The sequence below is a fragment of the Lampetra planeri genome, unplaced genomic scaffold (genome assembly GCF_965212315.1).
Source record: "Lampetra planeri unplaced genomic scaffold, kcLamPlan1.2.h2 scaffold_354, whole genome shotgun sequence".
NCBI classification, from domain to species: domain Eukaryota; kingdom Metazoa; phylum Chordata; class Hyperoartia; order Petromyzontiformes; family Petromyzontidae; genus Lampetra; species Lampetra planeri.
In genome coordinates, this window is record NW_027615177.1 from 1,584 (window position 1) to 68,725 (window position 67,142).

A 67,142-nucleotide genomic window follows, 5' to 3' on the forward strand; every position below is an offset into this window, starting at 1 on the left:
TCCCCACTAACCGCTCCTCCCTGATAACCGCTCCCAGCTAACCGCTCGCTAACCGCTCCCCACTAACCGCTAACCGCTAACCGCTAACCGCTAACCACTAACCGCTCCCCGCAAACGGCTCCCCGCCCCCCGCTCACTCGTCTCGGTGGACGTCGGCATCGTCGTTGGGGTTGAACGCCCAGCGGAAGATCTTCCCCACCACGCTCCGCTCCAGCGCCGCCTCCACTTGCCCACGGAAGCGGCACGTGGCTTCACCACCACCGCCGCCACCGCCACCACCACCACCGCCGCCACCACCGCCACCACCACCACCGTCACCGCCACCACCACCACCACCGCCACCGCCACCACCGTCACCACCACCACAGCCAGCCGACCCGGCTACGACTCCGTCCACCAGGCTGGCGGCGAAGGAGCGGAGGAGGCAGTGGAGCAGCGGAGTCTTCTCATCCTCCACCGTGAGGAGCTTGTAGGCTGGCGGGGCACGTGGGTAGGTGGGAGGTGGGTGGGTGGTGGGTGGGTGGTTAGGGTGGTGGGTGGGTGGGAGGGTGGGTGGGCGGGTGGGTGGTTAGGGTGGTGGGTGGGTGGTGGATGGTGGGTAGGAGGGGTGGGTGGGTGGTTAGGGTGGTGGGTGGGTGGGAGGGTGGTGGGTGGGTGGGAGGGTGGTGGGAGGTGGGTGGTGGGTGGGGTGGTTAGGGTGGTGGGTGGGTGGTTAGGGTGGGTGGTGGGTGGTGGGTGGTGGGTAGGAGGGTGGGGTGGGTGGGTGGTTAGGGTGGTGGGTGGGTGGTGGGTAGGAGGGTGGGTGGGTGGGTGGTTAGGGTGGGTGGTGGGTGGTGGGTGGTGGGTAGGAGGGTGGGTGGTTAGGGTGGGTGGTGGGTGGGGTGGTTAGGGTGGGGTAGGAGGGTGGGTGGGTGGTTAGGGTGGTGGGTGGGTGGTGGGTAGGAGGGGGTGGGTGGGTGGTTAGGGGTGGGTGGTGGGTGGTGGGTGGTGGGTAGGAGGGTGGGTGGGGTGGTGGGTTAGGGTGGGTGGTGGGGTGGTGGGTGGGTGGGTGGTTAGGGTGGGTGGGTGGGGTGGTGGGTGGTGGGTAGGGGGGTGGGTGGGGTGGGTGGTTAGGGTGGGTGGGAGGGTGGGTGGGTGGTGGCTAGGAGGGTGGGTGGGGGGGGTAGGAGGGTGGGTGGGTGGGTGGGTTAGGGTGGGGTGGGGGGGTGGGTGGGTGGTGGGTGGGGTGGGTGGGGGGTGGTGGGGGTGGGTGGGTGGGTAGGGGGTGGTAGGGTGGGGTGGTGGGTGGGTGGGTGGGAGGGTGGTGGGTGGTGGGTGGGGTGGTGGGGAGGTGGGTGGGTGGGTGGTTAGGGTGGGTGGGTGGTGGGGTGGTAGGGTGGTGGGTAGGTGGGGGGGTGGGTGGGTGGTGGGGGGGTGGGTGGGTGGGGGGTGGGTGGGAGGGTGGTGGGGGTGGTGTGGTTGGGGTGGTGGGTGGGTGGGAGGGTGGGTGGTGGGTGGGTGGGGGGTGGGTGGTGGGTGGGTGGGAGGGTGGGTGGTGGGTGGGAGGGTGGGTAGGGTGGGGTGGTGGGTGGGGGTGGTGGGTGGGAGGGTGGGTGGGTGGTTAGGGTGGTGGGTGGGGAGAGTGGTGGGTGGGAGGGGTGGTTAGGGTGGTGGGGTGGGTGGGAGGGTGGTGGGAGGTGGGTGGTTGGGTGGTGGTGGGGAGGGTGGTGGGAGGGTGGGTGGGTGGTAGGGTGGGGTGGTGGGTGGGTGGGTGGGGGGGGGGGGGGTGGTGGGTGGGAGGGTGGTGGGTGGGTGGGAGGGGTGGGGTTGTGGGTGGGTGGGTTGTTAGGGTGGTGGGTGGGCGGGGTGGGTGGGGGGTGGGTGGTTAGGGTGGTGGTGGGTGGAAGGGTGGGTGGTGGGGAGGGTGGGTGGTGGGGACGGTGGGGGGGATGAGTGGTGGGGAGGGTGGGGTGGGTGTCTCTATCAACATCACCATCATTCGCACTGTTATTCAAGGGACCCGCTCTCACCATCACACTCACCACCAAATTCACCACCACACTCACCACCAGTCTCACCACCAGTCTCACCACCACACTCACCACCACACTCACCACCAAATTCACCACCACACTCACCACCACTCTCACCACCAGTCTCACCACCAGTCTCACCACCACACTCACCACCACACTCACCACCACTCTCACCACCACACTCACCACCACACTCACCACCACACTTACCACCACACTCACCACCAGTCTCACCACCAGTCTCACCACCAGTCTCACCACCAGTCTCACCACCACCGCTCCCCACCACCACTCACCACCACCACTCCCCACCCCACCTCTCCCCACCACCACCCTCACCACCACCACTCTCCACCACCACTCTCACCACCACCACTCTCACCACCACTCACACCACCACTCTCCACCCACCTCTCACCACCACTCTCACCACCACCACTCTCACACCACCACTCTCACCACCACTCTCACCACCACCACTCTCACCACCACCCACCTCTCTCCCACCACCACTCTCACCACCACTCTCACCACCACCACTCTCCACACCACCTCTCACCACCACCACGCTCCCACCACCACTCTCACCACCACCACTCTCACCACCACCACCTCACCACCACTCACCGCTCCCCACCACCACTCTCACCACCACCACTCTCACCACCACCACTCACCACCACTACCACCGCTCCCCACCACTCTCACCACCACCACTCTCACCACCACCACTCTCACCACCACCACTCTCCACCACCACCACCGCTCCCCACCACCACTCTCACCACCACCACTCTCACCACCACTCACACCACCACGCACCACCCTCACCACCACTCACCACCACCACCACTCTCACCACCACCACTCTCACCCACCACCACCACTCCCCACCACCTCTCACCACCACTACCACCGCTCCCACCACCACTCTCACCACCACCACTCTCCACCACCACCACTCTCACCACCACTACCACCGCTCCCCACCACCACTCTCACCACCACCACTCTCACACCACCACTCTCACCACCACTACCACGCTCCCCACCACCACTCTCACCACACCACTCTCACCACCACCACTCTCACCACCACCACTCCCACCACCACTCTCACCACACTACCACCGCTCCCCACCACCACTCTCACCACCACCACTCTCACCACCACCACTCTCACCACCCACCACTCTCACCACCACCACTCTCACCACCACCACTCTCACCACCACCACTCTCACCACCACCACTCTCACCACCACCACTCTCACCACCACCACTCTCACCACCACCACTCTCACCACCACTACCACCGCTCCCCACCACCACTCTCACCACCACCACTCTCACCACCACCACTCTCACACCACCACTCTCACCACCACCACCGCTCCCCACCACCACTCTCACCACCACCACTCTCACCACCACCACTCTCACCACCACTACCACCGCTCCCCACCACCACTCTCACCACCACCACTCTCACCACCACCACTCTCACCACCACCACTCTCACCACCACCACCGCTCCCACCACCACTCTCACCACCACCACTCTCACCACCACCACTCTCACACCACCACTCTGACCACCACCACTCTCACCACCACTACCACCGCTCCCCACCACCACTCTCACCACCACCACTCTCACACCACCACTCTGACCACCACTACCACCGCTCCCCACCACCACTCTCACCACCACCACCGCTCCCCACCACCACTCTCACCACCACCACTCTCACCACCACCACTCTCACCACCACCACTCTCACCCACCACCACTCTCACCACCACCACTCCCCACCACCACTCTCACCACCACCACTCTCACCACCACCACTCTCACCACCACCACCGCTCCCCACCACCACTCTCACCACCACCACTCTCACCACCACCACCGCTCCCCACCACCACTCTCACCACCACTACCACCGCTCACCACCACCACTCTCACCACCACCACTCTCACCACCACCACCGCTCCCCACCACCACTCTCACCACCACCACCGCTCCCCACCACCACTCTCACCACCACCGCTCACCACCACCACTCTCACCACCACCACTCTCACCACCACCACCGCTCCCCACCACCGCTCTCCCCACCACCACCGCCGCTCACCGCCCCCATGGCGGCGCTCACCTGCGACGAACTCGGCGAGCGATGCGGAGCGCAGCGCCAGGAACGCGTCGACGTAGAGCGCCGCGAGTCGCGAGTCGCTGGCCGCTCGCTGGCTCGCGGCCACCCGCCTCGGCCAGGCTCACGCGGCTCAGCGCGGCGTGCAGAGCGCGGCGACTCCGCACCAGGTAGGCCACGTACCGCGACCGCTCCCTACGCGCCGCACGCGCCGCACGCGCCACGCCACGCACACACCACAGATACACACACACACCGCACACACACACCGCACGCAAACACACACACACCGCACACACACACCGCACACACACACACCGCACACACCGCACGCACACACACACCGCACACACACACCGCACGCACACACGCACCGCACGCAACGCACACACACCGCACACACACACCCGCACGCACACACACACACCGCACACACACACCGCACGCACACACACACAGACACACCGCACACACACACCGCACGCACACACGCACCGCACGCAACGCACACACACCGCACACACACACCGCACGCAACGCACACACACACACCGCACGCAACACACACACCGCACACACACCGCACGCAACGCACACACACACACACCGCACACACACACCGCACACACACACACACACCGCACACACCGCACACACGCGTACACACGCAGATGCGTGTGAGCACAGTACACAAAGACAAAGATCCCTTGTGTAGCTTGCAACAGTTGGGGCAAGTGCTGTTAGCGAGCACCTATGAAGACCGGAACGGCACAGGAGGGGGTGGGTGGCCAGCACCACGCCCGACCGCCTTTGTCTCCCCAGTTGCGATGTTTACACACCGCACCGGGGACTCATTTGAGGCTGAGTCGACCTAGGGGAGGCATAGGACCGGTTCAGATAATCGTCACCGGTGTTCGCCGTGAGCGGGAATCGAACTCGGGTCGCCAGGTTCATAGCGCAGCGCTAACCGCTACACTACCGCTCCCCACTAACTCACACACTCACTCTCACACACTCACACACTCTCTCTCACACACTCACACACTCACACACTCACACACTCTGTCACGCACTGACTCTCACACACTCACTCTCACTCACTCACACACTCTCACTCTCACACACACACTCACCTCACTCCACACCTCTCCACACCACACACCCACTCTCACCCACCCTCACTCTCCACACAACCACCACTCACCCCACACTTCACACACTCTCACACACTCTCACACACCCACTCACTCTCACTCACTCACACACTCTCACCTCACACACTCACTCACTCTCACTCACCCTCACTCACTCTCACACACTCACACACCACACCACACTTCACACACTCTCACCACTCTCACACACACCCACTCACTCTCACTCACACCTCCACACACACTCACCACTCACTCACACACTCTCTCACTCTCACACACTCACTCACACACTCACTCTCACACTCACTCTCACTCACTCTCCCTCACCACTCACTCCCCTCACACACTCACTCACACACTCACTCTCACACACTCACACACTTTCACACACTCTCACACACTCTCACACCCACTCACTCTCACTCACACTCACTCCACACTCACTCACACTCACTCACACACTCTCACTCTCACACACTCACTCACACCACTCACTCTCACACTCACTCTCACTCACTCACTCACTCTCACACACTCACTCACACACTCACTCTCACACTCACTCTCACTCACTCACTCACTCTCACACACTCACTCACACACTCACTCCACACTCACTCTCACTCACTCACTCACTCTCACACACTCACACACTCACCTCACTCTCTCACACACTCACTCACACTCACTCACACACTCACTCACACACTCACTCACACACTCACTCTCACACACTCACTCACACCTCACTCACACACTCTCACTCACACTCACTCACACACTCACTCTCACCACTCACACTCACTCACACTCACACCTCACACACTCACACCTCACACTCACACACTCACACACTCACTCACACACTCACCCACACACACTCACACACTCACTCACACACCACTCACACTCACACACTCACTCTCACACTTACTCACACTCACTCACACACTCACCTCACACTTACTCACACTCACTCACACACTCACTCTCACACTTACTCACACTCACTCACACACTCACTCACTCACACACTCACTCACACACTCTCACTCACTCACCACTCTGTCACGCACTGACTCTCACACACTCTCACTCTCACACACTCACTCTCTCACACTCACTCACTCTCACTCACTCTCACCACACCCCACTCACCCCACTCACACTCACTCACCACACACTCACACACTCTCACCACTCACACTCTCACACTCCTCCACACCACTCCACTCACCACTCACTCACCCAACACTCACCACACTCACCCACACTCACCTCACCCTCACACACACTCACCACTCCTCACACACTCACACTCCCTCTCACCACACACTCACTCTCACACCCACCTCACCTCTCACTCCACTCCACACACCACCACCCTCACACTCCCTCACACACACTCACACTCACCACCTCACCACACTCCACACACCCACTCACACACCACACTCACACTCCACTCACACACACTCTCCCACACACTCTCACACACCACTCTCACACTCACTCACACACACTCCCCACTCACCTCTCACACTCTCACACTCACCCTCACACTCACTCTCACCCTCACACTCACACACTCACACACTCACCACTCACTCCACCACCACTCCCACTCACCTCACCACTCACTCACACTCCACACTCACTCTCCACTCTCACACTCACTCTCACCACTCACTCACTCACACACTCACCACTCTCACCCTCTCTCACACACTCACTCACACACTCACTCTCACACACTCTCACTCACTCACTCTCACACACTCACACACTCACTCTCACACTTACTCACACTCACTCACACACACTCTCACACACTCACTCTCACACTCACTCTCACACTCACTCACACTCTCACACACTCACTCTCACACACTCTCTCACTCACTCACACACTCACTCACTCTCACACTCTCACACTCTCTCTCACACACTCACTCACACACTCACTCTCACACTCACTCTCACACTCACTCACACTCTCACACACTCACTCTCACACTCTCACACTCACTCTCACACTCTCTCTCACTCACTCACACACTCACTCACTCTCACACTCTCTCTCTCACACACTCACTCACACACTCTCACACTCACTCTCACTCACTCACTCTCACACACTCTCACACTCTCTCTCTCACACACTCACTCTCACACTCACTCTCACTCACTCACTCTCACACACTCTTACACACCCACTCACTCTCACTCACCCTCACTCACTCTCACACACACACTCACTCACACACACTCACTCACACTCACTCACACTCACTCACACACTCACTCACACACTCACACTCACTCACACACTCACACACTCACTCTCCCTCACACACTCACTCACTCTCACACACACTCACTCACTCTCACTCACACTCACTCACACACTCACTCTCACACTCACTCTCACTCACTCTTACACACCCACTCACTCTCACTCACTCACACACACTCACACACTCACTCACTCTCACTCACACTCACTCTCACTCACTCACACACACTCACACACTCACTCACTCTCACTCACACTCACTCACACACTCACTCTCACACTCACTCTCACTCACTCTTACACACCCACTCACTCTCACTCACTCACACACACTCTCACACTCTCACACACTCACTCTCACTCTCACGCAAACTCTGCAGAGCAAGCGAACCGCCAACCGCGGCACCACCGCTCTCCCGCTCACCTGTGCTCGCGTTCCAGCTCGCCAACGATACGCGTGCACCTCACGTCCACCTCCTCCTCCTCGCCCTCTTCGTCACCTCCTCCTCCTGCTCCACCTCCTCCACCTCCACCTCCTCCATCTCCACGGCAGACGCAGCGCAGCGCCTCCATGATGCACGTCGTGCGGCTGTCGTCCCCGCAGAGACGCGACTCGGCGAGGCTGGCGCACAGGAAGCGGCGCACGGCGGTGCCCCCACGCACTGACACACGCACGCACACGCACACACACACACACACACGCACAGGCACGCACACACACGCACACACACGCACACACGCACACACACGCACACGCACAGGCACGCACACACACGCACAGGCACGCACACACACGCACACACACGCACACGCACACACACGCACAGGCACGCACACACACGCACGCACACACACGCACGCACACACGCACACGCACACACACGCACACACGCACGCACACACACACGCACACGCACACGCACGCACGCACACGCACACGCACACACGCACGCACACACACACACACGCACACACACACACACACACGTACACGCACACACACGCACACACACACCGGCTATCATCAGTCCACTGCTAAATGAAGGCATCCTCTCTCGCACACGCACTCACTCACTCTGTAGAACAGGGGGAGATCACACAAACTCCACTCACTCACTCACTCTGTAGAACAGGGGGAGATCACACAAACTCCACTCACTCACTCACTCTGTAGAACAGGGGGAGATCACACAAACTCCACTCACTCACTCTGTAGAACAGGGGGAGATCACACAAACTCCACTCACTCACTCACTCTGTAGAACAGGGGGAGATCACACAAACTCCACTCACTCACTCACTCTGTAGAACAGGGGGAGATCACACAAACTCACTCACTCACTCTGTATAACAGGGGGAGATCACACAAACTCCACTCACTCACTCACTCTGTAGAACAGGGGGAGATCACACAAAACTCCACTCACTCTGTAGAACAGGGGGAGATCATACAAACTCCACTCACACACTCTGTAGAACAGGGGGAGATCACACAAACTCACTCACTCTGTAGAACAGGGGTAGATCACACACACTCACTCACTCTGTAGAACAGGGGGAGATCACACAAACTCCACTCACTCTGTAGAACAGGGGGAGATCACACAAACTCCACTCACTCTGTAGAACAGGGGGAGATCACACAAACTACACTCACTCACTCTGTAGAACAGGGGGAGATCACACAAACTCCACTCTCTCTGTAGAACAGGGGGAGATCATACAAACTCCACTCTCTCTGTAGAACAGGGGGAGATCATACAAACTCCACTCACTCACTCTGTAGAACAGGGGAGATCACACAAACTCCACTCACTCTGTAGAACAGGGGGAGATCACACAAATTCCACTCACTCACTCTGTAGAACAGGGGGAGATCACACAAACTCCACTCACTCTGTAGAACAGGGGGAGATCACACAAACTCCACTCACTCACTCACTCTGTAGAACAGGGGGAGATCACACAAACTCCACTCTCTCTGTAGAACAGGGGTAGATCACACACACTCCACTCACTCACTCTGTAGAACAGGGGGAGATCACACAAACTCCACTCACACACTCTGTAGAACAGGGGGAGATCACACAAACTCCACTCACTCTGTAGAACAGGGGGAGATCACACAAACTCCACTCACTCTGTAGAACAGGGGGAGATCACACAAACTTCAACTCACTCACTCACTCTGTAGAACAATGGGAGATCACACAAACTCCACTCACTCACTCTGTAGAACAGGGGGAGATCACACAAACTCCACTCTCTCTGTAGAACAGGGGGAGATCACACAAACTCCACTCACTCACTCTGTAGAACAGGGGGAGATCACACAAACTCCACTCACTCTGTAGAACAGTGGGAGATCACACAAACTCCACTCACTCACTCTGTAGAACAGGGGGAGATCACACAAACTCCACTCACTCACTCTGTAGAACAGGGGGAGATCATACAAACTCCACTCACTCACTCTGTAGAACAGGGGGAGATCATACAAACTCCACTGACTCTGTAGAACAGGGGGAGATCACACAAACTCCACTCACTCACTCTGTAGAACAGGGGGAGATCATACAAACTCCACTGACTCTGTAGAACAGGGGGAGATCACACAAACTCCACTCACTCACTCTGTAGAACAGGGGGAGATCACACAAACTCCACTGACTCTGTAGAACAGGGGGAGATCACACAAACTCCACTCACACACTCTGTAGAACAGGGGGAGATCATACAAACTCCACTGACTCTGTAGAACAGGGGGAGATCACACAAACTCCACTCACTCACTCTGTAGAACAGGGGGAGATCACACAAACTCCACTCACTCTGTAGAACAGGGGGAGATCACACAAACTCCACTCACTCTGTAGAACAGGGGGAGATCACACAAACGCCACTCACTCACTCTGTAGAACAGGGGGAGATCACACAAACTCCACTCACTCACTCTGTAGAACAGCGGGAGATCACACAAACTCCACTCACTCTGTAGAACAGGGGGAGATCACACAAACTCCACTCACTCTGTAGAACAGGGGGAGATCACACAAATTCCACTCACTCACTCTGTAGAACAGGGGGAGATCATACAAACTCCACTCACTCTGTAGAACAGGGGGAGATCACACAAACTCCACTCACTCACTCTGTAGAACAGGGGGAGATCATACAAACTCCACTCACTCTGTAGAACAGGGGGAGATCACACAAATTCCACTCACTCACTCTGTAGAACAAGGGGAGATCACACAAACTCCACTCACTCTGTAGAACAGGGGGAGATCACACAAACTCCACTCACTCACTCTGTAGAACAGGGGGAGATCACACAAACTCCACTCACTCACTCTGTAGAACAGGGGGAGATCACACAAATTCCACTCACTCACTCTGTAGAACAAGGGGAGATCACACAAACTCCACTCACTCTGTAGAACAGGGGGAGATCACACAAACTCCACTCACTCACTCTGTAGAACAGGGGGAGATCATACAAACTCCACTCACTCTGTAGAACAGGGGGAGATCACACAAACTCCACTCACTCACTCTGTAGAACAGGGGGAGATCACACAAACTCCACTCACTCACTCTGTAGAACAAGGGGAGATCACACAAACTCCACTCACTCTGTAGAACAGGGGGAGATCACACAAACTCCACTCACTCACTCACTCTGTAGAACAGGGGGAGATCACACAAACTCCACTCACTCACTCACTCACTCTGTAGAACAGGGGGAGATCACACAAACTCCACTCACTCTGTAGAACAGGGGGAGATCACACAAATTCCACTCACTCACTCTGTAGAACAGGGGGAGATCACACAAACTCCACTCACTCTGTAGAACAGGGGGAGATCATACAAACTCCACTCACACACTCTGTAGAACAGGGGGAGATCACACAAACTCACTCACTCTGTAGAACAGGGGTAGATCACACACACTCACTCACTCTGTAGAACAGGGGGAGATCACACAAACTCCACTCACTCTGTAGAACAGGGGGAGATCACACAAACTCCACTCACTCTGTAGAACAGGGGGAGATCACACAAACTACACTCACTCACTCTGTAGAACAGGGGGAGATCACACAAACTCCACTCTCTCTGTAGAACAGGGGGAGATCATACAAACTCCACTCTCTCTGTAGAACAGGGGGAGATCATACAAACTCCACTCACTCACTCTGTAGAACAGGGGGAGATCACACAAACTCCACTCACTCTGTAGAACAGGGGGAGATCACACAAATTCCACTCACTCTGTAGAACAGGGGGATATCACACAAACTCCACTCACTCTGTAGAACAGGGGGAGATCACACAAACTCCACTCACTCACTCTGTAGAACAGGGGGAGATCACACAAACTCCACTCACACACTCTGTAGAACAGGGGGAGATCACACAAACTCCACTCACTCTGTAGAACAGGGGTAGATCACACACACTCCACTCACTCACTCACTCTGTAGAACAGGGGGAGATCACACAAACTCCACTCTCTCTGTAGAACAGGGGTAGATCACACACACTCCACTCACTCACTCTGTAGAACAGGGGGAGATCACACAAACTCCACTCACACACTCTGTAGAACAGGGGGAGATCACACAAACTCCACTCACTCTGTAGAACAGGGGGAGATCACACAAACTCCACTCACTCTGTAGAACAGGGGGAGATCACACAAACTTCACTCACTCACTCACTCTGTAGAACAATGGGAGATCACACAAACTCCACTCACTCACTCTGTAGAACAGGGGGAGATCACACAAACTCCACTCTCTCTGTAGAACAGGGGGAGATCACACAAACTCCACTCACTCACTCTGTAGAACAGGGGGAGATCACACAAACTCCACTCACTCTGTAGAACAGTGGGAGATCACACAAACTCCACTCACTCACTCTGTAGAACAGGGGGAGATCACACAAACTCCACTCACTCACTCTGTAGAACAGGGGGAGATCATACAAACTCCACTCACTCACTCTGTAGAACAGGGGGAGATCATACAAACTCCACTGACTCTGTAGAACAGGGGGAGATCACACAAACTCCACTCACTCACTCTGTAGAACAGGGGGAGATCATACAAACTCCACTGACTCTGTAGAACAGGGGGAGATCACACAAACTCCACTCACTCACTCTGTAGAACAGGGGGAGATCACACAAACTCCACTGACTCTGTAGAACAGGGGGAGATCACACAAACTCCACTCACACACTCTGTAGAACAGGGGGAGATCATACAAACTCCACTGACTCTGTAGAACAGGGGGAGATCACACAAACTCCACTCACACACTCTGTAGAACAGGGGGAGATCATACAAACTCCACTGACTCTGTAGAACAGGGGGAGATCACACAAACTCCACTCACTCACTCTGTAGAACAGGGGGAGATCACACAAACTCCACTCACTCTGTAGAACAGGGGGAGATCACACAAACTCCACTCACTCTGTAGAACAGGGGGAGATCACACAAACGCCACTCACTCACTCTGTAGAACAGGGGGAGATCACACAAACTCCACTCACTCACTCTGTAGAACAGCGGGAGATCACACAAACTCCACTCACTCTGTAGAACAGGGGGAGATCACACAAACTCCACTCACTCTGTAGAACAGGGGGAGATCACACAAATTCCACTCACTCACTCTGTAGAACAGGGGGAGATCATACAAACTCCACTCACTCTGTAGAACAGGGGGAGATCACACAAACTCCACTCACTCACTCTGTAGAACAGGGGGAGATCATACAAACTCCACTCACTCTGTAGAACAGGGGGAGATCACACAAATTCCACTCACTCACTCTGTAGAACAAGGGGAGATCACACAAACTCCACTCACTCTGTAGAACAGGGGGAGATCACACAAACTCCACTCACTCACTCTGTAGAACAGGGGGAGATCACACAAACTCCACTCACTCACTCTGTAGAACAGGGGGAGATCACACAAATTCCACTCACTCACTCTGTAGAACAAGGGGAGATCACACAAACTCCACTCACTCTGTAGAACAGGGGGAGATCACACAAACTCCACTCACTCACTCTGTAGAACAGGGGGAGATCATACAAACTCCACTCACTCTGTAGAACAGGGGGAGATCACACAAACTCCACTCACTCACTCTGTAGAACAGGGGGAGATCACACAAACTCCACTCACTCACTCTGTAGAACAAGGGGAGATCACACAAACTCCACTCACTCTGTAGAACAGGGGGAGATCACACAAACTCCACTCACTCACTCACTCTGTAGAACAGGGGGAGATCACACAAACTCCACTCACTCACTCACTCTGTAGAACAGGGGGAGATCACACAAACTCCACTCACTCTGTAGAACAGGGGGAGATCACACAAATTCCACTCACTCACTCTGTAGAACAGGGGGAGATCACACAAACTCCACTCACTCTGTAGAACAGGGGGAGATCATACAAACTCCACTCACACACTCTGTAGAACAGGGGGAGATCACACAAACTCACTCACTCTGTAGAACAGGGGTAGATCACACACACTCACTCACTCTGTAGAACAGGGGGAGATCACACAAACTCCACTCACTCTGTAGAACAGGGGGAGATCACACAAACTCCACTCACTCTGTAGAACAGGGGGAGATCACACAAACTACACTCACTCACTCTGTAGAACAGGGGGAGATCACACAAACTCCACTCTCTCTGTAGAACAGGGGGAGATCATACAAACTCCACTCTCTCTGTAGAACAGGGGGAGATCATACAAACTCCACTCACTCACTCTGTAGAACAGGGGGAGATCACACAAACTCCACTCACTCTGTAGAACAGGGGGAGATCACACAAATTCCACTCACTCACTCTGTAGAACAGGGGGAGATCACACAAACTCCACTCACTCTGTAGAACAGGGGGAGATCACACAAACTCCACTCACTCACTCTGTAGAACAGGGGGAGATCACACAAACTCCACTCACACACTCTGTAGAACAGGGGGAGATCACACAAACTCCACTCACTCTGTAGAACAGGGGTAGATCACACACACTCCACTCACTCACTCTGTAGAACAGGGGGAGATCACACAAACTCCACTCACACACTCTGTAGAACAGGGGGAGATCACACAAACTCCACTCACTCTGTAGAACAGGGGGAGATCACACAAACTCCACTCACTCACTCTGTAGAACAGGGGGAGATCACACAAACTCCACTCACACACTCTGTAGAACAGGGGGAGATCACACAAACTCCACTCTCTCTGTAGAACAGGGGTAGATCACACACACTCCACTCACTCACTCTGTAGAACAGGGGGAGATCACACAAACTCCACTCACACACTCTGTAGAACAGGGGGAGATCACACAAACTCCACTCACTCTGTAGAACAGGGGGAGATCACACAAACTCCACTCACTCTGTAGAACAGGGGGAGATCACACAAACTCCACTCACTCACTCTGTAGAACAATGGGAGATCACACAAACTCCACTCACTCACTCTGTAGAACAGGGGGAGATCACACAAACTCCACTCTCTCTGTAGAACAGGGGGAGATCACACAAACTCCACTCACTCACTCTGTAGAACAGGGGGAGATCACACAAACTCCACTCACTCTGTAGAACAGGGGGAGATCACACAAACTCCACTCACTCACTCTGTAGAACAGGGGGAGATCACACAAACTCCACTCACTCACTCTGTAGAACAGGGGGAGATCATACAAACTCCACTCACTCACTCTGTAGAACAGGGGGAGATCATACAAACTCCACTGACTCTGTAGAACAGGGGGAGATCACACTAACTCCACTCACTCACTCTGTAGAACAGGGGGAGATCATACAAACTCCACTGACTCTGTAGAACAGGGGGAGATCACACAAACTCCACTCAATCACTCTGTAGAACAGGGGGAGATCACACAAACTCCACTGACTCTGTAGAACAGGGGGAGATCACACAAACTCCACTCACACACTCTGTAGAACAGGGGGAGATCATACAAACTCCACTGACTCTGTAGAACAGGGGGAGATCACACAAACTCCACTCACACACTCTGTAGAACAGGGGGAGATCATACAAACTCCACTGACTCTGTAGAACAGGGGGAGATCACACAAACTCCACTCACTCACTCTGTAGAACAGGGGGAGATCACACAAACTCCACTCACTCTGTAGAACAGGGGGAGATCACACAAACTCCACTCACTCTGTAGAACAGGGGGAGATCACACAAACGCCACTCACTCACTCTGTAGAACAGGGGGAGATCACACAAACTCCACTCACTCACTCTGTAGAACAGCGGGAGATCACACAAACTCCACTCACTCTGTAGAACAGGGGGAGATCACACAAACTCCACTCACTCTGTAGAACAGGGGGAGATCACACAAATTCCACTCACTCACTCTGTAGAACAGGGGGAGATCATACAAACTCCACTCACTCTGTAGAACAGGGGGAGATCACACAAACTCCACTCACTCACTCTGTAGAACAGGGGGAGATCATACAAACTCCACTCACTCTGTAGAACAGGGGGAGATCACACAAATTCCACTCACTCACTCTGTAGAACAAGGGGAGATCACACAAACTCCACTCACTCTGTAGAACAGGGGGAGATCACACAAACTCCACTCACTCACTCTGTAGAACAGGGGGAGATCATACAAACTCCACTCACTCTGTAGAACAGGGGGAGATCACACAAACTCCACTCACTCACTCTGTAGAACAGGGGGAGATCACACAAACTCCACTCACTCACTCTGTAGAACAAGGGGAGATCACACAAACTCCACTCACTCTGTAGAACAGGGGGAGATCACACAAACTCCACTCACTCACTCACTCTGTAGAACAGGGGGAGATCATACAAACTCCACTCACTCTGTAGAACAGGGGGAGATCACACAAACTCCACTCACTCTGTAGAACAGCGGGAGATCACACAAACTCCCCTCTCCTCCCCCAAAGTGCGATGGCCTCACCTCCGACCGCAGCATTAGCCGGGTCGGCCTGGCAGAGTCCACCGGGAGCGTTGGGGGTGCCGGCAAACGCAGCGGGGACACCGTAGCTCAGCGCAGCTCGCAGCTTCACCTTCAGGACGCTGGGGAAAGACGCAGACGGTTAGACATGTTGATGAGTCTATGGGCAGTGCTGAGTGTATGGGTAGTGTTGAGTCTATGGGAGTGTTGAGTCTATGGGTAGTGTTGAGTCTATGGGAGTGTTGAGTCTATTGGCAGTGTTGAGTCTATGGTGCAGTGTTGAGTCTATGGGTAGTGTTGAGTCTATGGGTAGTGTTGAGTCTATGGGCAGTGTTGAGTCTATGGGTAGTGTTGAGTCTATGGGCAGTGTTGAGTCTATGGGTAGTGTTGAGTCTATGGGTAGTGTTGAGTCTATGGGTAGTGTTGAGTCTATGGGAGTGTTGAGTCTATTGGCAGTGTTGAGTCTATGGTGCAGTGTTGAGTCTATGGGTAGTGTTGAGTCTATGGGTAGTGTTGAGTCTATGGGCAGTGTTGAGTCTATGGGTAGTGTTGAGTCTATGGGCAGTGTTGAGTCTATGGGTAGTGTTGAGTCTATGGGTAGTGTTGAGTCTATGGGTAGTGTTGAGTCTATGGGTAGTGTTGAGTCTATGGGCAGTGTTGAGTCTATGGGCAGTGTTGAGTCTATGGGCAGTGTTGAGTCTATGGGAGTGTTGAGTCTATGGGTAGTGTTGAGTCTATGGGAGTGTTGAGTCTATGGGCAGTGTTGAGTCTATGGGCAGTGTTGAGTCTATGGGCAGTGTTGAGTCTGTGGGTAGTGTTGAGTCTATGGGTAGTGTTGAGTCTATGGGTAGTGTTGAGTCTATGGGCAGTGTTGAGTCTATGGGCAGTGTTGAGTCTATGGGCAGTGTTGAGTCCATGGGCAGTGTTGAGTCTATGGGCAGTGTTGAGTCTATGGGCAGTGTTGAGTTTGTGGGTAGTGTTGAGTCTATGGGCAGTGTTGAGTCTGTGGGTAGTGTTGAGTCTATGGGCAGTGTTGAGTCTATGGGCAGTGTTGAGTCTATGGGCAGTGTTGAGTCTATGGGCAGTGTTGAGTCTGTGGGTAGTGTTGAGCCTATGGGCAGTGTTGAGTCTGTGGGTAGTGTTGAGTCTATGGGCAGTGTTGAGTCTATGGGTAGTGTTGAGTCTATGAGCAGTGTTGAGTCTGTGGGTAGTGTTGAGTCTATGGGCAGTGTTGAGTCTGTGGGTAGTGTTGAGTCTATGGGCAGTGTTGAGTCTATGGGTAGTGCTGAGTCTATGGGTAGTGTTGAGTCGATCGGCAGTGTTGAGTCTGTGGGTCTCAGTGTTGAGTCTATGGGTCTCAGTGTTGAGTCTATGTGTAGTGTTGAGTCTATGGGTAGTGTTGAGTCTGTGGGTAGTGTTGAGTCTATGGGCAGTGTTGAGTCTATGGGCAGTGTTGAGTCTATGGGTCTCAGTGTTGAGTCTATGGGTAGTGTTGAGTCTATGGGCAGTGTTGAGTCTGTGGGTCTCAGTGTTGAGTCTATGGGTCTCAGTGTTGAGTCTATGGGTAGTGTTGAGTCTATGGGCAGTGTTGAGTCTATGGGTAGTGTTGAGTCTATGGGCAGTGTTGAGTCTATGGGCAGTGTTGAGTCTATGGGTCTCAGTGTTGAGTCTATGGGCAGTGTTGAGTCTGTGGGTCTCAGTGTTGAGTCTATGGGTTTCAGTGTTGAGTCTATGGGCAGTGTTGAGACTATGGGCAGTGTTGAGTCTATGGGTCTCAGTGTTGAGTCTATGGGCAGTGTTGAGTCTATGGGCAGTGTTGAGTCTATGGGTCTCAGTGTTGAGTCTATGGGCAGTGTTGAGTCTATGGGCAGTGTTGAGTCTATGGGTCTCAGTGTTGAGTCTATGGGCAGTGTTGAGTCTGTGGGTCTCAGTGTTGAGTCTATGGGTTTCAGTGTTGAGTCTATGGGTAGTGTTGAGTCTATGGGCAGTGTTGAGTCTATGGGCAGTGTTGAGTCTATGGGCAGTGTTGAGTCTATGGGTCTCAGTGTAGAGTGTATGGGTCTCAGTGTTGAGTCTATGGGCAGTGTTGAGTCTATGGGCAGTGTTGAGTCTATGGGTCTCAGTGTTGAGTGTGTGGGACCTTCTTACCTGTACGTGAGTCTGTGCGAGCCGCACGGTCGCTCGCCCGCCCCGTCCGTCCGTAACATCCACCCCGGCGCACACGCGTGTCGACGCTGCCAGAGCTACACGCGTGTGCACACACACACGAGCGCGCGGCACAAAGATAAAGCGATCTCACTCACACACACACTCACACTCACTCACACACGCACTCCCACACTCACTCACGCACTCACTCACACACTCACGCACTCACACACTCACACACACTCACTCACACACACACTCACTCAAACACACACTCACACACTCACTCACACACTCACACTCAAACACACACTCACTCACACACTCACACTCACTCACTCACACACACACTCACACACTCACACTCACTCACACACACACTCACACACTCACACTCACACACTCACACACTCACACACTCACTCACACACACTCACACACTCACACTCACACACACTCACACTCACACACACTCAAACTCACACTCACTCACTCACACACTCACACACTCACTCACACACACAATTACACTCACTCACTCACACACTCACTCACACTCACACACTCACTCACACACTCACTCACTCACACACTCACACACTCACACACGCACACACACACACACTCACCCGCACTCACACACTCACACACCCACACTCACTCAAACACTCACACACACACTCACTCACTCACACACTCACACACTCACACACTCACACACTCACACACTCACTCACACACTCACTCACTCACACCCGCGCTCACTCACTCACACACTCACTCACTCACACACTTACTCACACTCACTCACTCACACACTCACACACACACTCACTCACACACTCACACACTCACACACACTCACACACTCACACATCATTAATGTCCGAGCACTCCCAGCCCAGTGGTGGACGTCGTGGTGGACGTCATGTTGTACGTCATGGTGGACGTTGTGGTGGTAGTGGTGAACACTGTGGTTATTACAGTGGTGGTGGTGGTTGTGGTTATTATGGTGGTGGTGGTGGTTGTGGTTATTATGGTGGTGGTGGTTGTGGTTATTACAGTGGTGGTGGTGGTTGTGGTTATTATGGTGGTGGTGGTGGTTGTGGTTATTATGGTGGTGGTGGTGGTTGTGGTTATTATGGTGGTGGTGGTGGTTGTGGTTATTATGGTGGTGGTGGTGGTTGTGGTTATTATGGTGGTGGTGGTGGTTGTGGTTATTATGGTGGTGGTGGTGGTTGTGGTTATTATGGTGGTGGTGGTGGTTGTGGTTATTATGGTGGTGGTGGTGGTGGTTGTGGTTATTATGGTGGTGGTGGTGGTTGTGGTTATTATGGTGGTGGTGGTGGTTGTGGTTATTATGGTGGTGGTGGTGGTGGTTGTGGTTATTATGGTGGTGGTGGTGGTGGTTGTGGTTATTATGGTGGTGGTGGTGGTTGTGGTTATTATGGTGGTGGTGGTGGTTGTGGTTATTATGGTGGTGGTGGTGGTGGTTGTGGTTATTATGGTGGTGGTGGTGGTGGTTGTGGTTATTATGGTGGTGGTGGTGGTTGTGGTTATTATGGTGGTGGTGGTGGTTGTGGTTATTATGGTGGTGGTGGTGGTTGTGGTTATTACGGTGGTGGTGGTGGTTGTGGTTATTACGGTGGTGGTGGTGGTTGTGGTTATTACGGTGGTGGTGGTGGTTGTGGTTATTATGGTGGTGGTGGTGGTTGTGGTTATTATGGTGGTGGTGGTGGTTGTGGTTATTATGGTGGTGGTGGTGGTGGTTGTGGTTATTATGGTGGTGGTGGTTGTGGTTGTGGTAATTACGGTGGTGGTGGTGGTGGTGGTGGTGGTTGAGGGTGGTGCAGGGGCTGTGTTGCTGGAGGCTGCGATATTTGTCCAGAATTTCCTCCGGATCTGGATCCAGTTTGGAGGCAGCAGCGACGTCCTTCCCTGGTTAGGAAACACACAGACACACACACACACACAGACACACACACACACAGACACACACACACACAGACAGACACACACACACACACACAGTCAGACACACACACAGTCAGACACACACACACAGACACACACACACACACAGACACACGCACACACAGACACACACACACACAGACAGACACACACACACACACACAGTCAGACACACACACAGTCAGACACACACACACAGACATACGCACACACAGAGACACAGTCAGACACACAGAAAGACACACAGACAGACACACACACAGACACACAGTCAGACACACACACACACAGACATACAGCCAGACACACACACAGACACAGACATATACACACACACAGACACACAGTCAGACACACACACAGACATACACACAGACACACACACAGTCAGACACACACACAGACATACACACACAGACATACACACACAGACATATACACACACACAGACACGCACAGACACAGACATACACAGATACACAGTCAGACACACACAGACACACGCACACAGACACACACAGTCACACACACACACAGTCAGACACACACAGACACACACAGAGACACACACACAGAAACACAGTCAGACACACACACAGACATACACACAGACACACACACAGTCAGACACACACAGACACACACAGAGACACACAGAGACACACACACAGACACACAGTCAGACACACACAGACACACACAGAGACACACATACATACAGACACACAAACACACGCACACAGACACACACAGAGACACACAGACATACACACACAGACACAGACATATACACACACACACAGACACACAGACACAGACATACACAGATACACAGTCAGACACACACAGACACAGACACACGCACACAGACACACACAGTCAGACACACACAGACACACAGTCAGACACACACAGACACAGACAGACACACACAGACAGACACACACACAGACACACAGTCAGAAACACACAGACACAGACATATACACACACATACACACAGTCAGACACACACAGACAGACATACACACAGACACACAGTCAGACACACACAGACACAGACACACGCACACAGACACACACAGTAAGATACACACAGACACAGACAGACACACAGTCAGACACACACAGACAGACACACACACAGACACACAGTCAGACACACACAGACGCACACAGACACACAGTCAGACACACACAGACATACAGACACAAACACACATACACACGCACACAGACATACACACACACAGACACACACACAGACACACACAGTCAGACACACACAGTCAGACACTCACACACACAGGCATACACACACATACACACACCCAGACACACACAGTCAGACACACACAGTCAGACACTCACACACACATAGTCAGACACACACAGTCACACACACACACAGACACACACACAGACATACACACACACAGAGACACATACACACACACACAGACAGACATACAGAAACACACACAATCATACAGACACACACAAACATACACACACACAGACACACACAGGTAAAGGTCCCCCCTGCCCCCGTGTAGCCTCCACAGACTGTCGGGACAAGTGCTGTTTGTTATTAGTAGGGAAGTGGGGGGTGGATGGGTGGCCAGCAGTCACGTGGTCAACAGAATCTCAAGTCGTCATCGTCAGAAACACAAAAAACATGGTAGAGTTGTATTTTTCGGTAAAGTCACGTGGGTCAAAAATAAAAATAATAGAAATAAAATAAAAAATCACGACGTTTCGGAGGCAACACAAGCTTCCGTCTTCAGGTGGAACCGTCACAGCACGATAGCTGTATCAAGTAAAGAGAAATTCCAATAGACCCCGAGCTTGTATATATACTGGTTGAATTTTAATTTAATTTTTTACCTACGTGACTTTACCGAAAAAACCTAACAGTATGAATCCTTGCAGTCACGAAAGCTTCAAATCTAGAACTACCACCACTACTACACTACCACTACTACTACACTACTACTACACTACTACTACACTACTACTACTACCACTACTACTACACTACCACTACTACTACACTACTACTACACTACTACTACTACCACTACTACTATACCACTACTACACTACTACTACCACTACTACTATACCACTACTACCACTACTACTACTACCTCTACTACACTACTACTACTACACTACTACTACCACTACTACTACACTACCACTACTACTACACTACTACTACACTACTACTACCACTACTACACTACCACTACTACCACTACTACTACCACTACTACTACCACGACTACACTACTACTACTACCACTACTACTAACACTACTACTACTACCACTACTACTACTACCACTACTACCACTACTACTACTACCACTACTACTACTACCACTACTACTACTACACTACTACTACACTACTACTACAATACTACTACCACTACTACACTACCACTACTACACTACTACTACCACTACTACACTACTACTACCACTACTACTACCACTACTACTACACTACTACCACTACTACTACCACTACTACACTACCACTACTACCACTACTACACTACTACTACCACTACTACTACTACCACTACTACTACTACCACTACTACCACTACTACACTACTACTACCACTACTACACTACTACTACCACTACTACCACTACTACACTACTACTACCACTACTACACTACGACTACTACTACCACTACTACACTACTACTACTACCACTACTACTACCACGACTACACTACTACTACCACTACTACTACCACTACTACACTACCACTACTACCACTACTACTACTACCACTACTACTACCACTACTAACACTACTACTACTACCACTACTACACTACTACTACCACTACTACTACTACCACTACTACTACTACCACTACTACCACTACTACACTACTACTACCACTACTACACTACTACTACCACTACTACCACTACTACACTACTACACTACTACTACCACTACTACACTACGACTACTACTACTACCACTACTACACTACTACTACCACTACTACTACTACCACTACTACCACTACTACCACTGCCACTACTATTTTTATTTTACTTTTATTAATTTTAATTTTATTTTTTACCTACGTGACTTTACCGAAAAAAACCTAACAGTATAAATCCTTGCAGTCACGAAAGCTTCAAATCTAGGAGAGTTGTATTTGTGCGCGCGCATAGTGTGAAGCAATGTGTTTGCCTTTCCCATACTTTGTACTCAAATTATGTTTGTCGTTGTTGCATTGTGTGTGTTGTTGTTGTTGTTGTCGTTGTATTGTGTGTGTTGTTGTTGTTGTTGTCGTTGTTGCATTGTGTGTATTGTTGTTGTTGTTGTTGTAACGCTATAACCCCCCCCCCCCCCCCCCCCCCGTACATCCGTGGCGGGAAAAAAACCAAGAAGTGCTTCATAGCTCATCGGATTCCTCTTTGCCGCAAAGCATCAATAAACATTGTGACGCTCACTGACGATGAGTCTGTGAGTCTCTGTGTGAGTCTACGGGTCTCTGTGTGAGTCTCGGGGTCTCTGTGTCAGTCTGTGAGTCTCTGTATGAGTCTCGGGGTCTCTGTGTGAGTCTATGTGTCTCTGTGTGAGTCTACGGGTCTCTGTGTGAGTCTATGTGTCTCTGTGTGAATCTATGTATCTCTGTGTGAGTCTATGGGTCTCTGTGAGCGTCTATGTGTCTCTGTGTGGGTCTCGGGGTCTCTGTGTCAGTCTATGTATCTCTGTGTGAGTCTCGGGGTCTCTGTGTCAGTCTATGTGTCTCTGTGTGGGTCTCGGGGTCTCTGTGTCAGTCTATGTGTCTCTGTGTGAGTCTACGGGTCTCTGTGTCAGTCTATGTGTCTCTGTGTGAGTCTACGGGTCTCTGTGTAAGTCTACGGGTCTCTGTGTGAATCTATGTATCTCTGTGTGAGTCTACGGGTCGCTGTGTGAGTCTACAGGTCTCTATGCGAGTCTATGGGTCTCTGTGTGAGGCTATCTGCGCGTCTCTGTGTCTCTGTGTGAGTCTCTGTGCAAGTCTACGGGTCTCTGTGCGCGTCTACGGGTCTCTGTGCGAGTCTACGGGTCTCTGTGCGAGTCTACGGGTCTCTGTGCGAGTCTACGGGTCTCTGTGCGAGTCTACGGGTCTCTGTGCGAGTCTACGGGCCTCTGTGCGAGTCTACGGGTCTCTGTGCGAGTCTACGGGTCTCTGTGCGAGTCTACGGGTCTCTGTGCGAGTCTACGGGTCTCTGTGCGAGTCTACGGGCCTCTGTGCGAGTCTACGGGTCTCTGTGCGAGTCTACGGGTCTCTGTGCGCGTCTACGGGTCTCTGTGAGTCTACGGGTCTCTGTGCGAGTCTACGGGTCTCTGTGCGAGTCTACGGGTCTCTGTGCGAGTCTACGGGCCTCTGTGCGAGTCTACGGGTCTCTGTGCGCGTCTACGGGTCTCTGTGCGAGTCTACGGGTCTCTGTGCGAGTCTACGGGTCTCTGTGCGAGTCTACGGGTCTCTGTGCGAGTCTACGGGTCTCTGTGCGAGTCTACGGGTCTCTGTGCGAGTCCGTGTGGGTCGTCATCACTCGCTGACGCGACGCTCCGTTGTGTGCCGCCCCCTCCACCCCCCCCTCCACCCCCCCCTCCACCCCCCCCCCCTCCACCCCCCCCCTCCACCCCCCCCCCTCCACCCCCCCCCTCCACCCCCCCTCCACCCCCCCCTCCACCCCCCCCCCTCCACCCCCCCCTCCACCCCCCCCCCCTCCACCCCCCCCCTCCACCCCCCCCTCCACCCCCCCCTGCCCTTGCACAGACGCAAACGAGCAATCGGGCGGCACGCTCGCCGATAATGTCAAATCGATGAGCGGAGGCAGCGCCGACGTTTTTACTCAAACCCTGAGCGCAAAATCATTGCCCGGCGCGACTTGCGTATTGAACTCCGCGAGATTGGGTTCAGGTTTTTTTTCTTCCCATTCCCCCCCGCGCGCCTAAGTGTGTGTTTGGGGGTCGCGCGTCAATTTGAACGTCTGCACGCCGCGCTTTCGGATCTATGTGTGAGTCTATGGGTCTCTGTGTGAGTCTATGGGACTCTGTGTAAGTCAACGGGCCTCCGTGTGATGGGTCTACAAGTCTCTGTGTGAGTATATGGGTCTCTGTGTGAGTCTATGGGTCTATGTGTGAGTTTATGGGTCTCTGTGTGAGTCTATGGGTCTCTGTGTAAGTCAACGGGCCTCTGTATGATGAGTCTATGGGTCTCCGTGTGAGTCTATGGGTATCTGTGTGAGCCTATGGGTCTCCGCGTGAGTCTATGGGTCTCCGTGTGAGTCTATGGGTCTCTGCGTGAGAGTCACGCGACCACGGGGAGAGAGAGAGATGGAGAGAGACGCCTTAAACAGCAACTAATCAGGCGTCAGGGTCGGGATCGACCCGACGACCTCCTGCACACCAAGTGAGGTAGTCAACATCTCCTAGCCACCGTGATGATGAGAGAGAGACGCAAACTCCAAATATACAGCAGCAGGCATCAGGGTCGGGATCGAACCCACGACCTCCTGCACACCAGGCGAGGTAGTCAACATCTCTCCGGGCCTCACCCAGCCACCACACGCATCAGGCAAACCGGATCGATGATTCCAATCCTGTTCCCGAGGTCGCCAGGGGCTGCCCCGATGTCAAATACCGATCCACCCCGACCCGACAACCGTCAGGCTAGAAATTAAGGAGCTGGCCTTTGCATCTGCTGTCGTTTAGCGAGCAATGAGTGGTCGACAACAGTGACAAAGATCCCCCGAATAGACTTATCAGACTGTCGGGGCAAGTGCTGTTAGCGAGCACCTATGAAGGCCGGCACGGCACACGAGGGGGTGGGTGGCCAGCACCACGCCCGGCCGCCTTTGTCTCCCCAGTGGCGGTGATTACTACACACCGCACCAGGTACTCGTTTGAGGCTGAGTCGACCTGGGGGAGGCCCAGGACCGGTTTAGATAGTCGTCACTGGTGTTGGCCGTGAGCGGGAATGGAACTCGGGTCGCCGGGTTTGTAGCGCAGCGTAGCGCTAACCACTACACCGCCGCACACACGCACAGACACACACGCACACACGCACGCATGCACAGACACACACACGCACGCACAGACACACACACGCACGCACAGACACACACACACGCATGCACAGACGCACCGCTGATGATGACACATACCGACGGCCTGTTCTGTCGATAGCGCGACACGCACACAAACACACGCACACACACGCACACACGCACACAGACACACGCACACACACGCACACACACGCACACAGACACACACACACACATACACACATACACACACAGACACACACACGCACACACACCCACACACACACAGACACACACACAGACACACACACGCACACACACACACATACACACATTCATCTGTCGAACCCCCGCCCCCCCACCCCTTCGCTGTCAAATCTCAAGATCGTCCGTCACAGCGGCAAAAGAATTGGCGTGGGGATTGTTGTTGTTGTTGTTGTTTGTTGACGAGGTCTTTAGCACGGCGGCAGCTGGGGGAGGGGGAGGGGGGCGTGTGTTTCAAGGATGGCCGTGACGATACGGAGGGCGACACGTCACCGGCACGGCGAGTGTGTGCGTGTGTGTGTGTGCGTGTGTGCGTGTGTGTGTGTGTGCGTGAGTGAGTGAGTGTGTGTGCGTGTGTGTGTGTGCGTGTGTGTGCGTGTGTGCGTGAGTGTGTGCGTGAGTGAGTGAGTGTGTGTGCGTGTGAGTGTGCGAGTGTGTGCGTGTGTGTGTGACTGTGTGCGTGTGTGTGTGCGTGTGTGTGTGTGCATGCGTGTGTGCGTGTGTGTGCGCGTGCGCATGCGCGTGTGAGTGTGTGCGTGCGTGTGTGTGCGCATGCGTGTGCGTGCGCGTGCGCATGCGCGAGGTGTGCGTGTGCGTGCGAGTGTGTGTGCGTGTGCGTGCGTGTGTGTGTGCCATGCGTGTGCGTGTGTGTGCGTGTGTGTGCGCATGCGTGTGCGTGTGTGCGCGTGTGTGTGCGTGTGTGTGTGTGTGTGTGTGTGCGCGTGAGTGTGTGTGTGTGTTGCGTGGTGTGTGTGTGTGTGCGTGATCGACGCCCGGGTGCGATCAAGGGATGGCTCCCTATTGGTCAACCACGTTATGTATGCCGATGATTTGGTAATAGCTGCTCATTCAGAAGAGAGACGCTGCTGCTGAGACTGGAGTGTGCCACCAAGAGGTGGGGCCTTACCATCAGCCCCACCAAAACTAAGCACCTGCCTGGGTATTTTGTACCATCGGGCACTCCACCCCCACAACTCCCAATCGGTGATGGGGCAGTTGTGGAGAGAGTGGAGAGTTTCCCATACCTGGGCAGTGTGCTTATGACCGGCTCCAGTTTATCAGCAGAGGTCTCACTCCGAATCAGTCGAGCGGCAATATCTTTCATCGTTGCGTACGCGTGTGGAACTACCTGGTCTTCCTCCCTGAAGCTTCAGGTCTTCTCGGCCACGGTCATTCCCTCCTTCTCTACGCTTGCGAAACGTGGACCCCCTAGTGGAGCATCTTCCCGTTGAGTTGGAAACATTTAGGCTGCCTGCCTACGATCCATCCTGGGTTTAACCAGGCTGGAAGGTCCAATCAGTGAGCTCACTCCGGTGAAAGATCTGGGCAAAGTCCCATCAGTGAGCTCCTCCGGCAGGCAAGGCTGCGTTGGCTGGGTCATGTAGCTAGCCCGCATGCCCAGCCACCGCATGCCTAAACAGCTTTTGTTCGGCCGGATCGAGGGGGCTAACGGGCGAGGCAGAGATGGAGTGACTGTGAGTGACGTGGACGCGAGCTGAGTGACTTGCCGATGACTGGTACCAGCGCAGTCGCTCAGAGGACGCTACTGGGCAGTTGGAGGCAGTCGCCCTCCAACAACAACGGAGGGCGGAGGAGCGACGCTCACACAACGAGCGGAGCGCCGGGTGGCTAAAGCACAGCAAGTTGGCACAGTAGGGGGCACAGGTGGTGCATCAGCCAGTCATCTCGGTCATCTCGGTCAGTCGACCCGTGGCACCTGGGTCTGCCCCGTGACCTCCAGCCAGCGGGCGTTCGACACTTCACGTGGCCTCAAGGTGCACATGGCCTGGCACAAGCGTCGTGGTGACGTCACCGCCACTTAGTGGCGAATGGCGGTTGTTGTTGTTGTTGTTGTGTGTGTGCGTGAGTGTGTGTGCGTGTGTGTGTGTGCGTGAGTGTGTGTGCGCGTGCGCGTGTGTGCGTGTGTGTGCGTGTATGCGTGTGCGTGTGTGTGTGTGCGTGAGTGTGTGTGCGCGTGCGCGTGTGTGCGTGTGTGTGCGTGTATGCGTGTGTGCGTGTGCGTGCGTGTGCGCGCGTGTGTGTGCGTGTGTGTGTGCGTGTGTGTGTGCACGAGTGTGTGCGTGAGTGTGTGTGTGCGTGTGTGCGCGAGTGTGTGCGTGAGTGTGTGTGTGCGTGAGTGTGTGTGTGTGTGCGTGCGTGTGTGTGACCTCACCGACGGGCACGGCGACCTTTGCGGGAGATACCGGCTTTTCCTTCTTTTTGGAGCCGCTCGACCCTGGACGGACAAAGTACCGAGAGAGAGAAAGAGAGAGAAAGAGAGAGAAAGTAGCCACCACCGTCAAATGAAACCAGAAAACATCAGAAACAAATTAAACTTTATTTTTATGTTACCAGGTTAAGGCGCCACTGAGTTGCTACGTTGTGAGTGGCGACGCTGACAACACAAATTATAGCAGCTCCACCAAGTGGTGGATCGTCATCGTCATCATCGTCGTCGTCATCGTCATCATCGTCATCATCATCGTCATCGCCATCAACATCGTCATCATCATCATCGTCCTCAACGTCATCGTCATCGTCGTCGTCACCACCATCATCAACGTCATCATCGTCATCGTTATCATCATCATCGTCATCGTCGTCATCATCATCGTCAACATCATCATCATCGTCCTCAACGTCATCGTCATCGTCGTCGTCATCGTCATCATCATCGTCATCGTCGTCATCATCGTCATCGTCATCATCATCATCGTCATCATCATCATCATCATCGTCATCATCATCATCATCGTCATCATCGTCATCGTCGTCATCGTCGTCACCATCATCGTCGTCGTCGCGTACAAATCTACAGCAGCATCCAAATAACGCATGACGTCGCTTCTAAACGTGGAGGGGGAATACCGGAGGACCCGGTGAAAAAGTACTGCCCTCAGACACCAGCTCTGTGATACACACTTCCACGGGCCGCTCTGTGCGGACCGGAGCGTCACCCGCAGAAGGTCTACCTCAGACACTAGCTCTGTGATACACACTTCCACGGGCCGCTCTATGCGGACCGGAGCATCACCCGCAGAAGGGTCGACCTCAGACACTAGCTCTGTGATACACACTTCCACGGGCCGCTCTGTGCGGACCGGAGCGTCACCCGCAGATGGGTCGACCTCAGACACTAGCTCTGTGATACACACTTCCACGGGCCGCTCTGTGCGGACCGGAGCGTCACCCGCAGAAGGGTCGACCTCAGACACTAGCTCTGTGATACACACTTCCACGGGCCGCTCTGTGCGGACCGGAGCGTCACCCGCAGAAGGGTCGACCTCAGACACTAGCTCTGTGATACACACTTCCACGGGCCACTCTCTAAGAGCACGGAGGCTCCTGGGCGGTCCCCGCGTCTCGCGACGACGTCGCTACGCCGACAGCGGTGCAGCCGGGAGGGGATGAACGCCGACGCCGTAGTTTGCAGTTCACCTTTCGGCTTCGAGGAGATTTTCTTCCACCAGGGCCTGGACTTCTCCAGCTTCTCGTCATCGTTGGCTGCGCGATCCTCCTGCGTCGAAGCGAGAGCAATAAGGGTCAGTTCGCTGTACATAGACTCAACACTGCCCATAGACTCAACTCAACACTACCCATAGACTCAACACTGCCCACAGACTCAACACTACACTACCCATAGACTCAACACTGCCCACAGACTCAACACTGCCCATAGACTCAACACTACCCATAGACTCCCAGGACCGGTTCAGATAATCGTCACTGGTGTTGGCCGTGAGCGGGAATCGAACGCGGGTCGCCGGGTTCATAGCGCAGCATAGCGCTAACCGCTGCACCACCGCTCCCCATAATACATACAACACACACACGAACGTCACTCCTCCACGTGGAGGAAACGACGCCTTGCTATTGGCCGGGAACACGTTTCATGAAGAATTCTCTCTGGTGTGTGTGGAGCAGAGGTCCCTTGCAGAAGGAGGAGACCAGAGCGTCACTGAGAGGAAAGGTATCTTGGTGATCTCTCTGCGATATCCGTGGGTTGCTCTGAGCGGATCCAAGCATCACATGAAGAAGAAGGGATATCAGAGGTAGGTCTGTGATGTCTACTTCTGTGGGACATTCTGTGTGGCTCAAAGCATCACTTGAAGAAGAAGTGATCTCAGAGGTAGATCTGTGAAGTCCGCTTCTGTGGCAACATTCCGTGTGGCCCAAAGCATCACTTGAAGAAGAAGGGATATCAGAGGTAAGTCTGTGATGTCCACTTCTGTGGGACATTCCGTGTGACCCAAAGCATCACTTGAAGAAGTGATATCAGAGGCAGGTCTGTGAAATCCGCTTCTGTGGGACATTCCGTGTGGCCCAAAGCATCACTCGAAGAATAAGGAACCTCAGAGGTAGATCTGTGAAGTCCGCTTCTGTGGGACATTCCGTGTGGCCCAAAGCATCACTCGAAGAATAAGGAACCTCAGAGGTAGATCTGTGAAGTCCGCTTCTGTGGCAACATTCCGTGTGGCCCAAAGCATCACTTGAAGAAGAAGTGATCTCAGAGGCAGGTCTGTGATGTCTACTTCTGTGGGACATTCCGTGTGGCTCAAAGCATTACAGGCGCACGGGTGTCTGGGAAAACGATCGCCGGTCAATCCGTCACGGTGAAGCGTCGCGCGTGGGCGACGGGGGGGGATGGGGGTGGGGGCCGATTTCGCTCCTCGCCAATGCAGACGGATCGACGGCAGCCACCCACCCCCCGCTCCCCCACATCCCCACACCCCCCCACCCTCCCTACCCGCTCCGCAAACGACCACGAGCCGTTTAACACACGAGCCGGGGCCGATTGCCTGTCCGATCGAAAGCGGCAATTAGTGCCAGAATTGAATCCGAATCGCCAATTCGTTCATGGATGCGGCGCAGGTTTTTAAGAAATGTTTAGTCAGTCGGTCGGTCGTTGGGACGGTCGGTGAAACGAGTTCGACTTCAGCGTTGAACCGGCAGGCAGGTAGGCAGGCACGCGGAACGACGGACGTCGGGAGGGGGGGGGGCGGTTCCCGTTGGCGAAAGCGAGGGGCGCCCCCGGCTTCAGAGGAAACAAAATAAACGTCGAAAAAAGAAATGGGGGGGGGGGGGGGGGACCGAAAAAAAAGTCAACCGCGTCGAAATCTGGGGCAAGAGACAAGCCGCGCAGAGAGAGAGACAAGAGCCTGGAGAGAAACATCCGGGTCGTTCTGTGTTCCCCCGGGATAGTCTCTCCGGCCCTGCAAGCCACCATCGTTCCCACCTCGAGCCCTGGCCGTTGTACGTTTCAGTCGCGTTGCTTGGCTACGGTTCGACAACGGTAGCGTTTGCGAAGGCCGGGGAAAAAAAAAAAAAAAAAAAAAAAAAAAAAAAAAACCTGCTCGGAGGACGTCGATTTCCCGGAATCCTCCAACGTGAGCAGCGTGAAGTCCCCGAGGTCCGGGATGGATTCTGGAGAGCGCGACAGCTCGGGGAGACCCGGAGCGGCACGCGGAGCGGACGACGCGGCGGCGGCGATGACAGCCGTCCCGGCCGCTCCGGGCGCTCCGGAAACCAGGAGCAGCATCGCCTCCGGGTCGACGAACATCGCGGTCCGGTTCCCCGGCCGGTTCCAGCTCGCGTCGCTCACGGCTCGCCGCGTCACGGCGGAGGAGGAGGAGGAGGAGGGGGTGGGTGTCGGAACGTCGGACGAGGAGGGGTCGTGGTCACGGGTGGAAGGCGGCGACGACGACGACGATTGTCCCTCGTCGAAGAGCTTCAACCTCGTCGACGGTCGCATGACCGGAGCCGAGCAGACGCGGAGAGGCCTCGTTGCTGATGGAGGGAAAGGAAAACAAATATAACCCGTAAAAACAAAGTTTTTCACTCTAAATCCTTTATACGCGTGGCGGCTAGAGTCCTCTCGTCCTCTGGCTTGAGATGGCTGCCACCTATGGGTCAGATGATTGCATGGCAGCATTAAGCATTTGGTAATTAAATATAATATTTTTGTCCTAAAAAGTGTAACATTTTGGAAAAAATGAACGTTAATTGTCACGCACAACGAGTCTGTGTGCAAAATGTCAGCTCGATTGGATCACGGGAAGTGGGTTAAAAAACGACCGAAAGATTTGCACGGTCCTAAGCAAGCAAGCAATTGAACTTAATATAAAGGATTTAAAAACCAATACAGTGAAAAGCCCCCTTCATACAGTGAGGGAAAAAAGTACTTGATCCCCTGCTGATTTTGTACATTTGCCCCACTGACAAAGAAATGATCAGTCTAGAATTTTAATGGTAGGTTTATTTCAACAGTGAGAGACAGAATAACAACAACAAAATCCAGAAAAACGCACGTCAAAAATGTTATAGATTAATTTGCATTTTAATGAGGGAAATAAGTATTTGACCCCCTCTCAATCAGAAAGATTTCTGGCTCCCAGGTGTCTTTTATACAGGTAACGAGCTGAGATTGGGAGCACACTCTTAAAGGGAGTGCTCCTAATCTCAGCTTGTTACCTGTATAAAAGACACCTGTTCACAGAAGCAATCAATCAGATTCCAAACTCTCCACCAAGGCCAAGACCAAAGAGCTCTCCAAGGATGTCAGGGACAAGATTGTAGAACTACACAAGGCTGGAATGGGCTACAAGACCATCGCCAAGCAGCTTGGTGAGAAGGTGACAACAGTTAGTGCGATTATTCTCAAATGGAAGAAACACAAAAGAACTGTCAATCTCCCTCGGCCTGGGGCTCCATGCAAGATCGATAATGCTGTTGTTTGCTGGCGATGATGCTGCTGGTCGTGCTGCTGATGATGACGAAGGTGAAGATGATGAAGATGACAGAGATTCCACTCAGCGACTTACCAAGATTCTTTCCTGCATTCAGATCTCCGGTGCTGATCTCCGACCTCGCATCGCTGACCTCTGAGCTCGACACGCCACTCACACCTGGCGAACGATGGCACAGGTGAGTCAGCGTGTCTCATCGTACACAATACAAACGAGACGGAACAATACAAACAGAACAATAGAAAATAGAACAATACAAACGAGACGGAACAATACAAACAGAACAATACAACCAAGATGGAACAATACAAACACAACAATACAAACAGAACAATACAAAGCAGACATAACAATACAAACAGAACAATACAACCAGAACAATGCAAACAGAACAATACAAACTGAACAATACAAACAGAACAATAAAACCGCGATGGAACAATACAAACACAACAATACAAACAGAACAATACAACCGAGATAGAACAATACAAACACAACAATACAAACAGAACAATACAAACAGAACAATAGAACCAAGATGGAACAATACAAACAGAACAATACAACCGAGATAGAACAATACAAACACAACAATATAAACAGAACAATACAAACAGAACAATACAACCGAGATGGAACAATACAAACAGAACAATACAACCGAGACGGCGCACCACCGCGGTGTAAAAGCTCATCACCAGAGTCGCTCAGCGTGCTCTGGCTGCCGGTCACCGGCGCTTCCCGGAGCTCCTCCTCCATCTCCTCCTCCCGCTCCGTCTCCCGTGACGACGTCTCCTCTTCCCCGCCGGGTTCCCGCGGCCGTTCCTCTGTAGCCCCCTCGCTCGCCGCTTCAGCCGCCAGGATCTGCGCAACGGGGCAGAGGAGTCAGAAGGGTGATGTCCTACCCCCCCTCCCGCCCCGAGATGGACACACGGATGGACACACGGATGGACAAAGCAAACAGAACAATACAAACAGAACAATACAAACACAACAATACAAACACAACAATACAAACAGAACAATACAAACAGAACAATACAAACAGAACAATACAAACAGAACAATACAAACACAACAATACAAACAGAACAATACAAACACAACAATACAAACAGAACAATACAAACAGAACAATACAAACAGAACAATACAAACACAACAATACAACCACAACAATACAATCAGAACAATACAAACACAACAATACAAACAGAACAATACAAACAGAACAATACAAACAGAACAATACAAACACAACAATACAAACACAACAATACAAACAGAACAATACAAACACAACAATACAAACAGAACAATACAAACAGAACAATACAAACACAACAATACAAACACAACCATACAAACACAACAATACAAAGCAAACACAACAATACAAACAGAACAATACAAACAGAACAATACAAACAGAACAATACAAACAGAACAATACAAACAGAACAATACAAACAGAACAATACAAACACAACAATACAAACACAACAATACAATCAGAACAATACAAACAGAACAATACAAACACAGCAATACAAACACAACAATACAAACACAACAATACAAACACAACAATACAAACAGAACAATACAAACACAACAATACAAACACAACAATACAAACAGAACAATACAAACACAACAATACAAAGCAAACAGAACAATACAAACAGAACAATACAAACACACGGATGGACACACGGATGGACACACGGACGGAGAAAAATCCACGCGACCACGGGGAGAGAGAGAGAGAGACACGCAAACCCCAAATATGAATCTACAGCTGAACAATTTTTCGGTTATTTTACCAGGCAAGGCCCCAATTGACCAGCAAAAGCTCTTTTTTTTCAGAAGTGACCAGGCCGCAACAAATGATAGCTCAACGAAGTGGGCTCATCACCACCATCCTCATCATCGCGCGGAAATGTTCGTCGGCAGCCGAATAACTCTGAGCGCAGGGACAGGCAGAGAGAGAGAGAGCGAGGGAGGAAAGGAGGGAAGACACGCGGCAATATTCCACACGCACAGCGGCGGGTCGGGGCGATCGCCAGACGACAAAGATCCCCCGTGTAGCCTTAACAGACTGTAGGGGCAAGTGCTGTTAGCGAGCACCTATGAAGGCCGGAACGGTACACGAGGGGGTGGGTGGCTAGCACCACGCCCGACCGCCTTTGTCAACCCCAGTGGCGATGTTTACACACCGCACCAGGTACTCGTTTCAGGCTGAGTCGAACCCGGTGACCCGTGAATCGAACCCGGGTCACCGGGTTCATAGAGAAGCGTAGCGCTAACCGCTGCACTACCGCTCCCCACACACTCACACTCGCACGCACACTCACACACTCACACACACTCGCACGCACACTCACACACTCGCACGCACACTCACACACACACACACGCACGCACACACTCGCACTCGCACGCACTCACACACTCACACTCGCACGCACACACACACTCGCACGCACACACACACTCGCACGCACGCACACTCACACGCACACACTCACACACACTCACACACACACCCACACAATCACACACACACTCACACACTCACACACCTGAGCCTCCGACTTCATGCCGAGCGTAGCGACGGTGGCGCCTTCCAGCGGCACAACGAGCACTTCTTCGGCGAGCAGATCGATCGGCGCGTCCCGGAGGTCCGCGGGCACCAGGCTCACGAGGGAGTGCTTGTGCTTTGCCTTGCCTGCGCAACGCGGGGACCACGCGGCCGTCACGGAGAGCGGGCGGGGCGAGCGAGCGAACGCGTCGGTAAAATATCGTCGTGATAATTAGTTTTTTTTTTAATCCTTTATATTAAGTTCACTCGCTTGCTTGCTTGCGCGCTTACGACCGTGCAAATCTTTCGGTCGTTTTTTAACCCACTTCCCGTGATCCAATCGAGCTGACATTTTGCACACAGACTCTTGCTTAATGGTGGCAGGCAATCATCTGACCCATAGGTGGCAGCCATCTCAAGCCAGAGGACGAGAGGACTCTAGCCGCCACGCATATAAAGGATTTAGAGTGAAAAACTTTGTTTTTACGGGTTAAATTTTACCCTTCTATCTGGCAACAAAACTGACACCTTTTTTACAAGGAGTCATGTTTGCATTGACCACAATACAGTTTTTTTGCCAAATAAAATGAAAAAAAAAAACAAATATCATATTTTGCTACAAGCAAACCAGATTTCAACCCAGGCGCCCAGCGGTGCCGGGATCAGCGTCTCCGACACGGCCATTAGCACCCCGACCCCACGACCCCAGGGCCTCACCGAGCGAAAGTAGCCGGCGTTTGGTCGACGGCGTTCCTCCCGGTGAGGTTCCACTCATCTTGGCATCGCCGCCGCTGCCGCCGCGTCTCCTCTCTGGCGGCGTAGAACCACCACCGCTGCCGCTGCTTCCACCGCGTCTCCTCTCCGGCGGGGTAGAACCACCACCACCGCTACCGACGCGTCTCCTCTCTGGTGGCGTGGAAGCACCGCCGCCACCGCCGCCGGCAAGGGACAGAGAAGAGGATGAAACTGCGCCGGCACTGGGCGATCGCGAGCGGAGCGGCGGGCGCCTGGGCAGGCCGCGCAGAGCGTTCCAGACGGCCGCAACGCCATCGTCGTCGTCGCTGTCGTCGCCCGGCTCCGCTGCTGCGACCGCGGCGCCACCGCTCTCCAGCGCCAGCCACGCAAAATCCACCTGGCGCCACGCGCGACGGACCAACCACGGAGGGGAGGGGAGGGGGGGGGGGGGTGAGGGGCGGTTCGTCAGCGGGCGGTCGCTGAATCTCCCGCGACGACGTTTGGTGGACGGGGCAGGCTGGCGAACACGCCCTTCTTGAAGCGGCCCAGGCCACGGCGTGACCATCGCCCAGCGAGGCGGTGGATTATCTTCGTCACGCGGACACGAACAGCGGCGGTTAAATTATCTGAACTGCGCGTGAGCCCCCCGCTGAGCTGCTGGGCGGCTCTTTTTCGCGGAGCGACCCGGGCCGCCACAAGTGATAGCTCAGCCAAGTGGCTTCATCATCATCATCGTCATCATCATCATCATCGTCATCATCATCGTCGTCGTCGTCATCGTCGTCGTCGTCATCGTCGTCGTCGTCATCGTCGTCGCGTGGAAATGCAGAGCGAGCGGCCAAATAACTCAAAACGCGCGGCGTTGAGTTATTATTGTGGAGGGGGAAAAAACGGAGGAGCCGGAGAAAAATCCACGCGACCACGGGGAGAGAGAGAGACACGCAAACTCCAAATATACAGCAGCAGGCGTCAGGGTCGGGATCGAACCCATGACCTCCTGTACACCAGGCGAGGTAGTCAACATCTCCTAGCCACCGTGATGATGATGAGAGAGAGAGGCACGCAAACTCCAAATATACAACAGCAGGCGTCAGGGTCGGGATCAAACCCACGACCTCCTGTACACCAGGCGAGGCAGTCAACATCTCACCGCAAGCAAGAGGTTACCTACACCTCACTACCCCACCACACGATGGTGAACCCGGCGGCATTTGCTTGGAGCTTCCACGCACGAGACTCAGCGGGGCTGCTCCGGACAGAGGTTCAGACGGAGGCCGTGGTCCACCACCACCTACCAGGCCAAGCAGCTGACTCATGGTGATGAGCACCGAGGTCCTGCAGAGGTGATCCTCGGCCCCGGAGGCGACGGTCGGTGTTTCCCAGTTGCCGCGGTCGCTCAGAACGTCTTCCAGAAAGTCTCGCAGGCGGCCCTGCCGAAGGAAATGACGTCGTTCGGAGAGTCTCGCAAGGTGGACGTGCTACTGCAGGTACGCACAGGATTGTTACATTTCGATTTAAAGCTTTCGTGAGTGCAGGGAGTCGCATTCTTGGTACGTTCGGTAAAGTCACGTAGAAGGGAAATAATGAAGTGAAAAATAAAATAGCATGGAAATATATTTAATTCTTTTAATTTTATTATTATTAATAAAACAATTAATATTTTAATAAGTTTTATTTTTTACTATTTTATTATTTCCCTTCTACGTGACTTTACCGAAAGAACCAAGAAAAATACTGAGTATCATTACTCGGAATGCTCACTATTATTAATAGAAATTATTAATAATGATTCGTAACAATAACAAGTCATTTTTTTATTTCGATTTAAAGCTTTCGTGACTGCAGGGATTCATCTTCTTGGTTCGTTCGGTGAAGTCACGTAGAAGGGAAATAATAAAATAATAAAAATGTAAAACAATAAAACTTATCACGACGTTTCCACTGCAACACAAGCAATCGTCATCAGGTGTGAAATCCACAGCAAAAAAATTTGAAAAAAGTGGCGGTTTTTTCTTAACGTCAGCACCAACGGACAGCGATTTGGCAGTTGGCCACCATGAGATTTGGCAGTTGGTCACATGGACGAGGCCATCTATCTTCTTGGTTCTTTCGGTGAAGTCACGTAGAAGGGAAATAATACAAATATTTACGATGTTTCATTTATTTATCGGCATCGGCGTGGGCCGAATTTCCTCCGCCCCCCCCCCCCTCGTACCATCTCAAAGTGGCACAGCGTGTGGCCCACGCGGCCCTCCTCCGTAGCTGCTGCGACGGTGGACAGCTTGAAAACGGCGTTGGCAACCTGACACGCACACACACGCACGCACGCACACACACACGCACGCGCGCACACGCACACGCACGCACGCACACACACACGCACGCACACGCACGCGCGCACATGCACGCACACGCACGCACGCACACGCACGCGCGCACATGCACACACACACACGCACACACACGCACGCACGCGCACGCACACACGCGCACACACGCACACACGCACACACGCACAAAGACAAATATCCCCCGTATAGCCTTAACAGACTGTAGGGGCAAGTGCTGTTAGCGAGCACCTATGAAGGCCGGAACGGCACACGAGGGGGTGGGTAGCCAGCACCACGCCCGACCGCCTTTCTCTCCCCGGTGGCAATGTTTACTGGGTACTGCACCAGGTACTCATTTCAGGCTGAGTCGACATAGGGGAGGACCGGGACCGGTTCAGATAATTAATCGTCGCTGGGGTTGGTGGCGCAGCGTAGCGCTGACCACAACAAAGAACAACAAAACAATTATCATCATCGTCATCATCATCATCATCGTCGTCATCATCATCGTCATCATCATCATCATCGTCATCATCGTCATTACCGTCATCGTGATCATCGTCATCATCATCGTCATCATCGTCCTCCCCCTCTCACCTTACGAAGCGCCGTCCGTGCCGCGTCGCTCACCAGGCCGGCGTCAACGATGCCCCAGACATCGGGCGTCACGATGGCCGGCACGACAAACTCGCCGAACAGCAACGCGGCCAACGCGCCGTGTCGCCGCCGTTGCCGCACCACCGACCCCCCGCCGGCGGCGTTCCCATCGGCGTTCCCGTCGGAGTTCCCGGCGTTCCCGGCGTTCCCGGCGATGACGTCCCCAACATCCCGCAGAATCCGCCGGAGTCCCGCCGGGAAAGCGGACGAATTGTCGGCGAGCGATCGCAGCACGCCGTCGACGCACGTCGCCAGCGCCGGGACTACGGCGTCGGCGTCGTCGTCATCGGCGATCTCGGCGATCTCGGCGACGTCGGCCAGGAGGGCGACGAGGGGCGGGCGCAGCGCCGCCGTCAGGAACGCGACGCCGTCCACAAGCTCGCCCAGCAGCGTCCGCAGCAGCGCCAGGAACAGCGGCGAGCGGCACCCGTCGGCAACGCCGCCGCCGCCGCCGCGGTCGGCAAACAGCTCGGCGACTCCCGGCGCGAATCCGACGGCACCAGCGCCGCGGTTTGATCCGCGACGCGTCGCCGCGACCCTCTCGGCCGTCGCCGATTCCTCGCCCGACTGGCCGCCGCCGCCGCTCGACGGCTTGCCAAGATCACCGGGCCCCCGGCCGCTGGCCTTCCCCTCCCGTCCCGGCGGGCGGTCGTCGTCCGTGTCGTCGTCGGCGTCGGATCGTTCCCCGGCGTTCCCCGCCGTCCGTGCCGCTCGCATCTTGAACATCCGAAGGCCGCGATCCTCCGCGGTCGTATCCACCGACGAAGCCGACGCCGCCGACGCCGACCGACCTCGGCGTTGCCCGCCCCGCGTCTCCTCCCGCCGGAGCAGCGCCAGCAAGAGGCGCGAGACTAGCGACAGGTCCCGGGGCAAGAGGGCCGAGCCGTAGAGCGACATGAACGCCGTCTGGAGGAGCTCCTCGTGTGCCGGGTCGGTCAACGCCGACGAAGACGCCGACGCCGGAGTCAGGAAGGAGGCGAGAAGCTCGGGGTGGGAGCGGAGAGTGGACAGGAAGTGTCCGTAGGCCGGAGTGAGCGACGAGAGCCTGTGGTGAGCATCCACAAAGGTGGCGGTGCAGTCGTCCAAGCACACGGCGCGTTGGTAGCACTCCAGCGTCAACGTTTGACTGGGGGGTGGGAGGGCGGGGGGTCGATGTTACCGCGTGGGCGAAAACAATTAGCGGAGTTCGTTGTTTCCGAGAGGTCAGCAAGCTGCGACATGGGAGGGTTTTTTTTTGTCAGAAATTATAATAATAATAATAGGTGTTTCATCTTCTTGGTTCTTTCGGTAAAGTCATCACGTAGAAGGGAAGTAATAAAATAATAAAAATGAAAGATAATAAAATACAATTCTCACGACGTTTCGGCCACAACGCAAGCAGCCGAAACGTCGTGAGAGTTATTTTTATTATGTTTTATTTTATTTATTTTATTACTTCGCTTCTACGTGACTTTACCGAAAGAACCAAGAAGATGAATCCCTGCAGTCACGAAAGCTTTACATCGAAATAATAGGTGTTTTACGCCTTTATAATACAATAGGATTTAAAGCTTTCGTGACTGCAGTGATTCATCTTCTTGGTTCTTTCGGTAAAGTCACGTAGAAGGGAAATAATAAAATAATAAAAGCAAAAAATTTTATTTTTTTTATTTTATTATTTCCATTCTACGTGACTTTACCGAAAGAACCAAGAAGATCGCTGATCTAAGTTGCTGATCATGCTGCTGCTGCTGATGATGCTGCTGCTGCTGCTGATGATGCTGATGATGATGCTGCTGATGATGCTGCTGCTGATGATGCTGCTGATGATGATGATGATGATGCTGCTGCTGCTGCTGCTGATGATGCTGCTGCTGATGATGCTGCTGATGATGCTGCTGCTGCTGATGATGATGCTGCTGCTGATGATGATGCTGCTGCTGCTGCTGCTGCTGCTGATGATGCTGCTGCTGCTGATGATGCTGCTGCTGCTGATAATGCTGCTGCTGCTGATGATGATGATGATGCTGCTGCTGCTGATGATGCTGCTGATGATGCTGCTGCTGCTGATGATGCTGCTGATGATGATGATGATGATGATGCTGCTGTTGCTGCTGCTGCTGCTGATGATGCTGCTGCTGATGATGCTGCTGATGATGCTGCTGCTGATGCTGATGATGCTGCTGCTGCTGATGATGCTGCTGCTGCTGATGATGCTGCTGCTGATGATGATGCTGCTGCTGATGATGATGCTGCTGCTGCTGCTGCTGATGATGCTGCTGCTGATGAGGATGATGATGCTGCTGCTGATGATGATGATGATGCTGCTGCTGATGCTGATGATGATGCTGCTGCTGCTGATGATGCTGCTGCTGATGATGCTGCTGCTGCCGCTGCTGCTGCTGATGATGCTGCTGCTGATGATGATGATGCTGCTGCTGCTGCTGCTGCTGCTGCTGCTGCTGATGATGCTGCTGCTGATGATGCTGCTGCTGATGATGCTGCTGATGATGATGATGATGCTGCTGCTGTTGCTGCTGCTGCTGATGATGCTGCTGCTGATGATGCTGCTGATGATGCTGCTGCTGATGCTGATGATGCTGCTGCTGCTGCTGCTGATGATGCTGCTGATGATGATGCTGCTGCTGCTGATGCTGATGATGCTGCTGCTGCTGATGATGCTGCTGCCGCTGCTGCTGCTGATGATGCTGCTGCTGATGCTGCTGCTGCTGATGATGCTGCTGCTGCTGATGATGCTGCTGCTGCTGCTGCTGATGATGCTGCTGCTGATGCTGCTGCTGATGATGATGATGCTGATACAACTCACCCATCCTGGAGTGCTCGCTCCAGCACCCGGAGGTGCCACTTGCTCCGTGACGTGGCCCAGGCCCCCTGAGCGAGCTTGGCGGCCCCAGCGTGGAGCTCCGTGTTGAGCCTCTGCAGCAGTTCACGCTCCGCGGAGATGTACAGCCGCTCCACGGCTAGGCCCTCCGCCAGGGGTACAAGCACCTCCATCAGGGGGCCCTGCTTGACCTCCGTCGGGGGGCTCTGTTTGACCTCCGTCTGGGGGCTCTGTTTGACCTTCATCCTGGGGCCCTGCTTGACCTCCATCAGGGAGCTCTGTTTCACCTCCGTCAGGGGGCTCTGTTTGACCTCCGTTCGGGAGCTCTGTTTGACCTCCGTCAGGGGGCTCTGTTTGACCTCGCTCTGTTCGATGTCAGCAGTCAGGGGGCTCTGTTTGACCTCCGTTCGGGGACTCCGCTTGACCTCCGTCAGCGGGCCCCGCTTGACCTCCGTCAGGGGGCCATGCTTGACCTCCGCCGTGGGGCTCTGCCACTCCACCATCCTGGAGCTCTGCTTCTTCTCCTCCTCCATGAGAGAGATCAGCCGCTCCTCCTCCTCCACGAGGGGGCCCCCCCCCCTAGATCTCCTCCTCCTCCTCCTCCACGAGGGGGCCCCCCCCCTAGATCTCCTGCTCCACCTCCTCCTCCACCGTGTGGCTTGCCGTGTCCTCCACGCGCAGCTCCATTCTCAGACCGCAGAGCTGCACGACGCAAGGAATGCAAAGAGCAAAGATCAATGACGAAGCTCTCGGGTATTTTCCGCGTGATGATAGTGTAGTGTATAGTGTAGTGTATAGTGTAGTGTATAGTGTAGTGTATAGCAGAGGTGGGACAAAGTCATTGTTATGCAAGTCCAAGTCGAGTCGCAAGTCATCAAATTCATGACTCGAGTCTGACTCGAGTCCAAGTCACATGACTCGAGTCCACATCTCATAGGTGGGACAAAGTCATTGTTATGCAAGTCCAAGTCGAGTCGCAAGTCATCAAATTCATGACTCGAGTCTGACTCGAGTCCAAGTCACATGACTCGAGTCCACATCTCATAGGTGGGACAAAGTCATTGTTATGCAAGTCCAAGTCGAGTCGCAAGTCATCAAATTCATGACTCGAGTCTGACTCGAGTCCAAGTCACATGACTCGAGTCCACATCTCATAGGTGGGACAAAGTCATTGTTATGCAAGTCCAAGTCGAGTCGCAAGTCATCAAATTCATGACTCGAGTCTGACTCGAGTCCAAGTCACATGACTCGAGTCCACACCTCTGGTGTATAGTGTAGTGTATAGTAGTGTATAGTGTAGTGTATAGTGTAGTGTATAGTGTAGTGTATAGTAGTGTATAGTGTAGTGTATAGTAGTGTATAGTGTAGTGTATAGTGTAGTGTATAGTGTAGTGTATAGTGTAGTGTATAGTAGTGTATAGTGTAGTGTATAGTGTAGTGTATAGTGTAGTGTATAGTAGTGTATAGTGTAGTGTATAGTGTAGTGTATAGTGTAGTGTATAGTGTAGTGTATAGTAGTGTATAGTGTAGTGTATAGTGTAGTGTATAGTGTAGTGTATAGTATAGTAGTGTATAGTGTAGTGTATAGTGTAGTGTATAGTGTAGTGTACACTGTAGTTTGTACTCGTGCATAGTGTAGTGTATGGCGTGGTGAGTGTGTAGTGTATAGTGTAGTGTATAGTAGTGTAGTGTATAGTGTAGTGTATAGTGTAGTGTATAGTGTAGTGTATAGTGTAGTGTATAGTAGTGTACACTGTAGTTTGTACTAGTGTAGTGTAGTAGTGTATAGTGTAGTGTATAGTGTAGTGTATAGTGTAGTGTAGTAGTGTATAGTGTAGTGTATAGTATAGTAGTGTATAGTGTAGTGTGTAGTGTAGTGTATAGTGTAGTGTACACTGTAGTTTGTACTCGTGCATAGTGTAGTGTATGGCGTGGTGAGTGTGTAGTGTATAGTGTAGTGTAAAGCGCTGTATGTATGTCAAACTTCTTTCGCACCGCACGTAAGCCGACCGTGTGACAGAGGAGCGGGGGGTGATGGTACGAACGACTAAAACTCAACATGTAGAGAAAGAAAAACATTGTGTGTGTGTGTGCGTCACTCGGTAGGAATGCGTGCGTGGTTCACGGATCATTTCCCTGCACATTGGCGAAGCTCACAGTCTGCCTCACCGCTGAACCCGTGACCCGACTCCCCGCCATCTCGGACTCACTCCAAAATCCGATGGGCTGTCAAGCTCTTTGTTAACACGTGTTCAGTAGAATTAGAAGTATTTTTATTCGTAGGTAAAAAAAAAAATTTTTAGTAATTTTAATTTTCTTCCGAAACGTCGTGATTTTTACTTTATTTTTATTTTACTTAATTTTTTATTTTTACCTACGTGACTTTACCGAAAAAACTTAAGAATATGAATCCTTGCAGTCACGAAAGCTTCAAATCTAGAATTATTTATACTGCAGGAGGAAATCCGATGGTCTGTCAAGCTCTTGTTAACACATATCCAGTAGAATCAGAATTATTTAAACTGCAGGAGGAAATCCGATGGTCTGTAAAGCTCTTTGTCAACACAAAAATCCAGTAGAGGCACGGGCTAAGAACGTTATAAAAAACAAACGTTACAAAAAACAAATCGCCCAACAGGATACAACGACAACAACGACAACGACAGACAGACAGAGTGGGCTAATAGAAAGCGCGTAATAAAAAACACGCAAATTTAGCTGAAGAATAACACGGAAATGTGGTGATGGTGGTGGAGGAGTGACCTGGGTGGGGAAGTGGGGGGGGGGGTTGGTGGTTCATGATGGCCGAGTCAGAGGCGCAGAGATTCTGAGTCACAAGCCACGGGGTGACAGGCGACCGCTGCGATTGAACCAGGGTTCTCAGGCCAGATGACACACCAGTGACTCACACAGAGACCCACAGACTCACACAGAGACCCGTAGACTCACACAGAGACCCATAGACTCACACAGAGACCCACAGACTCACACAGAAACCCATAGTCTCACATAGAGACCCATAGACTCACACAGAGACCCATAGACTCACACAGAGACGCGTAGACTCACACAGAGGGCCATAGACTCACACAGAGACCCGTAGACTCACACAGAAACCCACAGACTCACACAGAGACCCGTAGACTCACACAGAGACCCGTAGACTCACACAGAGACCCATAGACTCACCACACAGAGACCCATAGACTCACACAGAGACCCATAGACTCACACAGAGACCCATAGACTCACACAGAGACCCACAGACTCACACAGAGACCCATAGACTCACACAGAGACCCACAGACTCACACAGAGACCCACAGACTCACACAGAGCCCAGTAGACTCACACAGAGACCCGTAGACTCACACAGAGGGCCATAGACTCACACAGAGACCCATAGACTCACACACAGAGACCCATAGACTCACACAGAGACCCACAGACTCACACAGAGACCCATAGACTCACACAGAGACCCACAGACTCACACAGAGACCCACAGACTCACACAGAGCCCCGTAGACTCACACAGAGACCCGCAGACTCACACAGAGGGCCATAGACTCACACAGAGACCCATAGACTCACACACAGAGACCCATAGACTCACACAGAGACCCATAGACTCACACAGAGACCCATAGACTCACACAGAGACCAATAGACTCACACAGAGACCCACAGACTCACACAGAGGGCCATAGACTCACACAGAGACCAATAGACTCACACAGAGACCCATAGACTCACACAGAGACCCACAGACTCACACAGAGACCCGTAGACTCACACAGAGACCAATAGACTCACACAGAGACCCCTAGACTCACACAGAGACCCGTAGACTCACACAGAGACCCGTAGATTCACACAGAGACCCGTAGACTCACACAGAGGGCCATAGACTCACACAGAGACCAATAGACTCACACAGAGACCCACAGACTCACACAGAGACCCACAGACTCACACAGAGGGCCATAGACTCACACAGAGACCAATAGACTCACACAGAGACCCACAGACTCACACAGAGACCCACAGACTCACACAGAGACCCGTAGATTCACACAGAGACCCATAGACTCACACAGAGGGCCATAGACTCACACAGAGACCAATAGACTCACACAGAGACCCACAGACTCACACAGAGGGCCATAGACTCACACAGAGACCAATAGACTCACACAGAGACCCACAGACTCACACAGAGACCCACAGACTCACACAGAGACCGGTAGATTCACACAGAGACCCATAGACTCACACAGAGACCCACAGACTCACACAGAGACCAATAGACTCACACAGAGACCCCTAGACTCACACAGAGACCCATAGACTCACACAGAGGGCCATAGACTCACACAGAGACCCACAGACTCACACAGAGACCCACAGACTCACACAGAGACCCACAGACTCACACAGAGACCCATAGACTCACCACACAGACCCCCCCTTCCACCGGCACCCCCATGAGAATCACAGTGGGCATTGACAGTCTGAACGTCGGCGCGTCAGACAAAGAGGCATTGTGATGAGACCGGTCTCTCCGGCACAACGAGATGAGCCACCGAGAAGCCCAGCGACCCGTGGCACGGAAACAATTTGTTGGTGGTGCGTACAGCACTCTGTACCACGTACCACACTCTGTACCACGTACCACACTCCGTACCACACTCCGTACCACACTCTGTACCACGTACCGCACTGCATATCACGTACAGCAGAGTCTAGGAGCTCTCTCTTGAATCAATGCTGGCAAACTTCCAGATGTTAGAGGCAAGGACCCACTCTTCAGCACCTCAGCGGCTAGGAGATGTTGACTGCCTCGCCTGGTCTACAGGAGGTCGTGGGTTCGATCACGACCCTGACGCCTGCTGCTGTATATTTGGAGTTTGCGTGTCTCTCTCTCATCATCATCATCATCACGGTGGCTAGGAGATGTTGACTACCTCGCCTGGTCTACAGGAGGTCGTGGGTTCGATCACGACCCTGACGCCTGCTGCTGTATATTTGGAGTTTGCGTGTCTCTCTCTCATCATCATCATCATCACGGTGGCTAGGAGATGTTGACTACCTCGCCTGGTCTACAGGAGGTCGTGGGTTCCATCCCGACCCTGACGCCTGCTGCTGTAGATTTGGAGTTTGCGTGTCTCTCTCTATTGTAGCTCAAGCTTAACCCACTTCCCAATGTGGTATCGGCTGCAAACTTGGTATACTTATGTAATACTGATGACAATACTATATTCGATCATAAAAAAAGAAAAAAAATATTTTTAAACATTCATTATCATTATGTTTTGGCTTGGGTCTAATTGTCCACGCTCAACTGACATTGGCTGTAATTGGCCACGGTCCCTTACGTTGTGGCAAACTTCGGGGCCACTTTCTGGAGTCGTGGAGTTCTGCCATTACTAGTAGATTTCATAGAAGCGTGTTTTTAAAAAAGTTAAAAAAAAATATTAATTATTTTGCTCGCATAACGCCACCGCTGCCGGGAGATGAAATGGAACTTGACCCCTGCGAGTAGCGAGCTGCTGAACACTTACTCCGCCGTGTTAATATGAAATTTTATTTTTTGGTTAAATTTCTTTCCCCGTTTGTAAAACATTCCGTTAAATTTAAAAAAATTGCTAGTGACGTGTGCAATGTGAAGATGTGTTTTTTTTTATTTTAGAGAAATCTTTAAATATATATTTTTTCCCACGTTTAAAAGGCTTCATACAGACCGCCCGCTTGCGTCTTTCGACGCGTTCGGGAATTCGAGCGTGTTTATGTTTCAACACAGACAACGCATTCACCACTCACGCACCTACACACACGCACGTGTGTGTGTAGGTGTGTGCGTGTGTAGCGGGGAGCGGTGGTGCAGCGGTTAGCGCGCTGCGCTATGAACCCAGCGACCCGGGTTCGATTCTTGCTCACGGCCACCACCACCACCAAGCGACGATTGTCTGAACCGGTCTCTGGGCACACAACCACAACACCAACCATAACTACCACCACAACCACCACCATAACTACCACTACCACCACAACCACTACCACCACCACCACCATAACTACCACCACAACCACCACCATAACTACCACCACAACCACCACCATAACTACCACCACAACCACCACCATAACTACCACCACAACCACCACCATAACTACCACCACAACCACCACCATAACTACCACCACAACCACCATGATAACCACCACCACAACCACTACCACCACCACCATCACAACCACCACCACAACCACCACCACAACCACCATCACAACCACCACCTTAACCACCACCACTACCAGAACGACCACCACCACCATAACCACCACCACAACCACCACCACAACCACCACAACCACCACCACAACCAGTAGGCACATCTACTCACCAACGCCCGTGTAACGTTAGCGTGCGCCCGTAGCAGTGAATGGCACTGGAAACATTTCAAATTTGCAAAACAAAAATATAAAAAAACGAGCTGAGCTGACATTTAAGGAACAGAGACTCAATTGTGACCAGCAGATCCAATAAGCTTTCAGCTTCCCCCCCCCCAAGCTAGCATCACGAATTATCAACGTAGCAGCTGCTACCCTTTCACAGTCATCATCAGCTACACTTTCAGTCATCATCAGCTACACAGTCATCATCAGCTACACTTTCACAGTCATCATCAGCTACACAGTCATCATCAGCTACACTTTCACAGTCATCATCAGCTACACTTTCACAGTCATCATCAGCTACACTTTCACAGTCATCATCAGCTACACTTTCACAGTCATCATCAGCTACACTTTCACAGTCATCATCAGCTACACTTTCACAGTCATCATCAGCTACACTTTCACAGTCATCATCAGCTACACTTTCACAGTCATCATCAGCTACACTTTCACAGTCATCATCAGCTACACTTTCACAGTCATCATCAGCTACACTTCACAGTCATCATCAGCTACACTTTCAGTCATCATCAGCTACACTTTCACAGTCATCATCAGCTACACTTTCAGTCATCATCAGCTACACTTTCACAGTCATCATCAGCTACACTTTCACAGTCATCATCAGCTACACTTTCAGTCATCATCAGCTACACTTTCAGTCATCATCAGCTACACTTTCAGTCATCATCAGCTACACTTTCAGTCATCATCAGTGGTGGCTACCGTCCAGGCAAGGCGGGTTCTGAACCTTGACCGCAAACCTTGCACCCAACACCCCCCACCCCCCTCGATATTCTTATACATATCTTAAAATAAATATTTTATCATGTTTTAATTTTCTTATTTTATTGTTTCCCTTCTACGTGACTTTACCGAAAGAACCAAGAAGATCTATGGGTAGTGTTTAGTCTATGGGTAGTGTTGAGTCTATGGTGCAGTGTTGAGTCTATGGTGCAGTGTTGAGTCTATGGGCAGTGTTGAGTCTATGGTGCAGTGTTGAGTCTATGGGCAGTGTTGAGTCTATGGTGCAGTGTTGAGTCTATGGGCAGTGTTGAGTCTATGGTGCAGTGTTGAGTCTATGGTGCAGTGTTGAGTCTATGGGCAGTGTTGAGTCTATGGTGCAGTGTTGAGTCTATGGTGCAGTGTTGAGTCTATGGTGCAGTGTTGAGTCTATGGGCAGTGTTGAGTCTATGGGCAGTGTTGAGTCTATGGTGCAGTGTTGAGTCTATGGTGCAGTGTTGAGTCTATGGTGCAGTGTTGAGTCTATGGTGCAGTGTTGAGTCTATGGTGCAGTGTTGAGTCTATGGGCAGTGTTGAGTCTATGGTGCAGTGTTGAGTCTATGGGCAGTGTTGAGTCTATGGTGCAGTGTTGAGTCTATGGGCAGTGTTGAGTCTATGGTGCAGTGTTGAGTCTATGGTGCAGTGTTGAGTCTATGGGCAGTGTTGAGTCTATGGTGCAGTGTTGAGTCTATGGTGCAGTGTTGAGTCTATGGGCAGTGTTGAGTCTATGGGCAGTGTTGAGTCTATGGTGCAGTGTTGAGTCTATGGTGCAGTGTTGAGTCTATGGTGCAGTGTTGAGTCTATGGTGCAGTGTTGAGTCTATGGTGCAGTGTTGAGTCTATGGGCAGTGTTGAGTCTATGGGCAGTGTTGAGTCTATGGTGCAGTGTTGAGTCTATGGGCAGTGTTGAGTCTATGGGCAGTGTTGAGTCTATGGGTAGTGTTGAGTCTATGGGCAGTGTTGAGTCTATGGGTTAAGTGCAAGGCTCTGTCTGCTCTTAAGTCCGATTTGACCCTCACCAATGTCCGTGCTCTAACGTAACCCGAGACAATGTTCCTCCACTGAGGCTCGTAACAACAACAACAAAAACAACAAAAACAACAAAAACAACAACAACAAGAACAACAAAAACAACAACAAAAACAAAAACAACAAAAACAACAAAAACAACAACAACAAAAACAACAAAAACAACAACAACAACAAAAACAACAAAAACAACAACAACAACAAAAACAACAAAAACTGTGGCAGTTGTTTTGCAACGTTCAGCCAAGCCAAAAGAATATAAACTTACGAGTTAAACATGAAAAGGAAACTTTGCTTGCCAGGGGCCTGAGTTTGTTAAAAGCACTTCTCAATATAAATGTGCTGTCGTTAAACATTCCACCACCACCACCAGCCGACACAGCTAAAGACGTGGCCAATTCGTTACTGGCATAACTTCATACGGGAGCGTTCCAGACGGGAGCGTGAAGCTTCCGGTGAATTGATGTTTTTTAAATCCTTTATATTAAGTTCACTTGCTTGCTTGCTTGCTTACGACCGTGCAAATCTTTCGGTCGTTTTTAAACACACTTCCCGTGATCCAATCGAGCTGACATTTTGCACACAGACTCGTTGTGCGTGACATTGAATTTTCGTGAAATTTTTTTCAAAAATGTTACACTGTTTAGGGAATTTTTTTTAAAAATATTTAATTACCAATTGCTTAATGGTGGCAGACAATCATCTGACCCATAGGTGGCAGCCATCTCAAGCCAGAGGACGAGAGGACTCTAGCCGCCCCAATGCCACGCATATAAAAGATTTAGAGTGAAAAACTTAGTTTTTACGGGTTAATTTTTTAAATCCTTTATATTAAGTTCACTTGCTTGCTTGCTTGCGCGCTTACGACCGTGCAAATCTTTCGGTCGTTTTTTAACCCACTTCCCGTAATCCAATCGAGCTGACATTTTGCACACAGACTCGTTGTGCGTGACAATTGATTTTCGTGAAAAAAAAAATCCAAAATATTCCACTTTTAAGGATTTTTTTTTCATATTTAATTTAAAATACCAATGTGATAAAAACGAAACTCTTACTCAAGAAAAACAGAAATGAATAATAAAATAAAACCGATGCCAGGCATATAAAAGGGTTTATAGTGAAAAACTTTGTTTTTACGGGTTAATTTTTTAATCCTTCATATTAAGTTCACTTGCTTGCTTGCGCGCTTACAACCGTGCAAATCTTTTGGTCGTTTTTTAACCCACTTCCCGTAATCCAATCGAGCTGACATTTTGCACACAGACTCGTTGTGCGAGACAATTGATGTTCGTGAAAATTTTTTCCAAAAATTTTCACTTTTTAGGACAAAAATATTATACTACACGTGTAGCAGCAGCTGCTACTACACGTGTAGCAGCAGCTGCTACTACACGTGTAGCAGTAGCTACTACTACACGTGTAGTAGTAGCTACTACTACACGTGTAGTAGTAGCTACTACTACACGTGTAGCTACTACTACATGTGTAGTAGTAGCTGCTACTACATATGTAGTAGTAGCTGCTACTACACGTGTAGCAGTAGCTGCTACTACACGTGTAGTAGTAGCTGCTACTACACGTGTAGTAGTAGCTGCTACTACACGCACTTTCAAGGGCCCGCACTAAACGTTTTCAAGATATCAACTCCGATTCAGTGATTCTGCACTTGCTCTATTACTATAGTACTATACCGCCTTCGACTTTTACGAACGACCGGGTGTTTAAGGTTAGCGATTAACAATTAGTTTACTTTAAAAATTCATCTTCTTGGTTCTTTTGGTAAAGTCACGTAGAAGGGAAATAATAAAATCATAAAAATACAACATTATAAAATTATTCTCACGACGTTTCGGCCACAACGCAAGCAGCCGTCCTCAGGTGAAGTCACCAAAGCTTTAAATCGAAATAAAAAATTTATGTTTTAATATTTACGTGTTTTTTTTTACTATTTAGGGCCCATTTATAACAACTAATGCTACAGGCCCCGCACTTAGCTTCATCTGGCAAATCAAAAGTTGGTTCCTTAACCAACCGCCCTGGCAAAAACCCATCAACGGTGACTATCTGAACGGGTTTCCCCGGGACCAGAGTTCGCAAACGGGTTTTGATTCCTTACCCGTACCCGTACCCGGCCGCACCAGGGTCGCAAATGGGTACCCGTTCCCGTACCCTACCCGGCCAGGTATCGGGTAGGGTACAGGTACGGCCGGGTGCGGGTAGGGTACGGGTATCGGGTACCCGATTGCGACCTCTGGGATGAAGCCATGTTGCAGGCGCGGGTGGGTTGATTCTAGGAACTTGAATTGTGAGAAGAGACAAGACGTTGGGAAATGAGTGACAAACGGTGACTCACCAGTGACTCACGGCCTACCCGTACCCGTACCCGGCCGCACCAGGGTCGCAAACGGGTACCCGTACCCGGCCGGGTACGGGTAGCCGGGTATCGGGTAGGGTACGGGTATCGGGTACCCGGTTGCGACCTCTGCCCGGAACCCACCACTGACAGATCAACACGGCCTCAGACCACCACCTTCGTGCCCGAGTCAAACATCGAAGCAGCGCTGGGGGAGACAAAGGTGGCCGGGGGGGGGGGGGGAAGCATTGCTCGCTGGCACTTGCCCCGACTGGCTGCTCAGGCTACGTGGGGGATCTTTGCCTTTAAACAAAGCTACAAAACTCGGGGATTATTAGGGCAGGTGGGTTGTAAGGTATTAAGGGCGAGACATTTCATCCTCCTGTTGATTTAAAAGATTGCTTTACTTGTGGGCTGCTAACAAAAAACAGTTACCTGTTTCCCGTATCCCGTAAAAGGGATGAACTGCATTTGTTTTTTGACACATCCCATCAGCAACAACACCTGCCATTCGCCACCAAGTGATGGTCACATCACCACGGCGCCTGTGCCAGGCTAGGTGCACTCTGAAGCTACCACGTGAAGTGTCGAAGGCTCGCTGCTGACAGGAGGGAGTCTTAGGACAGACCCAGCAGGTGCCATGGGTTGACTGAAATGACCGGTAGATGCACCACCAGCTGTACCCCCCCTACTGTGCCAGGCTAGGTGCAGGAGGTCTCGGGACAGACCCAGCAGGTGCCATGGGTTGGCTGACTGAGATGACCGGTAGATGCACCACCAGCTGTACCCCCCCTACTGTGCCAGGCTAGGTGCAGGTCTCGGGACAGACCCAGCACGTGCCACGGGTCGACTGACTGAGACGACCGAGACGACTGGCTGATGCACCACCTGTGCCCCCCCTACTGTACCAACTCGCTGCGTTTTATCCGCCCGGCGCTCCGCTCGTTGTTGTGAGCGTCGCTCCTCCGCCCTCCGTTGTTGCTGGAGGGCGACTGCCTCCAACTGCCCAGTAGCAGCGTCCTTCACGAGCCTCCTCCCTCCATAGAGGCCACACACACACACACAGCCCTTCCGTTCCTTCATAAATTAAGTGGAATTGATTCTAGATTTGAAGCTTTCGTGACTGCAAGGATTCATACTATTTGGTTTTTTCGGTAAAGTCACGTGGGGTGAAAAAAAATAATTAATGGTGATTTAATGTATTTTTTATTTCTATTTAATTTTTTACCTACGCTGGTGCAGACTGTTTTGAACAGCAGGCCACGCTTTCCCACCTGATGGCGGACGCTTGTGTTGCGCCCGAAACGTCGTCATTTAATTTAGTTGTGATCATTTATTTTATTTTATTTTTTATCAGCGGAATTGGTCCAAGGCAAGCAATCCTCGCGAACTCGGTTCAGACTTTCGGCGTCTCATCAGCGGTGCCAAGGGCTCGCTTGAACAACACTCAGCATCTTCTTGGTTCTTTCGGTAAAGTCACGTAGAAAGGAAATAATAAAATAATAAAAATAACATTTTATGATATTATTCTCACGACGTTTTGGCCACAACGCAAGCAGCCGTCCTCAGGTGGAGATCAGGTCTGTCGGGAAGACAGCGTCTGAATGAGCACCACCAGGCTTGGAGCGACTATTTAAGCTGCTGGGTTAGAGGGGGAAGAGCGCCTTGACAAAATAATTTGCATATCAAGAGAAATTTAAATAAATATGCTAAATTCCTCTTGATATGCAAATTATTTTGTCAAGGCGCTCTTCCCCCTCTAACCCAGCAGCTTAAATAGACGCTCCAAGCCTGGTGGTGTTTCATTCAGATGCTGTCTTCCCGACAGACCTGATCTCCACCTGAGGACGGCTGCTTGCGTTGTGGCCGAAACGTCGTGAGAATAATATCATAAAATGTTATTTTCATTATTTTATTATTTCCCTTCTACGTGACTTTACCGAAAGAACCAATAAGATGAATCCCTGCAGTCACGAAAGCTTTAAATCGAAAAAAAAAGATGATGTAGATGATGATGTTCATGATGTTGATGATGATATTGATGATGATGATGTTGATGATGATGTTGATGATAATGTGAATGATGCTGTCTTTCCGACAGACCTGTTCTTCACCTGAGGACGACCGCTTGCGTTGTGGCCGAAACGTCGTGAGAATTGTATTTTATAATGTTTTATGTTTATTATTTTATTATTTCCCTTCTACGTGACTTTACCGAAAGAACCAAGAAGACGGATTGAAAATGTTATCTTCATCGGGCGATGCACGCTGAAGGAATCGTGGTGGTGTTACGCGCGCGTAAAGCAACCTCCAGGCAGTGACCGCAGCGTTGAGGCATGGCCAACGTGCATGAACATGTTCTGAAGTCCGTGACATGCCGCACATCAACACGCAAACTCTGGCACACGCAACACGCAACAACACACTCAAAGCCACATTGATACAACACACACACAACAACAACAACCGCCATTCGCCACTAAGTGGCGGTGACGTCACCACGACGCTTGTGCCAGGCCAAGTGCACCTTGAGGCCACGTGAAGTGTCGAACGCCCGCTGGCAGGAGGTCACGGGGCAGACCCAGCAGGTGCCACGGGTCGACTGACCGAGATGACTGGCCGATGCACCATCTGTGCCCCCTACTGTGCCAACTTGCTGTGCTTTAGCCACCCGGCGCTCCGCTCGTTGTTGTGAGCGTCGCTCCTCCGCCCTCCGTTGTTGTTGGAGGGCGACTGCCTCCAACTGCCCAGTAGCGTCCTTCACGAGCCTCCTCCACTGAGGCCGATCTTGACACCGCTGGTACCAGTCATCGGCAAGTCCACTCAGCTCCACGTCCTCCTGTACCACATCACTCCATCTCTTCTCTAGCCCGTGCCGCGCCCGTTTAGCCCCCTCGATCCGGCCGAACAAAAGCTGTTTAGGCATGCGGTGGCTGGGCATGCGGGCTACATGACCCAGCCAACGCAGCCTTGCCTGCCGGAAGAGCTCACCGATGGGACTTTGCCCAGATCTTTCAAGGATTTGTGAGCTCCTCACACAATCCAGCCTGGTTAAACCCAGGATGGATCGTAGGCAGGCCAGCCTAAATGTTTCCAACCGGCGAAGATGCTCCATTAGGGAGGTCCACGTTTCGCAAGCGTAGAGAAGGGAGGGAATGACCGTGGCCGAGAAGACCTGAAGCTTCGTGCGGAGCGACAGACCAGGTAGCTTCCACACAGTGTTACGCAAACGATGAAAAGATATTGCCGCTCGACTGATTCGGAGTGAGACCTCTGCTGTCAAATCGGAGCTGGTCATGAACACGCTGCCCAGGTATGGGAAACTCTCCACTTTCTCCACAACTGCCCCATCACCAATTGGAAGTTGTGGGGGTGGAGTGTCCGATGGTACAAAATACCCAGGCAGGTGCTTAGTTTTGGTGGGGCTGATGGTAAGGCCCCACCTCTTCGTGGCAAGCTCCAGGTTCAGCAGCAGCTCCTCCAACTCCTCCTCTGAGTGAGCAGCAATTACCAAATCATCGGCATACATAACGTGGTTGACCAATAGGGAGCCATACCTTGACCGCACCGGGGCATCGATCAGCCTCCCATTGTATCTGTACCAGATGGAGATTCCTCCGGTACAGCCATCGAAGGCTTCACAAACTACGTGGTCGAAATAGATGTTAAAAATAATGTGGGAGCCAGAGGACATCCCTGTCGCACCCCAAGGTGTACAGGGAATGGCTCTGACTCCCGGCCACGTAGTTTAACCCGGGCCCGCTCACCATCATGAAGGTCCTTAATGATCGTGAGCAGCGGGTCAGGGACTCCGAAAGCACGAAGAACAACCCAGAGCCCAGGCCTACTGATGGTATCATAGGCCTTGACGCATATACACAACACACACTCACTCATATACACAACACAGGTGACATTATACACAATGACACCCAAATCCACATTGATACAACACAGTCATATACACAACACACAACACTAATACACACAACACACTCATATACATAACACACACATCCACATGAACACATACACACTCATACACACAACACACACACTCAAAGTTACATTAACACATACAACACAAACACACAACACACACACTCACAGTTACATTAACACATACAACACACTCACACAACACACACACTCAAAGTTCCGTTAACACATACAACACAAACACTCACACACACAACACACACACTCAAAGTTACATTAACACATACAACACAAACACACAACACACACACTCAACGTTCCGTTAACACATACAACACAAACACTCACACAACACACACTCAAAGTTACATTAACACATACAACACAAACACACAACACACACACTCAACGTTCCGTTAACACATACAACACAAACACTCACACAACACACACACTCAAAGTTACATTAACACATACAACACAAACACACAACACACACACTCAACGTTCCGTTAACACATACAACACAAACACTCACACAACACACACACTCAAAGTTACATTAACACATACAACACAAACACACAACACACACACTCAACGTTCCGTTAACACATACAACACAAACACTCACACAACACACACTCAAAGTTACATTAACACATACAACACAAACACACAACACACACACTCAACGTTCCGTTAACACATACAACACAAACACTCACAACACACACACTCAAAGTTACATTAACACATACAACACAAACACTCACACACACAACACACCAGAGGTGTGGACTCGAGTCATGTGACTTGGACTCGAGTCAGACTCGAGTCATGAATTTGATGACTTGCGACTCGACTTGGACTTGCATAACAATGACTTTGTCCCACCTCTGCAACACACACACTCAAAGTTACATTAACACATACAACACAAACACTCACAACACACGCACTCAAAGTTACATTACCACATACAACACACTCACTCAAAGTTACATTAACACATACAACACACTCACACACAACACACACACTCAAAGTTACATTACCACATACAACACACTCACTCATACACACAACACACTCAAAGTTACATTAACACATACAACACACTCACTCACAACACACACCCTCAAAGTTCCGTTAACACACACAACACAAACACACACACACAACACACACACTCAAAGTTACATTAACACATACAACACACTCACACACTCACTCACAACACACACACTCAAAGTTACATTAACACAGACAACACAAAACACACAACAACGACGAGCTCTAATACACAGTGATAACTCACAAACACCCGTGCAACAACTTTAACATAACAACTCGAACGCAACAACTTTAACACAACAACAACAACTTGAACACAACAACTCGAACGCAACAACTTGAACACAACAACAACAACTTTAACACAACAACTTTAACACAACTTTAACACAACAACAACTTTAACACAACAACTTGAAACAACAACAACTTGAACACAAACAGGCGCGCGCACGCTACACACAATCACATCACAACACACAATCACATCACAATCACAACACACAATCACAATTCAACACACAACCACAACACACAATCACAACACAACACACAACCACAACACACAATCACAACACAACACACAATCACAACACACAATCACAACACAACACACAATCACAACACACAATCACAATTCAACACACAACCACAACACACAATCACAACACACAATCACAACACAACACACAATCACAATTCAACACACAACCACAACACACAATCACAACACACAATCACAACACAACACACAATCACAACACACAATCACAACACAACTCACATCACAACACAATCACAACACACAACACAACACACAATCACAATTCAACACACAACCACAACACAACACACAATCACATCACAACACAAACACAACACACAATCACAACACACAACACAATCACCACGCAACACACAATCACAACACACAATCGTCACGCCACTCACCTGATGGGAGGCGAGCGAGCGAGCGACGGATCCAACCTCGCACGCAGACCCCCCCCCCCCCCCACCGTTGAAAGCGACGGGAAATCCGAAGAGCTATCAAGCGCTTTGGGGCTTATATCGGTGTGGTGGTGGTGGGTTTAGGGGGCAAGTGCTGTATTTGGAAGGCCCGGACACGGGGACTTCACCTACTCATTTCAGGCTGAGTCTACCTAGGGGTTGGGGCACACCCCCCACACAAACTCCCCAACCGGTTCAAGTGAATAGCCCGAGATTTGGAACGGCGTCGCGCTAACCGCTGCGGCACCGCTCCCCGCGCTAACCGCTGCACCACCGCTCCCCGCGCGCGCAGGGCACCTGGGGGGGGCACACACAGAGACAAAGGTCCCCCGTGTAGGCTGTGACAGAACTGACTGTTGGAGGGGGGCAAGTGCTGTTAGTTGACCGGTGAAGTCTACGGGCACTGGGTGGGTGGGTGTTGGTGGGTGTTGTTTGGCACCAAAAAAAAAACGAACACGTCCCTCACGTCCGCCTTTGTCTCCCTCTCTCTCTCTCCTACCACATCAAACTCACAGCCTGACCCCCTGCTCCTCCACCCACCCCCCCCCCTAAACTTTACGAGAAGTTGGAGAAAAATCACAAAAAGTGACCACAAGAACGAGTCGTCGGGAGTCGAACGTCCGTAACTTTACCGGTTCGCCGATGACGTCACCGCCGCGCTGATTGAAAACGGAAACGGAAGCGATGACGGACCCCGCGCGCAGAGATCACGGGGGGGGGGATCAGGGGGAGGGGGGCGAGGTCGGGGGGGGGGGCGAGATCGGGGGGGGGGGGGGCGAGATCGGGGGGGGGGGGGGCGAGATCGGGGGGGGGGCGAGATCGGGGGGGGGGGCGAGATCGGGGGGGGGGCGAGATCGGGGGGGGGGGCGAGATTGGGGGGGGGGCGAGATCGGGGGGGGGGGCGAGATCGGGGGGGGGGCGAGATCGGGGGGGGGGCGAGATCGGGGGGGGCGATCAGGGGGGGGGGCAAGATCAGGGGGGAGGGGGGGGGCAAGATTAAGGGGGGGGGGGGCAAGATTAAGGGGGGGGGCAAGATTAAGGGGGGGGGGGCAAGATCAGGGGAGGGGGGGCAAGATCAGGGGAGGGGGCGCAAGATCAAGGGGGGGGGCAAGATCAGGGGGGGGGGGCAAGATCAGGGGGGGGGCAAGATCAGGGGGGGGGGCAAGATCAGGGGGGGGGCAAGATCAGGGGAGGGGGCGCAAGATCAAGGGGGGGGCAAGATCAGGGGGGGGCAAGATCAGGGGGGGGGCAAGATCAGGGGAGGGGGGCACAAGATCAAGGGGGGGGCAAGATCAGGGGGGGGGCAAGATCAGGGGGGGGGGGCAAGATCAAGGGGGGGGGCTCAAGATTAAAGCCCCCCCCCCCCTGTCTCTCCCCCGCCCCCCCTCCCCCCTCCCCCCAGTGGCGATGTTTTAACTGCACACCGCCACCAGCTACTCATCATTTGAGGCTGAGTGGACCTAGGGGAGGGCCCACGACCGACTAAAAATTTCGTCGCAGGGTGTTGGGGGCCGTCCATAAATGACGTCACGCACTTAGGGGGCGGGTCAGACATTTGTGACGAGGGGGGGTGGTGGTGGGGTTTGAGAAATGTGACGTCACATCTGCAGAACGTGAAGAACCAGTGGCATCTACATCTGCAGAACGTGAAGAACCAGTGGCATCTACATCTGCAGAACGTGAAGAACCAATGGCATCTACATCTGCAGAACGTGAAGAACCAATGGCATCTACATCTACAGAACGTGAAGAACCAGTGGCATCTACATCTGCAGAACGTGAAGAACCAATGGCATCTACATCTACAGAACGTGAAGAACCAATGGCATCTACATCTACAGAACGTGAAGAACCAGTGGCATCTACATCTGTTGAACGTGAAGAACCAGTGGCATCTACATCTACAGAACGTGTAGAACCAGTGGCATCTACATCTACAGAACGTGAAGAACCAGTGGCATCTACATCTGCAGAACGTGAAGAACCAGTGGCATCTACATCTGCAGAACGTGAAGAACCAGTGGCATCTACATCTGTTGAACGTGAAGAACCAGTGGCATCTACATCTGCAGAACGTGAAGAACCAGTGGCATCTACATCTGCAGAACGTGAAGAACCAATGGCATCTACATCTGCAGAACGTGAAGAACCAATGGCATCTACATCTACAGAACGTGAAGAACCAGTGGCATCTACATCTGCAGAACGTGAAGAACCAATGGCATCTACATCTACAGAACGTGAAGAACCAGTGGCATCTACATCTGTTGAACGTGAAGAACCAGTGGCATCTACATCTACAGAACGTGAAGAACCAGTGGCATCTACATCTGCAGAACGTGAAGAACCAGTGGCATCTACATCTACAGAACGTGAAGAACCAGTGGCATCTACATCTGTTGAACGTGAAGAACCAGTGGCATCTACATCTACAGAACGTGTAGAACCAGTGGCATCTACATCTACAGAACGTGAAGAACCAGTGGCATCTACATCTGCAGAACGTGAAGAACCAGTGGCATCTACATCTGCAGAACGTGAAGAACCAGTGGCATCTACATCTGTTGAACGTGAAGAACCAGTGGCATCTACATCTGCAGAACGTGAAGAACCAGTGGCATCTACATCTGCAGAACGTGAAGAACCAATGGCATCTACATCTGCAGAACGTGAAGAACCAATGGCATCTACATCTACAGAACGTGAAGAACCAGTGGCATCTACATCTGCAGAACGTGAAGAACCAATGGCATCTACATCTACAGAACGTGAAGAACCAGTGGCATCTACATCTGTTGAACGTGAAGAACCAGTGGCATCTACATCTACAGAACGTGTAGAACCAGTGGCATCTACATCTACAGAACGTGAAGAACCAGTGGCATCTACATCTGCAGAACGTGAAGAACCAGTGGCATCTACATCTGCAGAACGTGAAGAACCAGTGGCATCTACATCTACAGAACGTGAAGAACCAGTGGCATCTACATCTGCAGAACGTGAAGAACCAGTGGCATCTACATCTGCAGAACTTGAAGAACCAGTGGCATCTACATCTACAGAACGTGAGGAACCAGTGGCATCTACATCTGCAGAACGTGAAGAACCAATGGCATCTACATCTGCAGAACGTGAAGAACCAGTGGCATCTACATCTGCAGAACGTGAGGAACCAGTGGCATCTACATCTGCAGAACGTGAAGAACCAATGGCATCTACATCTGCAGAACGTGAAGAACCAATGGCATCTACATCTGCAGAACGTGAAGAACCAATGGCATCTACATCTGCAGAACGTGAAGAACCAGTGGCATCTACATCTGCAGAACGTGAAGAACCAGTGGCATCTACATCTGCAGAACGTGAAGAACCAGTGGCATCTACATCTGCAGAACGTGAAGAACCAGTGGCATCTACATCTGTAGAACGGGCAGTGTTGAGTCTATGGGCAGTGTTGAGTCTATGGGCAGTGTTGAGTCTATGGGCAGTGTTGAGTCTATGGGCAGTGTTGAGTCTATGGGCAGTGTTGAGTCTATGGGCAGTGTTGAGTCTATGGGCAGTATGTGTTTGTTAAACTTCTTTTGCACCGTACGTAGCCACCTGCGCTAACGGAAGATGCGTCGGGGGAATAACAAAAAACTTTAGACGTCCGCTCTCGCGAACTTCTTGACGCCGTCACTCACACCGTTGTTGTCATGGAGACGACGATGGAAACACAATTGGGTTTTGTGGTTTATTATTTTAATCATGTTCCAGTCCGGCACCCCACACACACACGCACGCACAAAGACAAAGATCCCCCGTGTAGCCTTAACAGACTGTCGGGGCAAGTGCTGTTAGCGAGCACCTATGAAGGCCGGAACGGTACACGAGGTGGTGGGTGGCCAGCACCACGCCCGGCCGCCTTTGTCTCCCCGGTGGCGATGTTTACACACCGCACCAGGTACTCATTTGAGGCTGAGTCGACCTAGGGGAGGCCCAGGACCGGTTCAGATAATCGTCACTGTTGGTGTTGGCCGTGAGCGGGAATCGAACCCGTGTCGCCTGGTTGGTAGCGCAGCGTAGCGCTAACCGCTGCACCACCGCTCCCCATAACACACACGCACGCACACGCACACACACACACACCTACACACGCGCTTGCGAGCGCACGAACACGGCAGGAAAGAGGAGGAGGTGGAGGAGGTGACTGGCGGGCGCGTGGCTACTAACGTCCGTTACAAAAATAAAAAATAAATTTCGTCGGAATATGCGGGACGAGAGGCGCCGACGCTGGCTGGCTCGCGTTCCAGACCTCCTCCTCCACCTCCTCCCTCTTCGTCGTCGTCGTCATCGTCGCCCTGCGTGCGTGCGTGGTGCGTGTGTGGTGCGTGCGTGTGCGTGGTGCGTGTGTGGTGCGTGTGTGGTGCGTGTGTGGTGCGTGTGTGGTGCGTGTGTGGTGCACGTGTGTGTGCGTGTGTGGTATGTGTGTGTGTGCGCGTGTGTGGTACGTGTGCGCGTGTGTGGTACGTGCGTGCGTGTGTGTGTGGTGTGTGTGTGTGTGGTGTGTGTGTGGTGCATGTGTGTGTGGTACGTGCGTGTGTGTGCGTGTGTGTGTGGGTATGTGTGTGTGCGCGTGTGTGTGTGGTGTGTGTGTGGTGTGTGTGCGTGTGTGTGTGTGATGCGTGTGTGGTGTGTGTGTGCGTGTGTGGTGCGTGTGCGTGTGTGTGCGTGTGCGTGCGTGTGTGGTACGTGTGTGCGTGTGTGGTACGTGTGTGTGCATGTGTGCATGTGCGTGTGCGCGTGTGTACGTGTGTGTGCGTGTGCACGTGTGCGTGTGTGTGCGGTACGTGTGTGTGTGTGGTACGTGTGTGTGTGTGCATGTGTGTGTGTGTGCGTGTGGTGCACGTGTGTGGTATGTGTGTGTGCGTGTGTGTGCGTGTGCGCGTGTGTGCATGTGCGTGCATGTGTGCGTGTGTGTGTGCGGTACGTGTGTGTGCGTGTGTGTGGTACGTGCGTGCGTGTGCGTGTGTGTGGTGCACGTGTGTGTGCGTGTGCGCGGTGTGTGCGCGTGTGTGCATGTGCGTGTGTGCGTGTGTGTATGTGCGCCGTCACATCGACAGCACCAACCGCCGAGGTCGCGACCTCGGTTGTCTTCGGGATTTGCCGTTGCGGTGTCGATGCGGTGGTGGTGGTGGTGCGGGTGGTGGTGGTGCGGTGGTGGTAGTGCAGTGTCAGTGCGGTGGTGCGGGTGGTGGTGGTGCGGTGGTGGTGATGCAGTGGTGGTGGTGCGGGTGGTGGTGGTGCAGGTGGTGGTGGTGGTGCTGTGGTGGTGGTGCGAGTGGTGGTGGTGCGGGTGGTGGTGGTGCGGTGCAGTGTTAGTGCGGTGGTGGTGGTGCGAGTGGTGGTGGTGGTGGCGGTGCAGTGTCAGTGCGGTGGTGGTGATGCGGGGTGGTGGTGGTGGTGGTTGTGCGAGTCAAGGAAGTAGTGGTGATGGTGCGGGTGGTGGTGGTGCGGTGGTGGTAGTGCAGTGTCAGTGTGGTGGTGGTGGTGGTGTGGGTGGTGTTGGTTGTGCGGGTCAAGGAAGTAGTGGGGGGCCGCTCTGGCCGGAGCACCCGGCGACGGGGGACATCTCAGACCGGGATACGCATGGAGCCGTGTCCCAGCAGCTTCTGCAGGAGCCGGTCGAGGAGCCAGGAGGACGCAAAGTCAGCCACGAGGACTTGGAAGATGGTCCACTTGAACTACGGGGTCACCGGGTCACGGGGTCACGGGGGTCACGGGACGGTGGGTGAGGGGGCGGGAGCGGAAGAACAACGCAGAGTTCACGATTTTAAAACGGTTTCGATTTAAAGCTTCTTTCGTGACTGCAGGGATTCATCTTCTTGGTTCTTTCGGTGAAGTCAGGTAGAAGGGAAATAATAAAATAATGAAAATAAAGCATAATAAAATAATTGTTTTATTATGTAATTTTTTTATTATTTTATTATTTCCCTTCTAATAAAAATAAAGCATAATAAAGTAATTATTTAATCATGCTTTATTTTCATTATTTTATTATTTCCCTTCTACGTGACTTCACCGAAAGAACCAAGAAGATATTTCAAAAGGTACCCGTCGTGAGAATAGCTTTAACCCTTGCTGTGGTTAAGACGTTCCAACGCCAAGCGGAAACCTTTTGCAAGGAACCGTGTCTGCGCATTAACCACACAAACACACTGTACTTGTGGTGAACATGCAAACGAAAAACATGCTCTGATAATTTACAAAGCCATCGAGCGAGCGAGCGATTAAGCAAGCGATCGAGCGGTTCGAGCGATCAAGCAAGCGATCGATCGAACGATCGAGCGATCGATCGAGCGATCAAGCAAGCGAGCGAGCGATCAAGCGAGCGAGCGATCAAGCAAGCGAGCGATCAAGCAAGCGAGCGATCAAGCAAGCGAGCGATCAAGCAAGCGATCGAACGATCGAGCGAGCGATCGATCGATCAAGCAAGCGAGCGATCAAGCAAGCGAGCGATCAAGCAAGCGAGCGATCAAGCGAGCGATCGATCGAACGATCGAGCGATCGATCAAGCAAGCGAGTGATCAAGCGAGCGAGTGATCAAGCAAGCAAGCGATCAAGCAAGCGAGCGATCAAGCAAGCAAGCGATCAAGCAAGCAAGCGATCAAGCAAGCGAGCGATCAAGCAAGCAAGCGATCAAGCAAGCAAACGATCAAGCAAGCAAGCGATCAAGTAAGCGAGCGATCAAGCAAGCAAGCGATCAAGTAAGCGAGCGATCAAGCAAGCGAGCGAGCGAGTGATCAAGCAAGCGAGTGATTGAGCGATCAAGCAAGCGAGCGATCAAGCGAGCGATCAAGCGAGCGATCAAGTAAGCGAGCGATCAAGCAAGCGAGCGAGTGATCAAGCAAGCGAGTGATTGAGCGATCAAGCAAGCGAGCGATCAAGCGAGCGATCAAGCGAGCGATCAAGTAAGCGAGCGATCAAGCAAGCGAGCGAGTGATCAAGCAAGCGAGCGATCAAGCAAGCGAGCGAGCGATCAAGTAAGCGAGCGATCAAGCAAGCGAGCGAGTGATCAAGCAAGCGAGCGATCGAGCGATCAAGCAAGCGAGCGATCAAGCGAGCGATCAAGTAAGCGAGCGATCAAGCAAGCGAGCGAGTGATCAAGCAAGCGAGGTGATTGAGCGAGCAAGCGATCAAGCAAGCGAGCGATCAAGCAAGCGAGCGATCAAGCGAGCGAGCGATCAAGTAAGCGAGCGATCAAGCAAGCGAGCGATCAAGCAAGCGAGCGAGTGATCAAGCGAGCGAGTGATTGAGCGATCGAGCGATCGAGCAAGCGAGCAAGCGAGCGAGCGATCAAGTAAGCGAGCGATCAAGCAAGCAAGCGATCAAGCAAGCAAGCGATCAAGTAAGCGAGCGATCAAGCAAGCGAGCGAGTGATCAAGCAAGCGAGTGATTGAGCGAGCAAGCGATCAAGCAAGCGAGCGAGT

The 67,142-nt window shown here is 52.2% G+C and overlaps 1 protein-coding gene across 3 annotated transcripts; it reads right to left on the bottom strand.

Annotated features, from left to right (window-relative positions):
* Positions 1 to 8,188: 8,188 nt before the first annotated feature.
* LOC144740944 (uncharacterized) lies at positions 8,189 to 60,342 on the bottom strand. 3 transcript variants are annotated; one of them, XM_078623631.1, is made up of 16 exons: positions 60,306 to 60,342; positions 43,009 to 43,725; positions 40,143 to 41,328; positions 39,431 to 39,517; positions 38,511 to 38,645; positions 37,198 to 37,612; positions 36,482 to 36,627; positions 34,595 to 34,760; positions 33,969 to 34,052; positions 32,498 to 32,934; positions 30,586 to 30,664; positions 29,321 to 29,383; positions 20,632 to 20,757; positions 18,820 to 18,914; positions 16,675 to 16,793; positions 8,189 to 8,284 (listed from the first exon to the last, which is right to left on the bottom strand). In XM_078623631.1, the coding sequence occupies exons 2-15, from the start codon at positions 43,554 to 43,556 to the stop codon at positions 16,689 to 16,691; spliced, it is 3,672 nt and encodes a 1,223-aa protein (XP_078479757.1). In that variant the 5' UTR covers positions 43,557 to 43,725; positions 60,306 to 60,342; the 3' UTR covers positions 8,189 to 8,284; positions 16,675 to 16,688. The 3 variants fall into 3 exon arrangements, with proteins under 3 accessions (XP_078479757.1, XP_078479758.1, XP_078479756.1); XM_078623632.1 differs by lacking the exon at positions 60,306 to 60,342 and adding an exon at positions 59,617 to 59,974 and having other exon boundaries at positions 20,638 to 20,757; XM_078623630.1 differs by lacking the exon at positions 60,306 to 60,342 and adding an exon at positions 59,617 to 59,974.
* Positions 60,343 to 67,142: the final 6,800 nt, after the last annotated feature.

Excerpts from the sequence above, each read along its gene's own strand:
- LOC144740944 (XM_078623631.1), bottom strand. The coding sequence starts at position 43,556 with ATGGAGGAGGAGAAGAAGCAGAGCTCCAGGATGGTGGAGTGGCAGAGC. Across the intron at positions 41,329-43,008 it reads GAGCGAGCACTCCAGGATGG|TCAAACGTTGACGCTGGAGT; the intron begins GTGAGTTGTATC and ends CCCACCCCCCAG. Across the intron at positions 16,794-18,819 it reads TCGCACAGACTCACGTACAG|CGTCCTGAAGGTGAAGCTGC; the intron begins GTAAGAAGGTCC and ends GTCTTTCCCCAG.